Source organism: Siphateles boraxobius, unplaced genomic scaffold (assembly GCF_051911475.1).
Source record: "Siphateles boraxobius isolate OS27281-9 unplaced genomic scaffold, OSU_SipBor_1 66, whole genome shotgun sequence".
Taxonomy (NCBI): Eukaryota; Metazoa; Chordata; class Actinopteri; order Cypriniformes; family Leuciscidae; genus Siphateles; species Siphateles boraxobius.
The window spans coordinates 18,807,861-18,868,808 of record NW_027509193.1 but is presented as its reverse complement, the minus strand read 5'-3'; the positions used below and the strand labels follow the sequence as shown (position 1 = coordinate 18,868,808).

At 40.0% G+C, this 60,948-nt stretch overlaps 3 protein-coding genes across 5 annotated transcripts; 1 reads left to right on the top strand and 2 right to left on the bottom strand.

The window, feature by feature from the left end:
• Positions 1-3,792: 3,792 nt before the first annotated feature.
• Positions 3,793-6,989, bottom strand: fzd2 (frizzled class receptor 2). Its single transcript, XM_077212711.1, has 2 exons — positions 4,733-6,989; positions 3,793-4,328 (listed from the first exon to the last, which is right to left on the bottom strand). Exon 1 carries the CDS (start codon positions 6,782-6,784, stop codon positions 5,126-5,128), a length of 1,659 nt encoding a protein of 552 aa, XP_077068826.1. The 5' UTR covers positions 6,785-6,989; the 3' UTR covers positions 3,793-4,328; positions 4,733-5,125.
• Positions 6,990-7,944: 955 nt separating this feature from the next.
• On the top strand, positions 7,945-26,759 carry moto (minamoto). 3 transcript variants are annotated; one of them, XM_077212690.1, is made up of 8 exons: positions 7,945-8,082; positions 8,560-8,673; positions 9,038-9,177; positions 14,090-14,203; positions 21,052-22,783; positions 23,021-23,155; positions 24,305-24,485; positions 25,453-26,759. In XM_077212690.1, the coding sequence occupies exons 1-8, from the start codon at positions 8,077-8,079 to the stop codon at positions 25,653-25,655; spliced, it is 2,625 nt and encodes an 874-aa protein (XP_077068805.1). In that variant the 5' UTR covers positions 7,945-8,076; the 3' UTR covers positions 25,656-26,759. The 3 variants fall into 3 exon arrangements, with proteins under 3 accessions (XP_077068805.1, XP_077068804.1, XP_077068806.1); XM_077212689.1 differs by having other exon boundaries at positions 21,049-22,783; positions 25,453-26,637; XM_077212691.1 differs by lacking the exon at positions 8,560-8,673 and having other exon boundaries at positions 7,947-8,082; positions 21,049-22,783; positions 25,453-26,637.
• Positions 26,760-26,768: 9 nt separating this feature from the next.
• Positions 26,769-31,330, bottom strand: ccdc43 (coiled-coil domain containing 43). The gene is made up of 5 exons (XM_077212706.1): positions 31,140-31,330; positions 30,727-30,817; positions 30,050-30,185; positions 29,863-29,909; positions 26,769-29,652 (listed from the first exon to the last, which is right to left on the bottom strand). The coding sequence occupies exons 1-5, from the start codon at positions 31,311-31,313 to the stop codon at positions 29,465-29,467; spliced, it is 636 nt and encodes a 211-aa protein (XP_077068821.1). The 5' UTR covers positions 31,314-31,330; the 3' UTR covers positions 26,769-29,464.
• Positions 31,331-60,948: the final 29,618 nt, after the last annotated feature.

The window sequence follows — 60,948 nt, the reverse complement described above, 5'->3', positions numbered from 1 at the left end:
TTCAATATTTTTTACTAACAATATGGATTTAAAAACGATGGGACGATTTCTGTAATTGTTGAGATTTAAGGGTGGATCAGTATTCTTTTTTGCCCTTCATGCATGTAATGACATCATCTCCAGGGAGAGTTGAATTACTATATCTTTCAGGGGAATTCCAGTGTTGAGCGTGTGTACCGTATGAGCATTCGTGCTTGACTAAATGTTTGGAGAGATTACTCTGAGTTACAGCCCATATCATTTTACTGTTAAGACTCATAAACAGGCATACCTACACACAACATTTTCTATTAACTCACAGCAGCCCCTAGGCTTTCTAGTTTTCCTAGATTTGAGGTATCTGCACCCTCCATCATCTCTGTTGGTTTACCAAAACATGGTTTATGCTGACTACACTGTGTCTTGTGGTGAATTGTGTCAGGGGGTTAGCCTATATAAATAAATGTCATTGTTTCATTTTTAGAAAACTTTTGTTACTTTTGTACATTAAACAATTTTGGTTTGGTTTTCATTTGATGTCCAAGTCTTGAAGTAAGTTTAGTATTACATTTTGTAGCAGACAACAAGATCTTGTGAACATAGATGAATGTTAAATAATAAAGAAAAAGAAAAGTCAGAAGCCACCGGCACTATAAAGGCCCTGAGCGTGGAATGTACAGTACAGTATCATAATGATATCATGATTTCAAGATTTTTCAGTTATTTTTGATACTTTTGGATATTTTGAAGCTTAAGCTTATAGCATTACTTGTGCCTTCTCAGCTGATGTAATTAATTCACAAGTTATTCTTTAGTTGCTTTTGTAAGCAAGCATCTGCTGAGGACATGAATACTGTCACGTGTCAGTGTTTGTTTGTATTTTCATTAGTCACACTTCCTTTGTTCTGCTTTACGGCCACTCATTTGTTTCCATGGTAACCCTCATCAGTTCATCTGTCTCACCTGTTACCTCGTTAGTCTTGTCAGCTGTGTCTGAATTGTAACTTTTAATTCTCCCTCATCTTCTTCTGCCTGCACCACACCATGACAGAAGATCGCACCGCCCAAAATGGACAATAGGGTTAAAATGATCGTCATGGCTCAGGTGACCCAAAACTTTTTGAATTTGTCAAGGACTTTTGCCGCCTTGCCGTCACCAGCACCCTCGATGACGTGAGCCTGAGCACCTTGTTCCGGATCGGGGCCACATTCATTCAACTATCCAATCGACCTCCCGGACACCACTGGACTGGAGGGAGACTGTCATCCAGTGTCTGGAGAGCGCCGTGCCTCGATCTGGAACACAGCCAGACCCAAGGCTTCTTCACATCATGCCTGCCCAGCCTGAGCCCTCAGCCAAGATGGCTGCCGCCTCACCGCCTGAGCCCTCAGCCAAGATCGCTGCGTCCCTGCCTGAGCCCTAAGCCAAGATGGCCACCGCCTGAGCCCTCAGCCAAGATGGCCACCGCCTGAGCCCTCAGCCAAGATGGCCACCGCCTGAGCCCTAAGCCAAGATGGATGCCGCCTGTGCCCTCAGCCAAGATGTCCGCCGCCTGAGCCCTCAGCCAAGATGGCTGCCGCCTTGCCTCCTGAGCCCTCAGCCAAGATGACCGCCGCCTCGCCGCCTGAGTCCTCAGCCAAGATGGCAGCCGCCTCGACGCCTGAGCCCTCAGCCAAGATGGCCGCCGCCTCGCCACCTGAGCCCTCAGCCAAGATGGCCGCCGCCTCGCCGCCTGAGTCCTCAGCCAAGATGGCCGCCGCCTCGCCGCCTAAATCCTCAGCCAAGATTGCCGCCGCCTTGCCGCCTGAGCCCTCAGCCAAGATGGCTGCCGCCTTGCCGCCTGAGCCCTCATTCAAGATGGCTACCGCCTCACCGCTTGAGCCCTCAGCCAAGATGGCCGCCGCTTGAGCCCCCTGAGCCCTCACCCAAGATGGCTGCCGCCTCACCACCTGAGCCCTCAGCCAGGATGGCCGCCGCCATGCTGATTCCTGTTCCCTGTTCTGTTTCTAGACTTGTTCCTGCCTTAAGGACTGTCCATGTTCCCAGACCTGTTCCTGCCTCAAGGACTGTCCATATTCCCAGACCTGTTCTAGAGTCTTGTCCCGCCGAGACCGCCCATCCAGAGTCTCATCCCGAGCCTGTATCCGAGCCTGAGTCTGTTCCCGAACCTGAGTTTGTTCCCAAGCCGGAATCTGTTCCAGAACCTGTGCCTGAGCTGGTTTGTGAACTCCCACCTCCTCCCATCTACCACTTCTCAACCCTTCTTCCACCCACGCGACATGGCAGCGGTTCACCATGTCGCCTGGGCTCTCCAGCTCCACCCCGGTCTCCTCTCCCACCTGCCCCTTCCCGTCAGTCGGCCCCCTAGAGTCATCAGCCCTGCCTCCTCCATGGCTCCTCCCTCCACCCTGGCCGCCTGCCATGAAATACTATTAGAACTTTGACATGTTTAACAGAATTATATATTATAATAAATTAATTATTATATTTAGTTTGGATGCATTAAATTGTTTAAAAGTGTCAGTAAAGACATTTTATAATTTTACATAATAAATGCTGTTCTTTTGAACTTTCTGGTTATCAAAGAATCCCGAAAAAGTGTTAGTTAGGCATTGCAGCACAACTCCTTACAAATGTGATGATATAAAATAATTATTGAGCAGCAAATCATCATATTAGAATGATATCTGGAGGATCATGTTACACTGAAGACTGGAGTAATGATGCTGAAATGTCGGCTTAGAGGTGGACTGTAACAAAGTACATTTACTTGAGTACTGTACTTACATATACTTGAGTATGTGTACTTGAGTATAATTTTTTCTGGAAACTTTTTACTTTAACTTCACTTCATTTGAAAGACAAATATTATACTTTTTTTTTACTCCACTACATTTCTGTCAATGTCCTTGAGTAGAAAGTACTAACGTCAGTAAGGGGATGATTTTGGTTTGGAAATGAAAGTTGGGTTGACGTCAAAAACCGACGTCAGAACCAGACGTTGGATTTTGGTTGAAAATGAAAGTCGGGTTGACCTCAAAGCCAAAAAACTTTAAATAGGGCACTATTTGAGGGAACAGGCATTTGGGTGTCCAAAACCATTGTGGATGTTATTGAGTGCACTTATTCAATCTCACATTCAATCCCACTATTGGAACTGTGTTCTAGAAATAAATTTGATATTGATATGAGGCTAAGTACGCAAGCATAGATTCAGAGGCATAAGGTACTCTAAGCATTGACATTTACTTTTTACTTTTGATACTTTAATACTTAAAAACGAGTACTTCTGTACTTTTACTTAGGCCTAAGTAAAAATCTGTAATATTTGACCAGTAGTATATGTACTTTCAAGTAAGGAAGTTGTGTATTTTGTCCCCCTCTGAAACACAGGAATAAATTACATTTTAAAATATATTACAATAGAAAAGTTATTTTAAATTGTAATATTATTTCACAAAATGTCTGTATTTTTGATCATATAAATGCAGCTTTGGTGAGCATAAGAGACATCTTAAAAAAAAAAAAAAATTATTAGATTGGTAGTAGTGTATGAACTTTCCCTTATACGCTCACATAAATGTTAATTCTCACTGCATTTAATTGATGTATAAATTCTAGGGATACAAACTGGTGAAAATAAAAACGGGGTATGAAGTACATAGAAAGTGGTGCGTGTTAAATGAGTAAGATTTGGCATAAAGGGGGAAGGCAACATTTATGAAGGGCCGACTCGCTGAGCATGAAATTGGCTGCCCAGGGGCATTAGAAACCTGAGCTCACAAACATACAATCAATCAACAATCAAACAATCACAAAAATAAATCAACCTTTAATGGAGAAAGAAAGTTAGTGGAATAAAAACCTGCACCGTAGAAAAGCTTTGTATTGATCACAGACCACTACACTCCACCATTTTGGTAAAGCTGGTTTGTGATGTGTGGACACACACAATCATTTCATCATGTGCTTTCCATTTTTTCCCACATGCCTCAGCTCTCAGGACCGAGAACCATTTGCTCCGTTGAGTAGCTGCTTACATCACACCACAATCAAAAAAATAAAATAAAAATACAGCACTCTCTCTCTCTGATTCACATACAATAATTCCAAACTCTGGTTTTGGGATAGTGTTTGTGGACACCTTTGTGTTTATGGAGTCTAAAAATTTGGTAGATATATGAAGAAGAACATATACACTACTTATTATCAGTTAATTAAGCAATAATTTCTAATACTACACTATATGCTTAAAGGGATAGTTTATGCAAAAATGAACATTTTGTCATCATTTACTCACCCTCAGGTCATTCAAAACCTGTATGTCGTTCTTTCCCCCACTGACTTCCTTTGGTAAAAAAACACAAAAAAAACGCACACACATTTTCAAAATATATTGTTTTGTGTTCAATAGAAGAAAAAAGTCATACAGGTTTTGAACAACATGATGGTGATATGAGGGCTATTTAAATATTCCTTTAAATCTACAACACACATAATGAGAAGGGTTTTTCTTTCACCTTAGGACTAAAAGTTTTAGGAGGGAAAAGGAGGAGTATTATGTACAGCAACTTTAATTCGAAACAGAGAGACACACGAGTATAGAAGATATGAGAGGGAGACTTGTGGTACAATACAAATTCTAAATACAGAAGACTGTCAAACACAAAAACATAGATTTGCATAAATACAAATATATAATAATAATGTTCAAATACAGATTTTTACAAATATGTACAATGTTTTAATTACATTTTGACACAACTGCCAGCCGTATTAGATGACAAGTTTTTGAGCTCTCCTCCCCCCCTCGGCTCTCTTTGCTCTGTCGTTTGTTGAATTCCCAGCTGGTATCTCACTTTCCGAGTTGAGTTTTTATGGCCAGCAGCTTATGAGAAAAAACAGAGGTACAACAGAATGGGGGAGGAAAATATTTCTGCTCTTGGTATCAAATAGTCTGTGTTTGTTTGGGGAAGCCAAGTGGTTCACGTCCCATTTCTCTTTCCACTTGAAAGTCTCTGACAGTCTGAAAATAAACAAGAATAATTGCTTGCAAAATACTGACAATCTAAGGCACTTTATCTTTTTCTTATTTGAAAACTCAAATTAGTTACTGCAAGAAAACATGAACCACAATCTCCCGTTTCATACGGTGGTTTCCCCTTGCCCGCCACTGGTCATACGCATGTAGAACTTCCTCCAAGAGTGCAACGTCTTTCCCGACCAGATCCAGAATCCCGAAGTGATCCCTACAATGAGAGTCATTAAATACTTGATCATGAAGACGGTGAAGTCGGGGGTCATGTGAGGAGCGGACTGCATGGGACAGGGGATAGCAAGGCTCTTACAGTTCGTACTGATCCAGCTCTTCTCCCAGTGCTGCCTGAAGGCCTGCTCATAAAAAAAGCAGGCAATGACGATTGTGGCCGGGACGGTGTAGAGAACCGAGAAGACACCTATGCGGATCATCAAGCGCTCCAGTTTCTCGGTCTTGGTGCCGTCGTGCTTCATGATAGTGCGGATGCGGAACAATGATACGAAACCAGCGAGCAGGAATGAGGTGCCAATGAAGAGGTAGATGAAGAGGGGGGCTAACACAAAGCCCCTCAAGGGATCCAGATTATTCAGTCCCACAAAGCAGACGCCACTTAACACATCTCCATCAATCTGCCCCATGGCCAGGATACTAATAGTTTTTATGGCCGGAACGGCCCAGGCAGCCAGGTGAAAGTACTGTGAATTGGCTTCAATAGCCTCATGGCCCCATTTCATACCTGCCGCCAGGAACCAGGTGAGAGACAGGATTACCCACCAGATAGAAGAAGCCATGCTGAAGAAATACAGCATCATGAACAGAATTGTACACCCTTCCTTCTTCGTACCTTGAACTATTGTTTTATAGCTGTCGGGAAAAAAGTTCTCATTGCACACAACTTTATCCCCAAGAAAGTAGCCAGCGATATACGTAATGGACACCATGGTATAGCAGCCAGACAGAAAGATAATAGGTAGCTCGGGGTACTTAAAACGTTGCATGTCCACTAAATAAGTGGTTACGGTGAAAAAAGTGGACGCACAACAAAGAGAGGACCAGATAAGGATCCAAATCCGGGCAAATTCAATCTCCTGGTCCGTGAAGAACATATAGGCCCCTCCAGGCCCCATTCTGGAGGACTCGCACGGAGCACCACAATCCAGCTCGCCCAGGAACTTATAGCTGAGGTAGGACGGCACTTTGAGCATTGACGGGCAGCGGAACGGTTTGTCCGGTGAAGAGAACAGCTGAACGCCCGGCGTTCCTGGAATGGGCATGTGAACGGGCGCCACCGTGGCCGTGGAGTCGTTCTGGCCCACGCAGATGTGTCCGTCTCCTAGCACTGGGAAATGCTCGCATCTAAGCCGCTCTGGCCACTGAAAGCCAAACTTGTTCATGAGGGCCTCACAGCCGTGCTTTGCCCTCTCGCAGATGGAGCGACATGGCGGGATGGCTTTCTCCAAAACTGTGCACACCGGCGCATACATGGAGCACAGGAAGAATTTAAGTTCAGGCGAGCACTGTACCTTGACCAGCGGGTAAAACTGGTGGACCTCCAGCCCGGCATCCTCTTGGTTGTAGTGTCCGACCAGGTTTGGCATTATGGTTTGGTTATAAGCGATGTCCGTGCACAGGGGGATGGTTATGGGCTGACAGAAGCCGTGGTCGGGGACAGCTATCCCATTATCTCCCTGATACTGTCCAGACGCCACGATACAGCAAGGCAACATCAGTGCCAAAAACAGACACAAACTTCCACTCGCCTGCATTCTCCCGGAAAGTTCCGCCTAACTTTCACAAAATATAATATGAGTCCACAAACTATGATTTTGACGACATATTATTTGATAATCGAAAACAAAAAGTCTCGATAAACTCACGAACTAGTGTAAATCGCATGCTCTGCCAGGAATATCTGTTGCGCGCAGGAGCGACTCTGCATGACTTTTCCCCCTTTGTCCGTCAGACTGTTTCAAGCTCCCCCTGGGCTGCTTGTTGCTGACTTTGAAGGGAGTATGAGGAGGAGGGAATTCGGGGGTCTTGAAACAGATTTTTACTCTAAACCCCATCACACAAGGTCTTCGCTGAAGACCCATATCAACACCATATGCCATTAGTCATCTGAAAACGAAGAGTATTTTTTTTTATTAAAAATACCTAACTAGTTTTATTGGGGTATAGAGAAATAAGAGAACGTGAACTTAGAAATCATCTTTTCTGCAAAAAAGTATCTATCTATCTATCTATCTATCTATCTATCTATCTATCTATCTATCTATCTATCTATCTATCTATCTATCTATCTATCTATCTATCTATCTATCTATCTATCTATGTTACTGATGGTTAGTGGCGACATCTTGTGGTTTTGTGTTGTCAGTGACATTCATCCTATATTATCGCTTTATTTCTTCTTTTATGCGTTTATTCTTTTTAATTAAAAGTATTTCTTATATTTCACATTTTTTAAATAAGTTTAAAATAAAAAGGTTAGTAATATTGATAATAGAGATAATAATAGTGACATATTGAGGATAGGAATATGGACAAAGGGATGTGGCATTTATTTATAATATATAATTTATGTTTATATTATGAAAATTACAATTAATAATGAAAAATAAAAAAAGAAAGAATGCGAGAGCTAAAATGATTAATTATTGGGACATTTATTCATTTGATGAAAAAAAAATCCTGAGAATTCCGACGTCATGTTATTTCTTCTGTGTTCTAGTGCGTTGCTAAGCGTGACTGCAACTCTTCACGCGACCATTAGATTGATTCTGATTGGCTAATTGAAGCCGGTCTAGCCAATAGAACTGTCGGCTCGAGACCGCAAAGGCTTCGCGGGTACATCAGTGAAGAGAAACGGGCGAGGTTGCGCGATCTTCTCCGATAAATTTACGTAAAATAATTTGGCCCGTCGTGAGGTTGACGTCTTTAATTTATTCTCACATTAAATCATCTGATTAATTACAACAATCGTGAACAATTTATATTTATAATTTATATCATTAGTAATTTACAGAGAGAGGCCCCCTGCCAGCAGAGTTCATTGTCAATGGAGGTAAGTTAAGAGCTTGTTGTTCTGAGGAAAAACTTTTGGCTAGTTCACCTTTTCTGTGTGCTTGTTAAGTTAACTTGGTTACCAACCGAATACAAATATCACGAAGTGTTCATAGACTGCCAAATTAAAACATTCATTAGCATAGTAAGAAAAGTAAGAGGCAATTATATCGACTGATGTTTAACTAACATTAACCTTATAAGGAGAACAGATAACTTATGTCGTATCACCAGGCGAAAGAAAATCCGCAGGCCTCATTTGACCAGATTTAATGTACAAAAAGTCACTTGGCACGTGTTGATAATTATATATAACATGAAAATGTATGTTGGGTTGTGTGTGTTATTTGTCATGTAATTATTGTCCATTTTCATACAGTGTAACTTTTACCCGTATGCATTGTAAAATAATAACTTTATTCCCTTTACATTAGCACATCATTCAGACATATTCATATAATTTTTTCCTGTGTTTAAGGTTAATAATGCTATGAAAAACAAAATCAATGTGGATACAAATGGAGCAAGAACGGTCTTTGATCGATTTCATAGTTCAGTTCCAGACTCCTACTTTTCCACCCACAAGCCTCAAGTGAGAAGACCTTCATACTGTCGTTTAAATTGTCAATACATATATTTTTAAAAGAAATAATACAATTATGATTTTAGAATATTGATTTGCCATTTTACCTTTCACCTATTCATCAAGGGAGGGTATGCAATTTGCTTGTATGTCTCAATGTATAGCTAAAATTAGAACGACTTTTAGCTGTTATTTAGATAAAGATGTCAGATATCAGGCTCCGCCTTAAAATACCGAATGATTTTGAATGTCTTTCTAAATATTGATGGGTATTTGTCGTTTTTGAAAATACTTTAAATGTATATATATATATATATATTATATCCTTTTTTATATGCCTTTTATCAACAAATGCTGTGTTCCTCAATTGCAGAATAATTTCAGTGACAGCAGATTCTTCAACTCGTTCTCGGACTGCACGTTGCAAGACTGCGCACCACTACCTTATACAGTTTGGCCAACTCAGGAAGACTGTAAATCAGTGGATTGGCCTCAAGTCATGCCTAATAACAGGTTATTTTCATTTTGACACATATTAACCCTCTGAGGTCTAAGGGGTTTTTGGGGGCCTGGAGGTGTTCTGACCTGCTCTGACATTTGTGCTTTTTTCAGTTATTTATAAACATGTTAATGGCAAAGCTGCAAATTCGCTCTATATAGCACAAACCGGGCTACCTTAATATGTGAGCAACATGTATGTACATGTTTGTATTTTTTAGAGAATAATGTTTATGTGTGGTTATTGAAAAAACTAAAACTTAAAGTGTCTGAAATAAGGCCACAAAACACATACTAAATATGTGTCCACAAGACGTTTGACTGATGAGTGTTGTTGCCTAGAATTTTTGCTTCAAAATGATCTGAAAATCATCCTGCCTAATCATTTACACAAAACAATACATTGATTTAAATTTTATAAGACACCTTTTGTTTGGAAAGACAATAAGCGTGGAGCCGTGTTCACACCTGAGAAGACAAAGGCCGGATAATGTGCCACATACATAATGAGCTGCATATTAATTAGCCCTTTCACACAGGTGTGTGACAGGGTCCCAAAGAATGCAAGGACAAAAGAAATGATCTATGTATACATATTTTACAATTAGAAATTGTAACCAATTACAAATAGGTTACAATTACAACAACAATTACAATTTTAACAATATTTCAAGTGTATTTCTTTGTAAAAAGTATACATTTTATCATACGTATTAAAAAAGGTAAGGATTCATTAGTTTGAATATTGGAACAAACACTATAATAACATCTTAGTTGATAATTAAAAATACCTACTTTATTTTTGACAAAACATCATACTATAGTATATTTAACTATGAGCAAAAATTGGTGAACAAAAGCGTACCTATTTAATGTGACAGTAGTCTTTTTTTACAGTCAAAACTTTATAATATATCCAAAACTAATCACAAAATCTTGTCTAAACATTCATATTTAGTCTGTAACATATTGTGTATGATATATTAGCATATGTGAATTTGCAGTTTGTTGCTTATACAGACATTTTATTTCAACATATTTCAGTCTATTTTTACTCATCTTAGTAGGCTATAGCAATATAGTTTGGGTGTGTTCATGTAAACATAACGTTTACTAATGTAGGTGCGAGAGTGAATGAACAGCACAGACACGCGCTGTATAACTAGTAAACAAAGCGCGCCTGTGCCGTTCATTCATCATTTAGCCTACACACAGACACGCAATTCATATTTAAACAGTCTTTTTGCGGTTTACAGTCAGACACTATTAAATATCGCGATTAGAACAAAGCACTTAAGAATAAATGACTTACTACATCAGCTGGATCCGTTGCTACTCGAAATGAAACTACCAGCACTTCTGGTACATTTTCCAGGGTTATTAGATAGTATTATTGCTCACGCTATGGATGGATACGCTGTCTACACAGCTCTAGTAAGATACTTACTAAACACAGATGTTTTATATAATCCAGCTGGTGGGCGTTGGCATGTTTGAATGGCTTGCTTTAGATCATTTGGGTTTGAATATCGCGCGCTCTCCGTGGGCGTGGCACATTAACGCGTAATCAGGTATAATGAGCTGGAAAGGAAAAGACTGACATCTCTCTCTTTTCATACAGATTACATAAACTGGGAATATTTGTTTTTTTATTAGAGGTGGGCATAGATTAATTTTTTAAATCTAGATTAATCTCACTGGAATCTTGGAATTAATCTAGATTAAAATGGCTCATTTGAATTCTGCCGAAGGCATTCAGAATATGTGTGCTACCCAAATAATGACTAAAAGTAAGTCTTTGAGAATAGTTCGCCTCGCGTAGGGATGTGAATTTCTGCCAAAAATGCCATTCGACAATAGAGGAGCAAAAGTCGAATATCGGTAAAAATAAAATAAATAAATAAATAAAACGCACAATTACAATGACAGAAAGGGAGGCCAATTTCATCTGTAGCGATTTGTCATCAAACAAACTGTTTATTAATTGAACAAGTAATATGTTTTCGTCTTTTTTTTTTAACATAGTAGGCTAATTGGAAGAAGAAAAAAACAATAAGCACGATGTAGCTACAGTCCGTTTTTGCATCGCCAAACCAGATGCTCGTTAGATTAAAAAATAATGTCATATGTCATAATGATTTTATGTGAACCTGCCTTTACCGGCAATAGCCTCCTCCTTTTTAAACAAATTAGTTTCAATCAATGTAAACTGTTCGTGTGACTATGCCCCTGCGCAATACACACACATTACCGCGGGATGGCGGGTGTTCATTTCATAAACTGTACACAATGGTAGCTTATTTAACCTGTTAACCTTTGCCAGTGCGCCGACGCTCTGAAGTTACCTGAATGAAATGAAATCGAATGTATCGTCCTGTGGAATCATTCATTTACCGACAGTTTACGAAGATGTTCAACTAATAAAGATCTTCATCGCTGGCAAAAATATGATGCATTTGCAGATTTGCTTTCACTAGACTAAACTGTAGCTCTTGGTGGTCTTAAATCTTCCTGTTACGACTCCGTGTCGAGTGTGATTGAACGCGCTTCAGTGATTCAGTGCGTGAGGAACTGAACAGAACTGATTCGCGAACCGATTTAGACAGATCTGCCAACTTGTTTGATGAAGTCTTTGAACAGAATCGACCCAAAAGAGTGATTCATTTGTAAATTGAGCATCGCTCATGCCCATAAAAAAGATACAGCGCGCTTGGAATAAACTCATTTAACAACATGTAAAGTAACGAGAGGAACGTCGCCCAACGTAACATGTAAAAGTATACACCTTGTGTCCCTGACAGGAAAATACCCTGCTGCGCGATTTGCGCGAAGATATAACGATATTCGAAAAAGCTATTTTATGATCCCAACCCAACTTTGAGAATAGATTAACGGCGATATTTTTTTTATCGCCCGATAAGAGTCTCACGTTAACGCAGCACGTTAATGCCGATAACGGCCCACCACTATTTTTTATATAAATTAATTCATTTAAAAGAAGAGAGTTCAAGCTTCATTATGGAAAAACACTCATGCCTGTATGACAAGTATTCGCGGAATTACAGTTAATTTTCGGACGCGTTTCAGAATGGACTTAACTGACAGAAGGCAGAACGCGCATCATGTTTGTTTTTCTTTATTTGGCGAAAAGCACAACACTTTGTTTTTATTGTGAGTATCCACAAAAAAAATAGACACTTATCAGGATCTAATGATGTACAACACTTAATATGTAAGATCAAAATCAACAGAGTATTTTGAGTTTCTTTTGCACTGATAAGAAAAAAAGCGAGCGCGCGATAGTCGACCTCAGAGGGTTAATAATACTATATTTGGAAGCCACTGTAAGTTATTAACTATAATAACAGTTAAAACTGTAATCCAAAAGGGGTTTGTTGTTAAATAGCAAGCAAGCAAGCCAATTTTATTTACCACTTTTCCAAACATATCAATGCAGTTCAAAGTGCTTTACAGGCAAGAAAGAAACAATAGATACAATAGTTAGTATATATATTTCTAAAAAAAATATAGACCCATTAAAATACAAGATTAAGAATGAAGTTTATGAGGATTAAAATATAAAATAAGTAACTTAAAATTAAGAAAAATATATAGAATTGTGCTTTTCGGACCGTTTATCAGTTTGGACCATCAATATCAGTGCAGCTTCCTGATCAAACGACACTGTTACTACACAGCGATAAGAGATCCAGTAAAGAAAGCATTTGAATTCGCCACTGAAGTAATAACATCGCTGCGAGATCTAGTGAGAAGCATTAAAATTTCTCCATTATTAACCATAGATCTCTATTAGATTAAACAGCGCTGACGTAGAAACCAGGAGAAACATTGTGCCATGAACGATCTAGTTAAAGGCTTTAACTTTGGATTTAATGTAGTAACACTAACTGTAACCATGGAAGTTTCGCAGGAATAGTAAAATGCTTTCGAGTACGTCACATCTTTTTCCAGCTCTTCAAAACTCAAATATTGTCATATTTAAATGTTATTTTTAATGGGATGACCGAAACATTATTAGTTCATCCTTCAAAGATTACCCCCATTTATAAAACTAAAAGTTTCAAGATGTAGGAAAACTCACACTTATTTCAAAATAAGTTTTTTTTTAATAAATAAGTTAAAAAAAAAATGATTAGAGATGTTGATCTACCTCAAAGTTGGCCTTGATTGTTCTGCGTTTACCCTTTTACATTGCACACATTTTGTAACATTTTATTTAAGTTCAAGAGTTTGTAAGTTAACACTTACTTTTTTAATCTTAATATAAGACATAAAGAAGATATTTTTGTTTACATTTTATTTAGTTTTTGACTGCTAAAACGAATATGATTTATTGTTTGCCTTAATAATGTGGATAAATAAAAACAACTTTGGTTTAAATTCAAACTTTTTTACTTGCTTTAAAAAAAAGGTTATAAAAAATGTCAATAATTATCGATACCGAATGATATGAAACATTATATCGTGATAATTCTTTTAGCTATATCGCACTGCCCTAAGTCAAGCCTGCTATTTATAAATGCATGCATTAATTTTTCTGTGTTGCTCAGACTGATAGAGAAATAGTCTTATTTTAACAATGTTCTTTACATAATAAAATGCTGTTTTGGTAATATTGTGCACATGAGCTTTAAAATTAAAATCAGAGTCAAAGACAACTAAATTTATCAGAACTTGGCTTGGGTTTAATCCCAGTATATTTAGTTTAGGGGTCAATTTCTCTTTCTGATCTGTGGATTCAATAACCAAAATTTCTATTTTATCTTGGTTGAGTTGTAAGATTTTTTTTTTGACATCCAGTCATTTATGTCCTGGATGCAATTTTCAAGTGATTCAATTTGCCCCAGTGTCATCAGGAGACACGGCTACATATAACTAATCTAATACTAATGTTTGTCCTGCATAGAAATCTGGTAGATGCCAGTAATTGTGGGAGTGAGGCTGATCTTTATGGATTAGTATCAGACATCTTGGAAGAACCAGATTCACTGGACCCATACTCCTCATGCATCTCAGAGAAGTAAGTCCCTCTTGATTTGTGTATCAGAAATTAACCTGTAATTCTAATTATTAATAATAAGAGGAAAATTGCTAATTTCTGATTCAAATGACTTGTAAACAATGTTTCATATAATTTTCTAAGGCTGCCAATGCAATTACCGATGCTCCACCAATGCCAATGCCCCACCGTAAGAAAATTTGTCGATCTAAAGTAACTTTGAGAGTAGGGCTGAAACGATTCCTCGAGTTACTCGAGTTACTCGATTACAAAAATTCCTCGAGGCAAGAATTCTGCCTCGAAGCCTCGTTAAATTCGTTAAATTCGCACTATACGTGCGGCGCAGGGATTTGATTGTTTCACACGGACCGTTTATTCACACGGACCTGTTCAGGAAGCATATATTTTGAATTTAGTCGGCGCGATGGCGGAGAATAAATTTGTAAATAAACGGCAGAAATTGTCTAAAGTGTGGGATCATTACACACTTAATTCACTTAATACACTTAACTTGCTGAAACAAGGTAACGTAGTCTAAGCCTATTGATGTTCGCTGATTTTAATCCAATACTGTATTTGTAGTGATGTCGTGATGCGGTTTGACTAGATATGATTTTTAGCTTTGATGACATTTTTAAGTAGTAAACGTAACTATCACGTTCAATTGCAAGAGAGAATAGCCTAAAAAAAGAACCCCCCCCCCCCCCCCCACACACACACACACACACACACACACAGCAATGCATCACATATGCTTAAACCTTTTATGTAGCCACGCAACAATCATTTCAGCATCCATTCACTGTACACACCGGGACGTGATGGAGGAACAAATATTGTATTGCAGTCTTTGCGAGACCTTGTTTGTATTTCACGTCTGCCAAATAGTTACAGACAACATCAAAAAATTTAAGTCCCCAGCCTGTTGGTTTTTAATAAAGAATCGGAGTACTAATTTTTCAGTTAAAACGCACAGAACAAAAAGTGCATCAGCTTTTACTGCGTGTTCAACAACAAGTCACGTTACAGCTCTTCTTCAGCGTTAAACTACCAGAATACACAAATATGCTTAGATGCTTAGTAGGGCTGTCACTTTACGTTCGAAAATCGATTGCACAATCGATCGGACCAAAAAACACAAGTTTCGAAAACGAAAATAGAGAATCGATTTTAACTGCCTTTTTTTTTAACCAAAAATGTTTTTTAGATAGACAGATCAATACAGTACACAGAACATGTAGGATGTTGGAAAATAACAATGTCTTTTCTGTTAACCAAATGCTGTTTAATATTCGCTATTACTTCAGTGCAAGTGAACAAGGGCGCCGTTATTTGTTGCTTAGTGACGTGTGTGTTCAAGCAAGCCAGAAATGCGCAGATTCTGCGCAATACGCTGTATTTAATATATCACGAGGACTCACGAGTTGCGTATTTGCGCTAAATCCACGCAGATTTGGCTTACACGAACTTCCCCAGCAAAGTGGGTAAACATAGAAACCTGCCAAATTGGCTCGTGATATGACAGCGTTACCCGCCAAGGTTAATTTTATCCGAATTTAACGGGTGTTAATTTCAATCCTTGAATGCTGCACTCCTGTTTGTCATTGTGCAAAAAACTTCACGCCAATAAATCATCAGAAATATTGCTGACTTGTGCGCGTCTCAAGCGCCCTCTTTACGTTCGTCCTAATGCCTGTTAGTTGTCCGTGGATTTGCCAATATTTGGTGTTGAAAATGGAAACGTCGTTAGACATGGAAAAATCGATTTTACAATCGATTCAATGAACACATATGTCTCAAAAATCGAACAGGATTTTTTCACAAAAGTGACAGCCCTAATGCTTAGAGTGGTTATATTATAACATCTTAAAGGAAAATTCACATATGAGATAGCTTTATAACTTGCATACTATATAACTTATAGTATAGAACTTATAACAGCTTTAACTGAAATAGACACAAGTTTAATATAACTATTCTGTTAATAAAACACACACAAAAATTAATCGATCGATTAAGTGCTAGATTAATCGATTACAAAAAGAATCGATAGCTGCAGCAATATTTGAGAGTTCAAAATTAAGCGCTCCAACCCATATTCAGTGTGTAAATTGAATACAGAAAAGATCTGTGTACTTGTATCTAAACTTTAAAGGGGACTCAAACCTCTTTTAAATTGTGATATTGTTTCTTAGTCTACATTACACTACATACTACTACTACTACTAATAATAATAATAATAATGCTATAACATTATTCCTATGACAGTAATAGCCATTAATTGTAAAACAAATTAACTGAAAAATAAATAGTTTTGTCTAGGGATGTCCTGATACCACTTTTTTTCACTTCCGATACTGATACCGATGCCGCAGCTTTGGCTATTTGTGATACCGATATTAATCCGTTATTTTAATTTTATTCTATTTTATTCTTGAACCAATACTAGGCCTAATAAAATATATGGAAGCACTTTGCTCAATTAGCAACCTAAAAACATCTCACTCAAATGTAGAACAAATACTTCTCCAGTATATAGTCCACAACAACAGTTGATTATGAAAGACTGCCACAAAAAAAAAATACAGGCTGGCAGGCCTTCAGTAGGCTACTTAAAGCTACCAACAGATTTAAAGTTAATCATTAACGAGCTTTAAAATAACCCATTGATCGTAAAACGAAAAATTAACGGTTGTTGTATTTTTAAAACGCAAAGGTGAACACCAACATTTTAATTTGAACTGTATGCACACCAAAAGCTGCGCAAAAAAATAAATATTGACATAAGTTATATATAAATAAGTTATTTTCTGTATTACCAGAAATGATAGAGTATTTTAAGTTGTTTCCACTGTTGAAAGGAAAACGGAAGTGTTCGCGCCCACGCTCCGTGCCATGCAGTGCGTGGTCCACACTCTGCACAAACCCTTGCTTGGATATGCGTCAAAATCCTGTGTAGCACAGTTTACAGCCTACGGTAAACTGAGGAGACGGATTGCAAAACCGTGTTTATAGTACACTGAAGGTAGTGGGATGGATTGTCTGTTGAGAGTTTAGGGGGCACGTCAGCCAGAGATATGCGTGTGTGTGTGTGTGTGTGTGTGTGTGTGTGTGTGTGTGTGTGTGTGTGTGTGTGTGTGTGTGTGTGTGTGTGTGTGTGTGTGTGTGTGTGTGTGTGAGTGAGTGAGACAGACAGACTATTCTGCCTGCTGAACAGAGGGTCGCCGAAAGAAGGATCTGAAGTGCCGGTGTTTCGGCTACAAAAACCCGCCAAACTGATCCGAAACCAGCCCAATTTTTATCCACCCGCCCAAACCCATTTTTTGCCCGCAAAATAGATTGCAAAACCGCCCAGTATGCGCCGCTTAATTGGATGTTGCAGCAAGGGAAATGCTATATTCAAGCATTGTTCAAGCAAGGTATCGGATCATATTTTTTCTCCGATCTCTGATCTAGCGTCCTGGGCCAGTATCGGCACGATACCGATGCTGCGGATCGGATCGGGACATCCCTAGTTTTGTCCTAATTTCTACAAGAATACATAATAAAAATACATACAAGAGATAAACCTGTGAGCTTTTATTTAGACGGAAACTGCAGTCAAGCTTTTATTTTGGCGGAAAACAAGCTTACAAACCATTACCGATCTTTAAAAATAATGCGTAACTGTTCCCAAATGCACGTTAAACTCACTGCATTCATTCACTGTGAACTGAGACGCTGATAACGTGCTGATCGCGTGAGCGAAGTGCGAACTTCTCTTTGCACAGGCCAAACTGACAGGCTTTTGATAAGCCTTATTGCCATTCGATTGCGCTTTCGATCCCAATCAGTAGTGGTGGAACGGATCACAAAATTCACGGTTCGAATCATTTTTTGGATCAGTAAAAAAAAAAAAGAGAAAAAAAATATACCGTATATGTGTATATCTATCTATATATATATATATATATTATATATTAGGCATGCTCCGATCAGGATTTTTGCCGCCGATACCGATAGCCGATTTCTTAAGGAGATCCCCCCCCCCCTTCTATGTAAAGCGCTTTGAGTACGCAGAAAAGCGCTATATAAATGTAACAAATTATTATCATTATTATTACTTATGATATTACCGAGAGAATACTTGCCGAGACGGGTATTTAGACATAATTTTGTGTTTTGTGTCTGTTCAAGGGCAGGGAAACGCGAAAGAGGAATCAATTAGGTGTTCGAGCGCTGTCTGAAATGCGTCTCTCTCTCTCTTTCTCTCTATCTCTCTGCGTGAGCACGCTTCGAGTGTGCGCAACTGGGAGCACGGATAGCGCGAGTCCCGATTTTTGCCGATGTTTGAAATTGTTTGAATGTGTAAATTGGCAAGACAAAACACGTCCAAATTATAAACTTTCACTCTTTGATGTTTAAATTTAGCACTTAATCCGTGAATCACATGCGTGCCGAACCGTGTGGCCTGAAACGTACGGATCACAGATCAAGAGCAATCCGTTCCACCCCTACCAATTATTAGTCGTGCATTGTTGTTTGAGCTGCGTGCGCTGAATGAACACCGGCAAACTGGAGTACTTTGCTAGCGCGTTATTTAACAAAGAAACGCATCCTATATGAGATGAATCAGATATATACAAAATAAACATAATATTACAAATTATATCTGCACAAAATTACGCAAATGCTCAAGTGAACTTGAACTAAGTTACGTGCTATTCAGAATGTGTGACTCATGTTGTGGATGCGCTCTTCCTAGAGCAACGAAATGAAACACGGCAACTAAAACAAAATAATTCACTATGTTTTATTACAATATTGTTCTCTTTATAATGTTATGTAATATGTCCCAATCCCAATATGGATTATGTAATATGTCCCAATCCAGTCCCAATCATAGTCATTATTAGTTGTGCATTGCTGTTTGAACCGCATGTGCTAAAGCTGAAGATAATCACCATCCAATCATCATCGTTTTACTACAGCGCTAATTCTTAACCACATGCATCCTATATAAGATAAATCAGAGACCAACTTGGCTTGCTACGATAGTGGGTGTTACCGGTGTTACAAGGTGTTCAGTCACAACACCGGTTTCATCACTTGCCCACTGCGGCGCCGCAAAAAAAAAAAGTTAAATATATAAAATTAAAAATATTTTACGCAGTTATGCAGTATCTGTTAAGTCCTGCCTATTACACACACACACACACACACACACACACACACACACACACACACACACACACACACACACACACACACACACACACACACACACACACACACATACACACACACACACACACACGGGTCAGTATCGAGTTCTCTTTTGGGCTTGAACAAACCTTAACACACACAAATTATGCCAAAATGTCAGTTTTGTCGGGTGTCCTCATAAGAGCTGTCTTAAATGATTTAAATAAAGTCTAAAATGAACGTAGAAATTTGTGAGAAAATAGGACGCGTGTCAGATCATGTCTCTGTCCGTAGCGGCTGGTCTTAAAGTGTCATTAATGTTAATCAAAGAACAAAGGTAAGTCAGTAAATGACTCACTCAGACCTGGTGCCAGGAGGATTATTATACCGGCAGCCTAATAATCATGAATGCACTCCGCTATCTTTTATCACATCTCCGGCGAACGGCTTCTTCACGCAAAAGAAAAACTCCATGAAGCGCAGTGAAATTCAGCGACCTAAGGCGTTTCCTTATGATCGAGGTTGTTCGTTAACTTCATTAAATATGTGCATTTCAAACGAACTCTAAGCGCATGCGAGACTGCTGCGAGTAGTCAAACTTTATTAATGAAACACAAAATCAGAGGGAATAATTCTTTAATATATTATTATTTATTTTATTTATTTACCGGTTGGCCGGTCAACGCGCTAACAGACAGGACCGAGCAGGTAATATTTAATATGAAACAAAGTCTCAACTTTCAAATTTGGTCAGTTAAGAAAATTAAAATATAAAAATAAAGAAAATTAAACAATAAATAGGCTAATACCGTTTTGTGGCTCTTTAATGTGTCGTGACAGATTGCCTCAGTTCAGCCAAGTTCAAATCCACCGACGTTAATCTACTAACTTTCCTGACTGCTTTGTCGGACAAAAATGGTGGATTTTGATTGGTCAGATCGCATGTCAATCAAACTCCCTGCGAAGGATGAATTGACGCTAATTTATAAGTGAAAGGGAAGTGCACACTGCCGCACCAGCTTTTTATAAGCGATGTAAAAAAGATTTAGTTTCGTTTTCAAATTAGCGCCAATTCAGGGCAAAATAACAAAACAGTTATGCTCCGCACGACCGCACCATTATGCATGCCCGTGCAAACGCGCGTATTTTACATTTGCCTTTAAATTAGCGACTAGTGACTAGTGGGAAAATATCCTCACCGTCACATTCCTAGCATTGATTTATAAATGATTTACCTTACAAATCTGTTGAAATGGCGCACATTGCGTTATAAGATTAACGTTATATGCAACCCAAACTCAGCATATGCAGAGATGGAGTTTGAGACGTGCTCCACGCATGTAAATGATAACAGTTCGTGTGGAGCAAAATCTGAATGGAGCTGCTCTGAGATGCACACATGGTGCAATAGGCACGAAATTTGACGCAGGTGGCCGTCTCGTAATTCTCCATGCAGGACAAACCCTGATGACTTTTGGTTGTTTCAAATCATATAAATGACCGTACAGCTTAAAAAATGAGCGTATGTTAAACAATTTATTGTTTTGTGTTAATGTGTTATGTTAGTTTTAGTAATTTTATAATTTAATCCAAACATCCAGCAGCTTTCTTTAAGCTTGTTGCATGAATGATGCATAACAAATTTGAGATGCATAACTTTTTGTTGTTTAACTGTTTTTAGCAGGCTACCATCTAGTCTGAAAGGTGTCTGGTCTCCAAAGTTAACAAGAGAGGATAGCATGCAGTACTTCAATAATGATATGCAGATGCCACCCATTTCTGGATTCCCATCAAACCAGACTTGTCCTAAACCCATGACCAATGTCTGTCCTCAGACAGGAGGCAGAGAATCTCATCAGTGGGCTCAACTTCAGAATTACAATGGTTTTGATGCTTGTTCCCCTCCCTGTAATTTCACCTCCTGTAATGGAGAGGCTAATGCATATTCTCCACAAGATTTCCCTCGCCCCCCAGGCCTGAACACCCCCCCAGCGTTAAGCTCTAACCTTTACCAGACCAGGGCAAGTAAACCTGAGCATATTACACCAGAGAAGGATGAAGGATACCGCAGCACCACTAACTGCCTGTCTGATTATATAAGCACTGTCAACAACTACTGCTGCCCTCCACAAAAAATGGACGACTCCTATTTCAGTTCATCTCATGAATTTTCATCTTTGAGCAAAGATAAAATGAGAAACTCCCAATCTTTCTCTGTGCAGGATGTCAGTAAACTGGCCTTTCTCTTGGCAGAGCAGGATATGAACTACTGCAGAGAATCGAACAGGCTTTTAACACAGAGGAATCCAGAGGAAATCATGGCAGACCAGAAGAGTCATTCTTTTCAAAGGATGTCAGAGCTTATTACTCAAACACCAAATTTTAAGAGAGAGGTCACCCGCAACCATTTGGAGCAAAAAGGATCTAAAGCGGAGGATCTAAAGACTATTTTACAAAATCATTATACTACAAATGAATTTTCAGGGTTTGTGCAACCTAAACCTAAACCTTTTTCACCTACCGTCGTACCTCCAACTTTGCACCCAAACAAAGATGCCTTTCTGATAGGAAGCAGCACTGCTCAAACTGGTGTAAAGCAGTTCCAGCCTGTCCAGTCAAACCATTATCAAATCCAAGCTAACATTTCAGCAAAGACCAACAGCAACAATGGATCACAGGGGTTTGCAAAGCTCACATCCACGTCTGGAGCTTTTCCATTACATCCTTCTCAACAGTTGTTCCGGGCTGCAGCGAGAGTCCCGGCTGATTTGAGTCAAGGGAATGCAGTTAATCGACATGGTGCAATAGGCCAGGTCAGTTTTGAAAGTTTTAGGAAGAAAGCAGGAAATGTGGACATTACAGATTTTGACCTCCAGCTAGATAACAACAGGTCGTCGGCGGGCCTCATGGTCGATGGGCATTTTAGTCAGCGATTAAGCATGAAACCCACAGTTCCTGGTTTCCTGAAAGAAGCAGACAAAAAACCAGGACTCCTGCAGAGTCCATACCAGGGGCTGGGCAGTATGTACGGAGGACAAATGAGATACAATGGAACTAGTTCAAACTCAGCCAAAGCAACACCATCACAGCATTTCCCTTTCCTATATCAGACGGGTGATCCCAGAAAAAGTGAATACCAACCAATTCAGTCACAACTCCCACTGCCCTACTGCTCTGTGTCCCTCAACGACAGGAATGAACGTCTGCCTGCTGAAGATATTTCACCCTTCAGCCCCTATCTACAAGAATACATTGGGCTGAGCCAAGCATCAGGATATGGGTCGTTCTCTGGGTTTCTATCTGCCATGACTTTGCCTAAGTTTGGCAAGGCACTCGGAAGCCCCAACAGTCAACTACACTTTTACTTGGAGGAATGTTACGAGCAGTGGAGGATGCTGGAAAGAGAGAGAAAGAATGTAAGTGTGATGTTCTTGAGACATGAGGATATTCATGTATTTCATTCATTAATTTTCAAGTATTATAGCCAAACCAGAGCATTTTTTAAAGAAAATAATTTATGGATTACTTTATCACTGCTTCTGTCTTGGTGAATCATGTTATTAAATTACCATGTAGTTTGCATACTGATCTATATTTGTTTCATAACCAGTCTGAGGTAAGAAACTAATGTAATATGGTATTCTTTCTGACAGGCAGAAGCTGTTCTTACAAAGACTTACCCAGGAAAATGTGTGTCCATGATGACCAATAGCGTTTTACCCAAAATGCCTCCAAACCCATCCAGAGTGGACAGGCTCATTGTAGACCAGCTGCGTGAACAGGCCAGGGTCAGCTTTCTGTCTAATATTTTTCATAAAACTCTAGCTAAGGGTTTTCAAACAGTGGCCCACAAGAAGGTGCTAAGCGTGTCTGCCGAAAAAGTGTAAAAATGTAAATAAAATAATAATACATAAATAAATAAAAATATTTTATGTAAAATATTATTACTGTTATACTGTACCTTCAAAAATCATGAAATCATGAAAGAATAATCACAATGATTTTATTCTGCTGGCATCCATAGTTTTATGTTGTCTTCAGGTTTTGAAACATTATATCAAACATGGTGGGTAGAAAAAAAGAAACTTTGTCAACTTAATAGAATGTAAAAATTTTACACATATGTATATTTTTATTTTGTATTGACTGTATGTGTATATATATATATATATATATATATATATATATATTAGAGCTGCACGATGTATCGTTTTAGCATCGATATCGTGATGTGCGCATCCACGATAGTCACATCACAGGATGTGCGATGTAATATAGGGTTTGTAGTTGATCCGTGATCCGTACAAGGTAGCTGTTCCCCGGTTCGGAATGCATGTGATTCACAGATTAATTGCAAAGTTTAACCATCATAGAGTGAGTTCATCATTTGCATGTGTTTTTATGTCCTGTCCGTTTAAACATCATTCGTCTTAAAGTGACAGCAGCCCATATACCCGCAGCTGTTTGTGTCACCACAGTTAATCAAACAACAAAAGATAAAAGTACTGCTGTAGCTTAAACAAAGATAAACTGAATTAATTATATGAATCATTTTTAATTTATACAGTGAAGACTATGCAGATGCACTTCTCTACAAAATTACCCCTATCATCCTGGAATGATTAATTCTTTACAAAAAGAGCCATTCAAATCATAACGAGAAATTGTTTTTATATCGGAATATGTATCGCAGGAAAACAAAATATCACAATGTCAGTTTTTTCCAATATCGTGCAGCCCTAATATATATATATATTTGAAGACATCAAAAATGTCCTTTACAAGGGATCATCATATTTGGGGGTACATGGGATGAAAATGTTTTCTTTTTTAACCCTGATCTTATGTTCTAGAGTTAAATGGACATTGATTTAGACTATAGTTACAGATGAGATGTATCTTCCATTTTATAATGCAAAATTGCCTTGTGTTTGTAGGTGGCAGGTTTGCTAGGCAAGATGGAACAGTTAAGGAGTTTTCCGTTTCATGCTAATATCAGCTCAGCATTGGACAGGCATCTCGAGGTCATCTACATCACTCAGGCACGCCGCAAGGATGAATTCATTAATGCTAACAGCAGACAGAGGCAGCCGGCGGCCTTCTTTAGAGAGGACAGGGGTTAGTAAAAATGCACTATAACAAAAAGCAGGAAGTACACATTTTGTGTAAACTAGTGTGAAGCCACAATCCTAAGAAAGTGGAAGATGACAGGGCCTGCAAATGGTATTTACTACTCAACCTGTTGCTTTGTTAGCGTAGGTGTATCTTGTGCCTATATAAAGTGTATTACAAGGTGAAAGACATAAAATAATAAAAGGTAATGGAAATAAAATAATCCCAACCTATTACTGTGCGTTCACACCGCTGCCGGCGAGAAGCAGCGCGGTGCATCTTGGACGGTGTGGGCGTCGAGGAGAGTCAGGTCAACTTCATGGTAATGAGCTATGACGCGGTTCGGCGGCAACACTTGAGATGATTCCAGAGAACGCAGTCTTGTAAACTTTGGTTCCGACCACATTAGTTCCCAAGCAAAATGGAGGAGAGGTTGATCATGTGTATTTGATAAGGCGGTGCACAACACTGTTTATAGGCAACATTTTCTCGCTAGAACGCTTGTTTTTCAGTGGGAATGCAAATTAGACTAGCACTTAACCATGAACACAAAAGCCACAACACATAAATGGCTTTTAATTGGTTTATTTTGTTAGCAAACATGTCCGTATAATTGTTAAGTTCTTTCCATCGATCAATTTCTTCCTTTCACATTTAAAGGATTCCATAAGGTTAACTTACTACTTGTGGTCAGTCTGCACAAATAACGATCAACATACTTGTTTGCTTTGCGGCCCCTTTAAACAAAGTTTAAAAAAAGACCAAGCGTCCATGAATCTTTCTATGTTGTGTTGGCAGGGCAGCCAGAGCGAAATTTGACGCTATCGCTGGTGGCGGTGTGAACGCACAATTATATTATACAATATCATGTTCAGTTCATTTGCAGTATTTGCTGATGATATTTTTGATGAGTAGATTCAACACACACTCTTTTCCTTATCACACTATTTATTTTGTATTTCAAATCTCACAGAGATACTTCTGCTGGCTTCTGCAGTTAAGGACATGTGCGGCAGCACCAGAAAGGCCCGAACTGCACTCTGGTGTGCATTACAAATGACTTTGCCTAAAACAAGCAATTACCTTGAGGAGGGACACGTGAAAGGTGCCTGCTCCCCTTTTGGCCCAGACAATCCTGAGCAGAGCAGCTTGGAGAGAGTACTGACTACCCTGTGATCACTTTCTGGCAGGTATACAGTCTTTGTGTGTGTGCGCGCGTTTCCGACACAAAGTAGCATCAATCTAACCTGTACAAAAAGGCATAAGAGGTGATAGGATTGCATTTTTAGAGGAATGAATGAGTTATTTAAGTTATTCCACTACAGTGATACATTAGGCTCAGTTGTGGGCAGCAGATGGAATTCTTAGTTCATTAATATTTATCAGTCTTCTGTGAAAATCACCAATCAGATTATAATCAAATTCTCCAAAATACATGGAATTATGGCAGTAAGATCAATATTGAGCTATTTGTCCTAGGACCCCAGAAGAGCTGCCAGTAAAAACAAGGCGTTTTGAGAGAGTATGAAAGTTTGATTCAACAACTGTCAAAGAAAGAGAGATGAAATCAGAAGGACCTTTTAACTGTCTAATGTTGATAATGGTACAGAATGTGCAGCAAGAGTAAGGTCTGTGGCTTTGGAGGATAATGGGATATTTTTGCCCAGTTGACAGAAATTTATAAATAGTTACATAGGAAACAAAAAAGTGTTAACGATTTTTTGTCAGTTTAATTAGTGTCTCCTACAACCTATACAAAATACTCAGCTAATTTTAGGTCCGCTGCTACACACATTCACAAAATCAAAAACAGTATTTATGAACAGCAGGACGTGTTCTAGTTTTCCTGTTATTATTTACTTATTTATTTGTGCATGATCTTCTTGATGTCAGCACTTGGTTTTTAGTGGTCTCACTGAATAAGCAATGATAATCACAATTCTCTTCTAAATCTGTCTTTTGTTTTCGGAAAATCTGAACGTGATTTTATTTATTTGCAATTTATCTAAATTCTGAATTGAACTCAAGATATCAGTCACTATTTTTCAGTATGTGTATGTGGTCAATCTGTCTGCAATGTACAGTAACTCATTTGAGGATATATTGAGTTGCTGAGAGGAACATCATTCATAGACTGAAATAAATGATGTGAACAACCTGTTACTGGCAAATGTTAGACTGACATTGTTCATATGACGTGTGCTTGTACTGTTTTGTTTCATTGCCCTTGCTTTTGTTCAAGTTTAACAATTAAAATAACACAGCAGTGAAGTCCCAGAACTCAAAGACTGGTGCGTAAAACTACGGTTTATTTAATTAAACATTGATCCAAAATACAATGTTAATCAATTAATGTTGCCCCTAATTAAAAAAGCAGATCCCTGTCGTTATAAAATGAAACCACTTGTAAAATAATCCAGTAAAGCTGGTATATTTTTTCTGAATTTCTGTTCACTTGGAATAATTTACATTTTAAAAAAGTGTTGCCATCAACTCACCAAAAACAGCTGGTTGGCTAAATAATGAAAGCCATTTGTAAAAAAAGTCCCTTTCTCTCATTCAGTGCTGAAAATCCTAGGAAAATATATTTTTTCCTTAAATCAAGCAGTTTTGGCTTAACAGAATAAACATTACTGAAGAGTGTACCTCACTAGGTGGTTTCCATCATAAAATCATTTGGACGTCATTAAAGTTTTGACCCCTGAATATGGTCAAGAAACAGATTTGACCTTTACAACATTTAAATTGTATAGATGTAAAAAAAAACATGTGAGGTAAGCAAAGCAGTGTTTGGATAGATGAGAACAGATTGTACAACAGTTTAATCAGTCATCAGTATTCAAGAGTTAGAGCTCTTATTGCATAAATAGAAGATTGATAAAGATATTTTAACAGCTTTCAAGCAATCAGCAGTGACACCCAGATAATACAAACTATAGCGCCTGATGTTCCTTTTGGACAAACCGAATCTGTAGATAAAAAAAAAGCATCTACCATTGGCCTTGCAACATCCCATTTAAAAATCCCATTTGTAAAATTACATATGACACCAAGTGTATAATATAAAAAGGCAGAACTACATTCTCTGTGACTCAAGTTGACTGGTCACATTAGCCAAGAGTGAACACGATCATTTACACAGCTCAATTTATTGTACCAATTTTGGAATATTTTAGCGTACAAAATTTTAAATATTGTTGCTCTGATAAAAGAATTCTCAAATCACATGATCTTTCAAGCTAACAGACAATAAAGGTTTAAAGTTATCAGTTTGCTTACAGTGCAGACCATTGTAGTATCCGAGAGGGCAGTCTACAAGGTGTTGGCACAATATGTAGCAGCTTCAAATGAACAGTTGTCAACTGATAAAAATGCATAAACATACCCTTCTTGTATTAGGATCATCTCTTAGGTTCACTGCCCTACAATAAAAATAAACCACAACTGAGACAGAAACATCCACCACACCTAAAGTCCCTCTCTCCTATTCATTGGCAGTAATGTTTCTCCGTCTTTGGGTAGTCTCTGAGCCCTCTCCATATATTGCTACATGACAAGAAGGCTTCAGTTGGTTTCAGGTTGTTCTGAAAAAGCTTGTGAGCTGAATAAACAGATATATTTTTGTCTCTAAAGTAACTTTGTGTTAATCACTGGAGTGCTACTAAAAAGCAGAATATGGAAAACATATAAAACAGGTTCACAGGTTATTTGCAAGTCCCCCGAGGCAATAAGAAGAGGAATTATACTGTTTTAAGACAAGCATTTTGGTTATCTGCTGGTAAACGTTAAAGAGTAAATCTCATGGAAGTCCAGGTTGCTTTTCAATTTTTGCTTTCTATTTTTTTTTTTTTACACATATACATACATATATTTCGTCGTGCACATGATTACCTTAAAGGGTTAGTTCACCCAAAATGCAATTTGTCAATAACTCACCCTCATGTCGTTCCAAACCTGTAAGACTTTCTTTCATCTTCGCAACACAAAGTTCTTTTTGATGAAATATGAGACATTTCTGTCCCTCCATTGATAAACTGTTCCATTGACACAACTACCAATTTGACGCTTCATAAAGAGATCATAAAACTAATCCATATGAATCTGAAGTGACTCGATCGCTTTATACAATTACCATTGAATTTAGGCTTTTATTCACATTAACATCCATCAACTCACACATCAGTTGTGGTAAATTGACGCTCAAGCATGTTCACTTGACTTGCGAGAACCAATTAATTATCATGTTACACAGCACGTTTGAGCTTCAGCAAGAGGTTTGTTCTCAATCATGTGACACTGAAGACTCCTGTCTTCAGTGTCACATTGTTGTTCAGACATTCTAATCTCGGTTGAGCTTCTGTTAATGTTCCCTGATCAACGTTTATATGTGAATAAAATCCTAAATTCAATTCATCACAAAGCGGTCATATCACTTCAGATTCAAATTCATATGGATTAGTTTTACGATCTTTTTATGAACTTTTTGAAGCGTCAAAGTGTCATTTCTGTAGATGTCAATGGAGGGACAGAAGAAATGTCTCAGATTGCATCAAAAAGATCTTCATTTGTGTTCCAAAGATGAACAAAAATCTTAAGGGTTTGGAACGACATGAGGTTGAGTAATTGATGACAGAATTAACAATTTTGGGTGAACTATCCCTTTAGAAAGAGGGAGCAAAGTAGTCAAATCTAGTAGATTTTAGGGTTAAAATGTGACCTGAACATGTTTTTGACGGTTTTGTGCAATTTACCCTTGAATAAGTAGCACAGCAGCCAGCACCTGTAATAAATGAATGGGTAACAATACAATTATCACTCATTTTGTGATTAGTTTTGTACAAACCAAGAAAACAGCTCATTAGGCCTAACATTATCTTTCAATAAACAATATCAGACCCAAAATCGGAGATGGATGCATACATTGTTAGTTGGGACAGTGTCTGCTGAGGTCTCGTATAGTCTGCAAATGTTTTTCTATTTCCTCTCTATCTCTTGCGCTCTCCCTTCTGAGTGCGTTTCTTCTCTTTGTCCTTGCGCTCCTGCTTGACCAGCTTGTCTTTCTCGCGTTGCATCTTGTCCTGTTCTTTCTTCTTCTGTGCGTCCTCTCTGGCCTCGTCACGCTGCTGTTTGCGGCGGTTTAAAACATCCTCAACATTGGTGTTTTTGAACAGGGCTGGGGCTGGCAGTGAAGGGAACAGTTCATGATACAGATATTTAGTATAAGTAATGTAGATCATACTGCAGCTGTTCCTATAACGGTACTGGACACTAAACAAGTAATTTAAGCATTATCAAGATATACAAGGTATATATACTATACACTTTGAACATGACCAGACCAGAGATCTTCTCCTAGAGCGATAGTTTTTATTACAAAGGATACATTTTTCAATGGGTATTCCCATCACAACTTGTTCCTCCTCATCTTCAGTACAAAAGTTAAGGAAACTGCTTCACACTGGATCAGCTGAACCGTGAGCTTGAGAGATTAAGTGGTGATTTGTTCTCAACAGGGTGTCATGGAAATCATAGAACAAGTACAGAATACAATATATGTATTGAAAGGATATTCTTCCTCATCTGTTACATTAGCATACTGAGCCAGTAGAGCCTCTTTCCTCTTCTTGGATTCCTCTGACGACACCTTCTGTTTGACTACAATCTGTGCCTGCTTCTCTATCAGACTGGCAATGGCCTGAACCTCATCTGGAATTAGAAAAAACAAGACAATTTTGTCCAAACACAGTTTGCATCACTATTATTTTGTATTGTAAAATAATATAGATGGTATTATGAAAAGAATGACGACAAAAAATATTGTACAAAGATTCAACATCCAAGGGGCAAAAAGCTCAACGAGTGTGCTCAGCCACAAAAACATTCGCAAAAAGGAAGAAAAAGTTGCCACACCACAGCTCAGAAATCATTCAAATGTGATTTGATACTTAAAATTTAAAACAGCTATGCAGCTTTTTGATGCATTTTTTCAGGATTATTTGATAAATATAGTTTAAAAGAACAGCATGCATTTAAAATATAAAAATGTTAAATGTTATAAATATCTTTACTATCATGTCTGCTCAATTTAATGTGTCCTTGCTGAATAAAAGTATTAATATCTTTTTAAAAATGTATACAATTGAGGTTATATATATATATATAGCATGGAGACAAATGCACCACACTTGCAGTTTTAAGCTGCTATATGGGGCCAATGTGATTCAACTTCGCTAAAGTCAGCTCTTACCCTCTGCCTGATTCATCGCTGCAGATCTGCTGCTACACTCAGTCCACTGTTTTAGGATCTGCTGGCAAACCTCATCCAGTGTGTCTTCTTCCTGTGAGAATAAAGTGACCCCTGTTTACCAATGTAAGTGTAAAACGTTCATGCAAAAGACTATTTTAATAATTACACTGACTTCCCACCATAACACAGATCTATGCACAGACCTTACGCAAACGTAAGCTTTTTTATCAATTTTCATAATAGTTCAAATAAAACAATAAAAAAATATATTTACAACATACAAGCGTATTTTGGGTTTGCGATAAGTTTGTCAACAATACTTAAAGTTGACAATATTCACAACAGCACAGGGACTCGTGTGAAAGATCTTGACAGCTGAATTGAGCGTGCAAGTGTCATGCGCGTGCACTGACCAGAAAAGCGGAGAGAATGCCCTGAAGAGCATCCTTCTGCTCTTCATCATTTTCCTCTTCCTGAAGCACTCCGACAATATATGCTCCGTAAACTTCTCGGTCTACTTCAAGGGAGTCCAACCGCTCGTTCAACCAGTTTTCAAACTCCCCGGCGATTTGTTCGGGCGCCGCCATCTTGCCTGGCTGGGGTCCTGGTGTTGTTGAGGAGGGATATCCGCTCAGAATGCCAGACACAAATGCGGTACACTAGCTTTCAATAGAAGCATCGATACACATACTTTTCAATGCGAAATAATTAGCTAAATATTTCACTATTAACATGTAATATTTGCTTTTTGACATAGATTAAATGCTCACAACTTTAAACGCATCGGTAGGATTTCAGGATTAGGCCTTTGTTCAATTAGGGCATTTAAGTAGCTTTTATAAACGTGCCTTGCATCTTGAGACAAAACAATGGCACTTACATATTTTAAGATGTGTCAGTGCATGTTGCTTTCATTTAAAACAGCTCAAACATTCATTTTAGTCTGAGACTAGGGTTAAGCTTTGTCTGTGAAACCGGGGGATCATGTTTTAAACACGTTTTATTTGTATATGCCTATTGCACACGTCCTGTGTAAGCAACATGAAAACAATCCAGTTGATTTTAAAAACCAAAACTCACCACTAGAGGACAGTAGGCGCCAATGTACTACTTTACTGGTGACTGAAGTCACAGGTGCTTGTCCGGATCCAGGTAAAGAACTGTTGGATTCTAGCTATATTTTCTTTTCACTTGGGAATGTTAATAAGGGTTAAAACAATGGTCTATAAAGGCATCATTGTATGGTGTGCATGTGTTTGCTCAATGAACTATATAGGCTGTGCATGTAGGTCTGCATAAAAGTGTGTTCATGCTTAACAGTATAAAGCCTACTGTCGCATATTTGATACATGGATTTCTAAGGTCTCTAAAATATCAACACGATCAAAACTTTGCTGAAAAACCTGGAGTACACAATCTACAACGTGCTTCTGCCCTCTGATTAATAGGTCATACTTTTTTGTAGCCAAGTAGGTAAAAGGCCTTTTAGTATAACTAAAAATGTCTGTGCTAGACATGCCTTATTTTTATTTATTTTTTGCTATTAAATCTTTAGTGATTTTTATAAATGACATGTACAAATAACTTTTTGAGGAATATTTCTTTGTACATCTCTCAAACATAGTATTGCAAACGTTGATATTTTTGGGCAAGAGTAACAACTGATTTTTATATGCATTTTATACAAGTAGTTTGTTATACTGTTGTAAAATTCCATTGATTTGTTTAACAACAATAGCCTATTTTAGTTCATTTTAAAATTAAAATGTATTATTTTTCTCCTCTTTGATTGTAAATGGCAACGCCATATATTATCACTGATGTTATATGGGCCATAAAGGCCTAATGGATCATATGCGATAAAAAAAACAACACATATGCAAACTTTTTATTATTTGTTATTTTAATATTTTGTCTAAAGGTTCAATAAGCTGATCCATTAAAAAAAGATTTCTCTGTATATTGTTTTGTAAGTCAGGCTTTACAGGGTTAAATCTGGGCAATTGTATCTGAAGTGGCTATTGGTGTTTGCAATTCTCTAGTGTATCCATTCTTTCTGTGCTTAACTTCTAGTGGGGAAACCAGTGAGAAAAAAATCCATCAGGCTTTAACAGTAGTAAGGAATAAGTCCATTACCTTAATAACCATCCATTAATAACAAACTAACAAATAGGTTGCACACATAAAGGAACATTGTAATGACTTTAGCCTCTGTATTTTGATTTTAGACTTCCATTGGTTTAATGTGCCCATGTGTTTTTCCTGTTTATTATTATGTTTGTGGCTTATATTGTTCAAACATCTGAAACTTTTTCATGCCAACTCTGATAGTTTTAAAGAGGATATCTTTTTACAATAGATTTACATAAAGATAAAATGTAAAAAGAGACAGCTAGATAAGGCCATTCCCAGGCATATGGGTCCAGGGTCGTTGGTCATGATGTTGCTTGTTGCTGTGGGCCTCTATTTTAAGCACTATTTTTTTTTTATCAAGGGTGCACATGCAGATTGATACAAAGCGACAAAAGCCAGGGGCTGTGGCAGAGCGTGCGGGTGGGTATCTACATGCTCAGGTCCAAAGGCAAACACTCGTGCTCTCTCCGCCTCTCTTTCAAAGATCTCTATCTCCCACCACCCATCACTGAAGCCCCTCCGGGACCAATACTGTGTCCTCTCTGTCAGTATCGAGGCTACCCACATCTGTATGTGACACAAACCTCCGGCCCACTTCGTGATCAGTGTGTGTTCGTGACCGCTTCCAGGGTGTCCTTAAAATATATTACAGTCATCGTTTAAAAATGTAAGGTGATAAAAGATCTTAAAGAGAATAAATTACAGAATGTTTGTAGAGTTTGTAATTTGGGAATTAAAAGGAAACATTTCCTGATTATGATTAAATATTTATTTTCCATGAATTTATTTTGTGAAAAACTATAAAAAAATTGGCTCGATTATTTTATTCTTCATTGCATTTTAGTTATGCCATGAAATATTTTCATCTTAATTTAAATATTAAAAAATAAAGTGCATAAAATATTAAAATAAAATTGGTGTTTTTTTTTTTTTTTTTTACAATTTTAAGGCAATATATAATATATCTCAAAGAAATCAGAATTTTTTTCTTTAATTTTTTTATACCTATGTAGACCTTAGTGGGTAGTGCTAGTGCCATATTTCATTTTTTTACAGGAATGAAAACGAGGCTGAGACAGAAAGAAGTACAGTGCGTTCAATGAATTTTACTGTTGTTTAACAACAATCCGATTGTTACTTTCAGTATACAAAATTGCTACTTTCAGTAGACAAAAACTCTGCAACAGTTTTAAAAGTTGTGAAAATGACGTGACCTCTACGTCTATCCCTCACAGCCTTGTTTTCATCAGCGACTATTAACCTGACTTAGGTCTACTGCATTAATCATCATTCCTAAAGTTTAGCTGACCACACTGATTCTTTAGTCTTTAAAGTCTTTAAGACTTTTTCTCTGTAAAAGCCTCACTTTTCTCGTTTAAAGGGACTATGTGTAGTTTTTTAGGTATTTTATTATCTAAAATCAATATTTTTATTCATAAATATGTCCTCAATGGTGTACAAATACCTCTGCCAATTATCTGACGTATCCTCGTAAACGAAGAATTTGTTATCTTTATATACATGTGACGGGTAGGTCCACGGAGGCTTCATGTCGTTACGCCATCTTGAAAAATTATAATAGCAGAGAGGGACAAAAAGTACTAGGCCAATGCGTTTTCGTTCAGAGCCAGCGTCACGTAACTGAAAGCAGCAGAAACAGAGGAGCAGAGCAGTGAGAGGCGCTTGTCTCTGCCCCGGCAAGTTTAAAAGGCTGCATTGGACTGTTATTATTCATACTGTAACATTCGTTTGTTCGTTGTGTCAGGTTGCAGTTTGTTTGAAATAAACCTGTTCACCCGAAGGAAAACTCGACGAAGTGCTATTAGAAGACATCCTGTCATAGCTTTTTGGTACATAACAGCTACCGTAGATGCAACACGCATTTGAAAAAGCGGGAGAACACAATTCGTTTGAATGCAAAATCCAATTTCACCGCTAGATGGGAGAAATTCATACACAATGGTACTATGACATTCCTGAGGATTTTTTATTTTCATTCTAAAAAAGTCTTGTATTTCATTCTTTTAAATATGCAGATACATGCATGTGTTTGAGCATGTATCATGTTCGCCCTGGTAAAAATACTATTTAACTAAACATTTTTAGATTTATACCTTTTTATGTGTGTTTTCATGCATGTGCTTTCATGTTCGTGTGTTAGCTGTGCGAGTTCTGGCTATAAAAGACAGTCAGCAGAACAATAGAGATGCAGAAGGTCATATATGTAGCCATTTTCTGGCATAAGGAGTGGACGGCAGAGGTTATCACTTTTCTTCCTCTGTCTTTCTCAGTGTGACAGCTCTGGCCTACACTAAAGCTGTCCTCTTCAGACGCTTGTGTCTTATCTTCAGTTTCACCCCATTCTCCAGGGCTGTCTTCCCTCAGCAAGGCAAGCGGCTCCCATTGTTTGGCCATCTTGTCTTATCGCTGTGCCGACCCCTTCTTTGGCTGTTTTCAGTTGTGTTTTTGCTCGTCAGTTGGTCTCGGTAAAGCGACAAACTGAGACACAGACAGCGAGAGGAGCCTGTCTAATGGAGTCTCACTCTGAGGAGAGAATAGCAAACAAAAAATGGAGGAAAGGATAGAGGATGGATTGTGTAATTCAGGAAAAGGGTATAGTGGAACACTGAATTTGCATCCTAAGTTGTATCAGAGAATAGAATTAGCTCTTCTCCAATTATAGTACATTAAAAATTGTATGGTATATTATTGTGTCTTGTGGGTTTTTGAAATGTGCACCTGTGCATGCTTTTTCAGCTAATTTTGCCCATAATCGCTTGCACAAAACAAGAGAGATTACACTTTTGGCTTTCTTAATTACAGGGTTCTCAAGAATTAAAAAAAAAATGTTTGATCAAATCTGATCAAAAATACTATATAAAATTACTATTTTCTATTAATTTATTTCTGATGGCTAGGCTGAATTTTCAGTGTTCAGTGCCACATGATCCTTCAGAAATCAGTCTAAAATGCTGATTTGATGCTCAAGAAACATTTATTATTATTATCAGTGTTGTAAACAGTTGTGCTGCTTAATAATTTTGTAATGTTAAATAAATTATTTACTTGACATGTACTCCTCTAAGATATTGCAATTAACTTTGCTTTATACATTGCCTTCCTATATCTGTTTAAATATATTACTTCCATATCAAGATTATTTGTATAGTGCTTTTCATACATATTGTTTAGAAAAATATATATTTTTAAAAAGTTCTTAATTCCCCCAGTGATTCAGCTAAAGGCTACTGTGACAAGGCAATAAACTTTGTAAGATATTTTGTGAAGGAGATGCCAAATATTATAATGGAGCGCACATACAAATATGATTTTGAAAATCCTTATCCTCCTTACCATTATCAAGGTGCTGCGTTTTTAGATGTATGATATTGAAAAGTTTTAAAAAGTAATTAATTTTTTGAAGTTCATTTATTTAGCTAGATGCTAATTTCTTTGTTTACACGCAATCATGCCTTTGACTGACCAAGGGCTTAAAGACTTTGAAGAATATTCCCTGAAAAGCTGTTCTCTAGGGCCTAACGAATCTGAGGCATACAACATGTCAATCACCAGCAAAGAGTGTAGTTTAAGTATGTAAATTGGTACAGTCTGCAATGCATCAACGCTGGAAGCAAACGACACGACAAAACTACAATGTCCCCATTATAATTAACAAAGCTGCCACATCACATACAGTGTAGACAGTTCTGTTGATTATAATGGGAGCACTTTAGTTTTGCCGTGCCACATGGGAGAGTATGAAAGAAGCAAAAAGGTTTGGATGGAAGAAGAAAGAGATGAGGAAGCAATGAAGACCTGATTAGCTTATATTATAGAAACATTGATGACAGAAGTGCCTATGAGAGATACAGACACAAGGACACACACACACACACACACACACACACACACACACACACACACACACACACACACACACTCTCTCTCTCTCTCTCGTGTACAGAGATGATGGCTGGGGTCAAGTGGCTGGGAGGAGTAGTTTGAATGTGTGCCAGGCAAATCTCAGCTGGCCCTCAGAGGCAAAAAAGTTCACTGCAACTTTCGCTCCCCGCGATCATGGCATGGTGTCATTAATCCGAATGTGCTGGTGCGTGTAAATACACACGTCCTTCCCTGTAGGCGTGTGCTTGCTCCTCCTTGAATCCACCCACCCACCCAGCCCTTCTGAAAAGTTTAAATGGAATTAAGGCAATTAAATGCAAGATGAATGAGAGACTAGAGAGGAAAGAAAATAGGGCTAATGAATCTGATGAATATTCAGGTGGCTTCACAGACTGCTTCTGGTCCAGCGAGAGCTGTCTGTCAGCTCTGATCCGTTTCTTCTCTTTCTCCACAGCAGCACCACAGAAACACAAAGACTGCTTGACAGGTCTCTTTTGTGTGGAAATTTGTATGATGGAAAAATGGGAGGGAGGACCAGGAAAATTAATAAGATAAGTTAATTAATATAATTATTATGAAGTCATCGAAAACTCATGGAAATTATATTGAATAAATTCACATTTAGGCTCCATTAGGCTACTTATTAGTATAGTGTTTTTTAGTCCTTTTTTATTTTCTTATCAGTTTATTTTTAATTTTTTGTTTAGTATTTTAGGTCTGCAAAAATGAATGTCAACTGGTCTGTTTTTGTTTAAAATATATATATATATATTTTTTTTTACCCATTAAAGGATAAGGACAAAAAAAATCAAAAAAAAAAATCTACTCTATCATATATATATATATATATATATATATATATATATATATATATATATATATATATATATATTCTTTAAAGTATATTCATTATAAAAATTACCATGCTGTTTTAAGATGAAAATTTATAGTATCTGCTTTCTAAAGGTGTGTTATAGATATAGTGAATAATTAAATCAATGTGCATATATTTAAAGTTATTTATTTTTTTTGACCTCATCATGTTTAATCAAAATGTCATAACTGGACCTTCTGACAAAAACAGCAGACTTCTCTCTGGTGACGTATATGCAGAACTTCTCCAATCATTCAGTCCAATAAAACCCCCTCCAACAACGCCAAAGTAATTAGTCAACTCCCTATATTTTGGTATTCTATTACACTCAGTTATACATCACAAATAAGAAAGAAAACATCTCTCGCGCTACTTACATATCATTGTGACTTTAATTTATATGATTCTAGGTCTAAGTCAAATTTTAAATAATTTTAAGTCATCTTGAAGCACCTTTGGAGAACCACTGCTTTAACTGATATCACTTAAACATGTCTATTTCTTAGCAGTCTAGTGTTATAGAGGGTTTTCACTACACGTCATCAATCCGGAAGTCGGACATTTTGGAGGTACTTAACGTAAATAATGCCACTGAACTGAACGGACTTGCATATTTGGCTGATTATTGCTGCTGAAAAATGGTCGTGTTTTGGTCTCTACTAATCGGTCGCACCGGGAAAAAACATTTTGAGTTCTATAGACTGCCAAAGGTTAAAAAGAATGCAAAAAAACAGATGAAAGAAGGCGTTTGTGGTTGAGAGAGGCACTTCATTAGCCACATGTGTAAATGAAGCGTTGGCTATGGCTAAAATGTTGACGTAAAGTAGTTAACTATGGCTACATTCACACTGTCAGTCCAAATCCGATTATCTTTGTATCCGATTGGAATCTGATCTAAAATGATGTCCACACTGTGTATCGCAACTGTTCAGATCCGATTTGTGTGTTCATGCAGCTCTTTGGCAATGATTTTGCGTTGATGGAGGGGTTTGCATTTGCAATAGAGATGTTGTCTTATTTAAATTTTACAACATGGAAATGTGTAGCCGCCACGCTGGACTAACTTACTGCGTCTTGAGCTGCAGAACTGTAGGAGACTGGTATGCACAACTTATTTTCCGCACTCTTATCTGCGCCGGTTTCAAAATACGTTTCAAAAATAATAATTTTCTGCTTGTCCGGCACTTTGCAACAACACAACCTTGTTTCGGCAGCGACTTTCAGCATGTTCCCTATAACAACGTCTGATGTTTACATTTTACGTGGCGTGAGAAAGTCATATACCACGCGGAATCTGATCAGAGCGTTCAGACTGAAGCGGATTTCCTGATATGTGATTTGAATAGGATTTCAAACCACATATGGATGTAGCTTGAAACGGATTTCATGTGCTTTTTTTGGACTGACAATCTGAACGTAGCCTATGTCGGGATAAGAAATAGAAGGAAGAATAGCGGCCATGGGGTCATGCTCCACCTCAGAAATTGGCTCAATATCTAGGCCAGTTGTTCTCAAACTTTTCACAGAGTACCCCCTCAGAAAATATTTGGCTTTCCAAGTAGTACTACCGCTAACATTGACTTAGAGTCATATGGCTTGTGATGGGCATAGTGTTATAGACTTACTGTAATGCTTAATCTAAAGGTTGAGCATGGCTCTGATAAAGCCAAACATAAATTATAGGGATTTTGTTTAAATTATTTTATTGTATGTTTAATCGTATCCTGAGTACCACCAATAGTGAGTCACAGCTGGAGAACCAATGATCTAACTTTGACAAAACTTGACTTATCTATCACTGTCAAATGTAGCCCAACACTTGGCTCATGTTTTACTTTAGGGTAATAATGCTATAATTATAGGCTATGGTTGTCTAAATGTTCAATTTGAAGCATGTATTACGGTCTGTCTTTATATTTAATGCAGTTTACTTCAACAATGCATGTTAATCAAACAATCTTTCTTCTGTGTGACAATCCACAGGAATGTGCTGCACAACTGAACATGAGGCAGCTTCTGTCGGTTGGAATGGATGGACCCAATGTAAATTTTAAGCTCTTAGATCTGATTAGAGAAGATCGAGAGAAGAAGAGAGAAAACAAAAACAAAAGTATAAGCCAGCAGCCCCTCAAGGACGACTGCTGGCCATACAAAACAGAAACAAAACAACATAAAAACAGGCCTGTTCCTCTCTCGATCTTCAGCGTCGTCGCTCCTCTTATGCTTTTTATGCCTCCTCCGTGAGAGACGTGAGACTGGTGCGTCTCACAGGTGTCATTCATTATCACTCATGCCACCGGCCTCGTGCCGTTCTCTCACGTCCCTCGGCCTCGTCCTGCTCGCCACACTCTGATTTTAGTTTAGTCCCCCTGGGGCTGATGATTCCATGCCAGTAAGACCATCGGCCTACACGTTGTTAGGAATGCATCAGCCATCTCTTTCTAGGTCACTGAACTATTTTGACCTCTTTTGAGCTGAGCGCTCAAACTTTTCCTAGCCTCCGTTCTGGCCGGCTGTCGCTGTGCCAGCTGTCGTGGTTGATGCAGAGAAGGGATGGAGATGGTGTTGGCTCGGGAGCTGGAAGGTGATGACGACAGTCACTTAGCAAGAGAGGACATCTCCAGACGGCGATAAAACAGAGGGCAAATATTTAGCCCAGCCACTTCAGGAGGAGATCCGGGAAGGTAGAGAGACAACAGCATCTATGCCAAGCCCAGAGACGTGACTTCAACTCGGGATGGAGACCCTGGCCCCCCCTCGCTGAGTCTTCTACCCCCGTATTCAGGGTCACGGATCTCATCTCTGGACTAATATCTCAAGCAGTTCACAGATGGGGAATTAAATTGGAGAGCTGGCTCGGTATCAGCCGCAGGATGAATGGATGGACGGATGGATGGAGCTCAGGGTGGCAGAGGGAGGGAAGGTTGCAGAGAGGGAAAGGAGGAGATAGATAAGAGGGGCTTTTGCTGGTGATAGATGAGGAAAGCAGACGGGAACAGTGGAGGAGAAAGTGTTGGCTGAAGTAGGAGGAAAGCGAAGAGAAGCACACCTCTTTTCATTCAACTCAAGCCTGACTATAGTTTTGATTATTCCTGTATACAGGAAGCATATGCCATATCTGTCAATGAGAACATGAGGACATGTAGGTCATACACTTACACATGCAGTTCCTGTCCCCCTTATTGCATAACAGTACTGTAGCTATACATGATGTGTCAAACAGACAACAAAGCAATGGCCAAAACGGCTGAGAAACGCACCGACATTGTAGCTGTAGACTTATAGAGAGATGACAAAGTTCAGTTACAGTTGACTTTAGTCAGGGTGCTATATTTAATTTTTGATCAAAAACGAGACTGTAAGGGACACACATACAAGTGTGTTCAATGAATTGTACTGTTGTTTAACAACATACCATTTGTATAGTTGACGAAACACCTTTCCAAAAAACCTCCTGTATAGACAAAAACCTCTGTTATGAGTTTTGATCAGTGTGATCAAATGTGTAAATTATATGAAATCCCAGTTTGTGATATCAAACTGAATAACGGACTATTTTTGGACAGGTAAAATAACACCAGACACAAGAAGCCATTCAAGTTACAAATGAATGTGCTCATTCTTATGTTAAAAATAAGTTAGATATACACTTCTTATTTGCGTAAATTTTTCATAAGTGCTTTAAAATGCTTTTTTTTTTAAATATATAATGAGATGCCATTATATGTTGGAATTATTATTTGATTGCGTTTAATGTTAGTGTGTAAAAGACAGGGCCATGATAATCACATACTCTCTTTCTCTCTGCAAGTCTCCATCTTTCAGTCCCTTACACACAAATACACGCGCAATGCCAGCTGTTTGCATTCGGTGCCTCAAATATTTGCTCAGCCTGTTGTCTTTGTCTGCACCCAACACTCCAGCTACACATTGCACATGGCCGTCTCTTCCCTTTCATGCATATTTTTTTTCAGTCTGTCTCCATTCTCTCTCTCTTTTCTCATTCATTCATTCCCCCTCTCTCTTATGCCTCATTGAATATGGGAGTTTTGATTATTTAGAGAAACCATACATTTGGGTATGTGAGAAACCATACCTTAACATCATATTAGTTTATCAAAACTAATTAAATAAAAACTGCATCCGTTTGTGGAATAAAACTAATATGATGTTAAAGGGTAAGTTCAGCATTTTACAAGTAAAGCCCTGTTTTAAGATCGTTTCTGATGAAATCGAACGGTTAAGATTAAAATTTGGACACATTCCAACAGGTGTTTTACCATTCGTTGTAAAACTGTGGACCTATTTTTCCAACGCCTCACAACCGGACATTCTTCCAAAAACTACGATAAAACCTGTTGGAAAGCTTCTTTTGCAGCGATTTTTGCGTGAGCATATCAGTGAACACCTCAGACCACTCGGTGAGTTTCACGTCTTTGTAAACTAAAGTTTAATGCGTTTATATGAATGATTGTTCCAATGCACCTATGAAACCATTGCTTTACTTGTAAAACGCCGAACTTACCCTAAGGATAAGATTATGTAATGAAAGTTCTTTGCCTTTTTTTGTCCTTGTGTTCAGCAAACATAAAGAGGGATCCTCCAGTAATCTCTTAGAGATTTATGTAAGGCCTAAGATGAAAGATAGAGGTCTGAAGGCACACTAAATAGTATGTGCGCCTTCCATAAGAGTGTTTTTTTGATTGTGTGTTTTTAGTCAAATCAGAGGGATTGCAGCCCTTAGCATTTATTTGTAGTTTTAAATCAATTTGAATCAAATCAGATTTTAAATCAAGTCGTCACATGACCCTGTAATGTCTCTGTAAAATCTTCTCAGAAAGTAAGTCTGCGTGTAAGAGACAGATAGAGAGTCACGAATGTTTTGACCCACACACCTGTCTTCTCTGAAAACACCTGTTCTCTGGGCAGCTGTCACTCACCACTGCGGGCAGCCAGTCCCGTAACACCTGTGTGCCAACATGCCAGTTCAACTTGCCCAATAGGAGGTAGGCAGTCTGTCAAAGGGCGGGTGTTAAAACTCCCCCATCATTCTGTGATTGGGCGCCTTGACAGTCACCCTGACCCCATAATGGCTCTGAACACTGTGCATACAAATCACTGTCTAATAAGCTTACACAGCAAAAAAACAAAAAAACAAACAAATATTCCTCAGTATTTTTGTCTTGTTTTCTAGTTCAAATATCTAAACATTCTTCAGACAAGATACATTTGCTTGTACATTTGCTTGTAACATAAGATATTAAGTATTGTTTTCTGAAATAATTATAAAAAAAGTGATTTTTATTTTTGTTTCGTTTAAAACAAGAAAAAATGTCTGCCAATGGGGTAATTAATCTTTTTTTTAAATTATTTTTATTTTTTATTTTTCTGACCCCACTGGCAGATTTTTTTCTTTTAGTTTTATGCATTAACTCTTTAATTATTAATTAATTATTAATTTCTATTAATTTTGCTTCTCAAGTAAATGCATCATGATTAAAAAATGTTGTATATATTTGTACTAAAAACAATACAAAAACACTAAGTAAGAAAGTAAGTCAGACGATTCGCCTCTGAAACACAGATTTCATAAAACTTCCAGGACTTTAGTGGAAGCATTGAAAACAAGAGCCTGAATGTTATTGAGGTACAAGGTATGTAGGATTGCTACAGGGCTTCACCTACAGAACATACTGCATTAATGCAAGAAATAAGTTTCTCATTGAAATCAGTACATACGTACACTCTTAAGAAAAATGGTTCTACACAGTACCAAATTAGGTTTCTTCGGCTTGTAACAATAGCAGAACACTTTTTGGTGCTACATAGAACTCTTTTATTAGGTTCCATAAAGAAACATGCTTTGAGAGTGCTATATAGGACCTTAAATGTGTTATAAATAACCTTTTCAACAATATTCATTTTCATTAATATTAGTGTTCATATTATTAATTTCATATGAAATATATTTTTATATATTATTTATTAATATTGTTTTTTTTAGTCCTCTATCTGCCTCTATCTTATATCTTGTTGCCTCTATTTGGGTTTTACATTAAAAAACAAAACAAAAAAAACATGGTTGTCAATTAGGTACATTTATTTATTTTTGACATGGCAGATTGTAGCAAAACTGATAATGCTCTAACAACAGTTGTTAGCTGAATAGTCAAGTCAAGTCACCATTTATATAGCGCTTTTAACAATATGGACTGTTTCAAAGCAGCTTTACAGTGATAATAGGAAATTAAAGTAACAGAGATTGTTTTGGCTTTACAGCAGCTCTAACCTAAACAAATTACTTGTCTGGCCTTAAAAATGTATAATACAGAATTATTTATCGCTTTCGAGTATTCATGCGAACTGGAACTATTTTGACAATGTTTTATCTGTATAGAGGTAAAGGGAAGGAGAAGGGGTCTTCACAGGGGAGAGACTAGTTGATACTTCAGGATTGTATTGTCGTCGTGTCCATGCGCAGGTCCTTCATCAGATCCGGATACGGCCTGGATCCGGTTGACTGCGGTAAACCTCGGGATAAACAGAGAGACTAATATTAGCGTAGACGCCATCCTTCTTATGATGTAATAAGTACATCAGGATTTATGGAGAGTGTTCCCGGTTCCGGCTGACCTAATCTATGCAGCCTAACATTGAATTAAAGAAGTTTATAATGTGTTATGTGCATGCTAGGTCTAAAACATGTGTTTTTAGTCTAGATTTGAACTGACAGAGTGCGTCTGCTTCCTGGACAATATTAGAAGACTGTTCCAGAGTTTTGGTGCTAAATAGGAAAAGGATCTACCGCCAGCAGTCGATTTTGATATTCTAGGTATTATCAACTGGCCGGAATTTTGAGATCACAATAGACGTGAATGACTATAAGAGCCCGTTCAAGTCCTGGGGAGCTAAACCATTTAGTGCTTTGTAAGCAATCAGCAATATTTTTAAATTTGTACGATGTTTAATAGGGAGCCAATGCAGTGTTGATAGAACCGGGCTAATATGGTCATACTTCCTGGTTCTAATAAGAATACTAGCTACTGCGTTTTGGACCAGCTGTAGTTTTTTTTATTAAGTGTGTAGGGGAACCACTCATTGTACTCACATACAACCAAGAGTATTACAATAATCTAGCCTTGATGTCATGAACGCATGAACTAATTGTTCTGCATTTGTCATTAAGAGCAAATTACCTAATTTAGATATATTTTTAAGATGGAAGAAGGCGGTTTTACAGATACTAGAAACATGACTTTCAAATTAAAGATTGGTATCAAAGAGCACACCCAGGTTCCGAACCGACGACAGAGGTTTGACAGAGCAGCTATCAAGTGTTAGACAGTATTCTAGGTTATTGCGTGAGGAAGCTTTTTGTCCAATAATTAGAATATATGTTTTTTCAGAGTTTAGTAGGAAATTACTAGTCATACAGTTTTTTATATCAGCTATGCATTCTGTTAATTTTGTGAATTGGTAAGTTTCATCAGGGCTAAAAGAAATATAGAGCTGAATATCATCATGTGGGGAGAATCCATTTGTTATGGTAATCGGTACGGAAGAGCAATGTTTTGTCCCGCGACTACAGCGTCTCGCGGTCACCCAGTTGCCCTGCTGCATGAGCTCTACAGCCGGAACCGAACAAAGTACAGAGTTCACTAAGCTAGTCGCATCCAAAGCAGTATCTAAAGCCCTTGCATTCTTACTATCCTCGATTAAAGTTTGGATGCATTCTCTAGTTCTGAAATCTTCTCCGTCAGCCTGACTATCTTCATAGCCGATTTTTTTTCAATATCTCGATATCGATATTCAGACGATATTTTTGCAATCCTTCAAAGAAATGTGTGCAAACTGGTAAGGAAGGTCCAGTTGGTCTTTTGACTTGCTGCATTTGACCTATTATTGTATAGAATTACTAGTACATAAAGATATGTGTCAGGATTCAGACACGGAGATCGAGGTAAGTGAATCTTCACAACTTTATTTATAGGTGACAAACGTGCAAGGTGAATACTGTGAATTCAGATACAGCTTCTGTGAAGATCTCTCGGTGCGGGGGAAACAGCAGGTAAGCCAGATAACTTGAGGAAAGTTGAAACAGTCTCAGTCCGTTAATCCTTATCTTCTTACAATCAGATATGATCGGGGTCAAACGGCTTCGATGTGAATATGAAACTCAGGAGAACACTGGATCACAGACGTCAAAAGATCAGATCTGGAGACAGCAACACAAAATCAACACAAAATCACAAAGGTTAGTGATTCTCAAAAGGGTATACGTTACATCAGGGAAAACTCAGGGGAAGCAATGGTTCAGGATACAACGGGATAAGGTCAGTTCCTGTTGGAGGCTTGACATAGACTGGAGCTATCGTGAGTGTTTTAAGTGTTGGTTAATGAGTTAATTGATTGTAACCAGGTGCAGGTGATAATTCAGGGGAAAGTGATTGCAGGTGCGCCAAAGAGGATTCTGGAGACTGTAGTGCAGAAATAGATGGTGACCCATGACAGTACCCCCCCCTCTCCGAAGGCGCGTCCTCGCGCCGTATAACATCCAAAGGGGTGGGAGGGTGGGCGCCCTGGAGGCTGACGAGGGCGTGGTTGCACAGGACAGGAAGCCTCCAGGGCGGAGCTGGCAGCTCGTGGGACCAGGGTGGAAACGTCTGCGGATGTGGCCACGGCGGAGCAGGCTGTGGGCGTGGCCGTGATGGAACAGACTGTGGGCGTGGCCACGGCGGAGCAGACTGTGGGCGTGGCCACGGCGGAGCAGACTGTGGGCGTGGCCACGGCGGAGCAGACTGTGGGCGTGGCCACGGCGGAGCAGACTGTGGGCATGACCAAGGCGGAGCTGTCGGACCTTCGGGCTACCAAGGCGGAGCTGTCGGACCTTCGGGCTTCCAGGGCGGAGCTGTGGGACCCTCGGGCGTCCAGGGCCGAGCTGTGGGACCCTTCGGGCGGCCATGGCGGTGAGGACCCTTCGGGCGGCCATGGCGGTGAGGACCCTTCGGGCGGCCATGGCGGTGAGGACCCTTCGGGCGGCCATGGCGGTGAGGACCCTTCGGGCGGCCATGGCGGTGAGGACCCTTCGGGCGGCCATGGCGGTGAGGACCCTTCGGGCGGCCATGGCGGTGAGGACCCTTCGGGCGGCCATGGCGGTGAGGACCCTTCGGGCGGCCATGGCGGTGAGGACCCTTCGGGCGGCCATGGCGGTGAGGACCCTTCGGGCGGGCGCCCCCCCAAAATTTTAATGGGGAAATTGACAGGAAAGGGGGGATCCGGCAGCAAAGAGGGTCTTGGGCTGGGCAGGAAGACTGGCTCTGGCTCGAAGACCGGCTCTGGCTCGAAGACCGGCTCTGGCTCTGGCTCGAAGACCGGCTCTGGCTCTGGCTCGAAGACCGGCTCTGGCTCTGGCTCGAAGACCGGCTCTGGCTCTGGCTCGAAGACCGGCTCTGGCTCTGGCTCGAAGACCGGCTCTGGCTCTGGCTCGAAGACCGGCTCTGGCTCTGGCTCGAAGACCGGCTCTGGCTCTGGCTCGAAGACCGGCTCTGGCTCTGGCTCGAAGACCGGCTCTGGCTCTGGCTCGAAGACCGGCTCTGGCTCTGGCTCGAAGACCGGCTCTGGCTCTGGCTCGAAGACCGGCTCTGGCTCTGGCTCGAAGACCGGCTCTGGCTCTGGCTCGAAGACCGGCTCTGGCTCTGGCTCGAAGACCGGCTCTGGCTCTGGCTCGAAGACCGGCTCTGGCTCTGGCTCGAAGACCGGCTCTGGCTCTGGCTCGAAGACCGGCTCTGGCTCTGGCTCGAAGACCGGCTCTGGCTCTGGCTCGAAGACCGGCTCTGGCTCTGGCTCGAAGACCGGCTCTGGCTCTGGCTCGAAGACCGGCTCTGGCTCTGGCTCGAAGACCGGCTCTGGCTCTGGCTCGAAGACCGGCTCTGGCTCTGGCTCGAAGACCGGCTCTGGCTCTGGCTCGAAGACCGGCTCTGGCTCTGGCTCGAAGACCGGCTCTGGCTCTGGCTCGAAGACCGGCTCTGGCTCTGGCTCGAAGACCGGCTCTGGCTCTGGCTCGAAGACCGGCTCTGGCTCTGGCTCGAAGACCGGCTCTGGCTCTGGCTCGAAGACCGGCTCTGGCTCTGGCTCGAAGACCGGCTCTGGCTCTGGCTCGAAGACCGGCTCTGGCTCTGGCTCGAAGACCGGCTCTGGCTCTGGCTCGAAGACCGGCTCTGGCTCTGGCTCGAAGACCGGCTCTGGCTCTGGCTCGAAGACCGGCTCTGGCTCTGGCTCGAAGACCGGCTCTGGCTCTGGCTCGAAGACCGGCTCTGGCTCTGGCTCGAAGACCGGCTCTGGCTCTGGCTCGAAGACCGGCTCTGGCTCTGGCTCGAAGACCGGCTCTGGCTCTGGCTCGAAGACCGGCTCTGGCTCTGGCTCGAAGACCGGCTCTGGCTCTGGCTCGAAGACCGGCTCTGGCTCTGGCTCGAAGACCGGCTCTGGCTCTGGCTCGAAGACCGGCTCTGGCTCTGGCTCGAAGACCGGCTCTGGCTCTGGCTCGAAGACCGGCTCTGGCTCTGGCTCGAAGACCGGCTCTGGCTCTGGCTCGAAGACCGGCTCTGGCTCTGGCTCGAAGACCGGCTCTGGCTCGAAGACCGGCTCTGGCTCTGGCTCGAAGACCGGCTCTGGCTCTGGCTCGAAGACCGGCTCTGGCTCTGGCTCGAAGACCGGCTCTGGCTCTGGCTCGAAGACCGGCTCTGGCTCTGGCTCGAAGACCGGCTCTGGCTCTGGCTCGAAGACCGGCTCTGGCTCGAAGACCGGCTCTGGCTCGAAGACCGGCTCTGGCTCGAAGACCGGCTCTGGCTCGAAGACCGGCTCTGGCTCTGGCTCGAAGACCGGCTCTGGCTCTGGCTCGAAGACCGGCTCTGGCTCTGGCTCGAAGACCGGCTCTGGCTCTGGCTCGAAGACCGGCTCTGGCTCTGGCTCGAAGACCGGCTCTGGCTCGAAGACCGGCTCTGGCTCTTGCTCGAAGACCGGCTCTGGCTCTTGCTCGAAGACCGGCTCTGGCTCTTGCTCGAAGACCGGCTCTGGCTCTTGCTCGAAGACTGGCTCTTCCTGGGACTCGGAACTGGACGGGGCCAGCACATCATGGGACTCGGAACTGGACGGGGCCAGCACATCATGGGACCCGGAACTGGACGGGGCCAGCACTTCATGGGACCCGGAACTGGATGGGACCAGCACTTCATGGGACCCGGAACTGGACGGGGTCAGCAGCGAAGGAAACTCTGGGCTGGAGGAGGAGGTAAGACCTGGGACTGAGGACCGGAGAAAGGAAGCTGATTTTAGTGCTGATCGCACGGATTTGAACGCTGGATCCGCCATTTTTGCCCCCAGGTCCCTACTATTAGAAACCAGCTTCCTGGCTCGGGGCCACACGGGAGTCTCAGGCTGAACAGCGGGGAAGCGAGGAACCCTTGGGGCTGGCTCTGGCGGGTCGGCGACTGAACTCCGGATGATGACGGGCGGCGTGGTGAATAGAGAGTGAGCTGGGTTGATGGTTGCCGAGACATGACGTGCAGACTTGGGAAGACTGACGTGGATTTCGGGCTGAATGTCTCCCACGGAGAGTGAGGAACCACGCACCCACAGCGTACGGTCAATGAATTTGACCAAAGGGAGGTGGAGATCTCCCAACAACAGCATCTGGGCGAGAGTATCGTCCAGCCCACTCCAGAACTCACATGTGAGAGTTTCCTCATTCCAATTGAGGTCCTGAAAAAGATGGAGATAAATCCCTGCGTAGTCTTCTAGAGACCGGCCGTCTTGTGGAACACAGAGTTCGTGATTCATCTTATGTCGGTTAGGTCAAGCCTTCTGTCAGGATTCAGATACGGAGATCGAGGTAAGTGAATCTTCACAACTTTATTTATAGGTGACAAACGTGCAAGGTGAATACTGTGAATTCAGATACAGCTTCTGTGAAGATCTCTCGGTGCGGGGGAAACAGCAGGTAAGCCAGATAACTTGAGGAAAGTTGAAACAACACAGTCTCAGTCCGTTAATCCTTATCTTCTTACAATCAGATATGATCTGGGTCAAACGGCTTCGATGTGAATATGAAACTCAGGAGAACACTGGATCACATACGCCAAAAGATCAGATCTGGAGACAGCAACACAAAATCACAAAGGTTAGTGATTCTCAAAAGGGTATACGTTACATCAGGGAAAACTCAGGGGAAGCAATGGTTCAGGATACAACGGTATAAGGTCAGTTCCTGTTGGAGGCTTGACATAGACTGGAGCTATCGTGAGTGTTTTAAGTGTTGGTTAATGAGGTAATTGATTGTAACTAGGTGCAGGTGATAATTCAGGGGAAAGTGATTGCAGGTGCGCCAAAGAGGATTCTGGGGACTGTAGTGCAGAAATAGATGGTGACCCATGACAATATGAGACATTATTGATTTAAAGACTCCTAAACTTTTTAAAATAATAAAATATTATTCAATAGTCATTTATTATTCAAAGTCTATATTGTTCTTTTATATTTTTAATAGGGGTGTAACGGTTCACAAAATTCACGGTTTGTTTTGATACGATACAGTGGTGTCACGGTTCGGTACGTTTTCGATACAGCAAAAATAAAGAAATGCCATAGAAATGTCCTATTTATTAATAGAAAAATTATTTTTAAATAATTGTGAGTTTTCCTACATCTTGAAACTTTTAGTTTTATAAATGGGGGTAATCTTTGAAGGATGAACAAATAATGTTTTGGTCATCACATTAAAAATAAAATTTAAATAACATAACATTTGAGTTTTGAAGTGCTGGAAAAAGATGTGTGACATACTTGAAAGCATTTTAATATTTCTGCCAAACTTCCATGGTTACAGTGAGTGTTACTACGGTAAATCCATGGTGAATGTTGCTGATCTGTGGACTTAAAACCTATAACTAGTTCATTCATGGAACAATGTTTCTCCTGGTTTCCACATCAGCGCTGTTTGATCAGTTAATAATGGAGAAATTGTAATGCTTCTCACTAGATCTCGTAGTTATTACTTAAGTGGCGAATTCAAATGCTTTGTTTACTGGATCTCTTATGTAGTAACGGTGTTGCTTCAAGATCGGATCGCGCTGCACTGATATTTGTCCGAAATGATAAATGGTCCGTAAAGCACAAAATAATGAGTTTCGTTCCGCTTTCATTACATTTGCCAGTTGATGTTGCGCAACATTGTGGTGTTCGCTCCAGCGCGGATTTTGGTCGGCAGGAAAAATGGTCCAACCACCGGAATGGTTCGGTTTGTAATGCGTACGGAACCGATCTCTTGGGAAAATGTATTCCATCTTTTGGACTCATACAACGCAATTTTCTAATGATGCAATCACGAAGCTCGCCACTCGAGGACGCCACAGACATTTAAGAAAAACTTTAACTTAAGATCATTTTTCCACAAACAACGCATATTTTGCCTTCTCTTTACGATTTTGGATTGTTGCTTCAACCTAAACGTCATAACACACAGGTAAGAACTTCGTAGTTGTATATTGCAAATTAGTAACTTTAGCAGCTTACTCTCGTGCAATTGAGGAACGATCGTGATTTTGTACAAAAAATAAAATACAGTCAAACAAACCCTTACAGTATTAAAGTCGCTACATATAATTGTTTAGAAGGTTTTAGTGTGCGTTATTTGTTTTCTCTTTAACTTCCTTCAGCTCTTTTCATGTTTGGGGGGTCGAATTGTACAAATTATGAAATATTCGATATCCCAATTTGCATCGTCCAGACAACAATTTGGATATTATCGTCTAAACGATATATCGCCCACCTCTACATTGAACACGATATAGATGTAATGAAGACCAAGTTCCAGTAAAATATCTTCACAATCCTCCATGATGTCTTTACGTCCTTCATTATGTATGTTATTTGTGTATTCTGAGTTGCAGTTTCTCTCTGCAGATGATGATGCATTATGATACGTGACAGCATAGTTACATTGCGGCTCTTCCATTTGATTATGTAAAAACGCCTCGGTTACGACTGTAACCTCGGTTCCCTGAAGAGGGAACAAGACGTTGCGTCGATTGACGCTAAGGGAGCGCTTTGCGTGAGGATGTATTGAAGCACATGTAAAATCAGTCCAATGGCATGACGGGACGTCAGAGGCGGGTGATGTCATGAACCAGAAAGTATATAAGCCTGTTCAAAAGCCGGCTGCGGCAGCTTCGCAAGGTCTGAACAAGTCGCTTACAGGCACGTAGGAGATATCGCAGGTGACGCAACGTCTCGCCCCCTCTTCAGGGAACCAAGGTTACAGTCGTAACCGAGGCGTTCCCTTTCAAGGGAACTCGCGTTGTGTCGAATGACGCTAAGGGAACGTCTATACCAACGCCACCATAGCGAGAAGTGCCTGTCCAGTGTGAAATCAGAGCGAACAGCACTAGGACGAGAGCACTCGGGACCCTGGTGTAGAGTCCAAGTCCAGAGGATAAAATCTAACGAATGTGTGAGGTGAGGACCAGCCTGCCGCATCACAAACGTCTTGAAGAGGAACTCCTGACAATAAGGCCTTAGAGGCCGCCATACTCCTAGTTGAGGGAGACCGAACGGCCATAGGTGAAGGCTGTCCGGTCGACTCATAAGCATGTGAGATGGCTTCGTCCACTCACTTGCTCATCCTTTGCTTAGATGCAGGGGACCCCTTGTTAGGGGGTCCAAAACAGACAAATAACTGTTTGGTTTTACGCCACAGGGCAGCTCTATGGACGTAAGCATCCAATGCCCTAACCGGGCATAGCAAATTGTGCCTTTCCTGGTCCGCATCCTGGAATGGAGAAGACATAAGGCCTCCAGCACTATAGATCAGACCACATTAGTGGGGACCTTAGGAACATAACCTGGTCTAGGATGAAGGAACGCTTTAACCATGCCAGGTGCAAATTCCAAGCACGAGGGTGCAACTGAGTTTTTAAAGTAAGAAAACTAACTGGAACCTCCTCCAGGGGCTCAAAGGGAGCCTGGGAAAGGCCTTGGAGGACAATCGCCAGGTCCCAAGTCGACGAGAAACAGCCTCAGCCTCAACGTGCCACGATAAAAAAAGAGATTCCAAAGGGTCTTTACCCACAGACATTCCACCCAAAGGAATGTGGTAAGCACCTATGGCCGCTTCAGAGTGGACGGGCCACACTGTTCCGACCGGGCAGTTAACTGGGTGCAGCTGATGGTCACTGCACCATGAAGTGAAAACCTTCCACTTCAAGTCATAAAGTTTCCTTGTGGAGCGAGCTCTGGATTGTAGAATGGTCTCAACAACCTCGGTTGAGAGACCTGACCCTATGAGCTGGGCCCCCTCAGAGGCCAAGCCCACAGTTTCCACAATTCGGGACAAGGGTGAAATATTTAGCCCTCTGCTTGAGACAGCAGGTCCCTCCTGACAGGAAGCTCCATTGGAGGCCCGGACACTAGATCTGCAAACCACACAGTGTTTCACACTGAGGTGGCGAATCCTCAGACTCACGTGTATCAACGCTTACAACATCCAATTCCTCGGAACTGGATAGTTGAAGTGTTGGTGCGTGCAGGGCCGGCGCTTCGCACACGCACATCACGCACTGCGCGTAGGGCACCAAGTGCTTGGGGGGGGGCACCAAAACATGTGGGTCGTGAAAAATCATCACTATAGGCTACTAGTATAAATAATAAATAAAATGTCTAAAGCATGTTAATATACAAAAGCAATACAAAAGTAATATAGGCCTAGACCAAATTAGTCGAGAAAAAGGTGAATCTCCTGTGCCAGTCTCCCTCTGGTGCCCCCCCTTCCCCACCTCCCAGTGGTCTGTTCATGCCTCAATCAATGTCAAATTTGGCAGACACCGACCTCAGACATGGCCTCGAAAAGGCACCAAGAGTCGGTGGCGGAAAAAGGAAAAAGAAGAGACAGCGGGATGATACTCGTGCGTCGCTTGCAGGTAAGACAATGTTTTAAATAAAAATGTTGGTTTTGTAGCGCGGGCGCCCTTGCGTCGTGTATGCATGTCCAGGGGGGCGTCGCTAGTAGTGCAAATGATCCGGGGAAGGCTTTTTTAGCCCTGCATGTTGAATCTTTTATTTTAAGGGGGGTGCGGGGGTTTCTCCCCCGGGAAATTTTGAAACTTGGGCTGTTTAAGATGCAGTTAGTTTGTTTGAGAAGAACAGAAAGACCGCTTAGATAAGTTTTTTCGTTGTTGTTCTATGCGAATAATGCGGTCATTTTCAAGAGGTTCATAGGCCAAGGCCCAAGGGCGACATCTGTTGGTGAAACTGCAATTAGGAAAAAAAAAAACTACATGTCTACATGATATATGTGTGTGTACGGTGTATACTTATTTTGTATATATAAATACACACACATATGCACGTATATATTTAAGAAATATTTGCATGTATATACTGTATATATTTATATATAATTTATATTATATATACATTTAAATATTTTATATATAAATAACAAATATTTCTTAAATACATACATGCAAATGTGTATTTATATATATACAAAATAATTATACACAGTACACACACATATATAATTCATGTGGACACAAACTTTTATTTTGGGAAGCGATTAATCGCGATCAATCTTTTCCCAGCCCTACAAATTATGTACAGAATTATTATATTGTGCCTCATCGGACCTCTTTTAAAGGTAAAATAGAGTTTTGAATTTTAAATGTTCCATTGACACATAGGCCTATATAAACCTAACTAAGAAATTCTAAATGGTTGTTATTCCTCGGGTGAGTGAGTGGGTGGGTGGGGTGGGGAGTGGGGACTGGGGGGGTGGGCACCACCAAGCATTTGTGCTTAGGGCACCCAAATGGCTAGCGCCGGCCCTGATACAGCGCACTGGATCTGTCAGGTGAGGGCAGAGATAAGGCAGAGCCCGTCTCTAACCCCGCTGACAGATCCATTTGCGAACCATTTGCGAACCCCAAGTCTGAAGCCTTCGCTGTGCCTCAGTAGCAGCGGGACCTGAGCCTTGGGTAACGCGAGCCTGGGCGTCCTCGCTAAAGAACGCCAGACGGGATCGGAGCGTCCGCAATGGAAGCACATCACAGTGCTCACAGCCAGAGCCCTCGAGCGCTGACCGTGCATGCTCTTCTCCCAAACAAACAACACAACAGGGACAGTTTCACATATAGCGCTTGTGAAGACACAGAAGCTGTCGCAGCCGGCTTTTGAACAGGCTTATATACTTCCTGGTTCATGACGTCACCTGCCTCTGACGTCCCGTCACGCCATTGGACTGATTTTACATGTGCTTCAATACATCCTCACGCAAAGCGTCCCTTAGCGTCAATCGACGCAACGCAAGTTCCCTTGAAAGGGTTACAATTATGTTCATGACGGCCAAAATTAGCAAAAATGGAGAGTAGGCCTATGAGCCCTTTACCATGTTAAAAAGAAAAAGTGATAAAGTTATGGGATAGCTTTAATGTTTTTTTGTAACTGGGTATGTTTAGGCATAAAGTCATAATTTAAAAAAATATCAAACAATATGGATCATAAATTCCATATATCTTTTACTGACTTTGTGGAGAAGAGAAGACAAGTATATCCTTAACTGAACAGAGCTGCTCACACTTACATGTTCTGTTAAACTAAAAAGAGAAAAAGACATGATTGTTAGGAAAGGATTATTACAATTTTTAAAGTTATAATTTATAGGCATTTTAAGAAATAAATCCTTTACCTGTTGTGTACTAACCAGTAATGAGGTGGCTTTGACGGTAAGATTTGAAAAACAAAAGGCGGGAATAAAGAACCCTAAACTCTAACACAAAGAACCATATGGGTTCTTCAGGACGATTATTTAACGATTTATTGAACTGTTACTATGAAGAACCTTTAAAAAACCATCTTTTTTTTTAGTGTACTGTTAAACTTCAGAAATTCGGATGCAGCCATGTTTCTCCCCCACTCCTGCAGTGTAAGGTCCTAACAGGTGTGATCATATCCAGTACTTGCATATTCAGTAATTGCACACCTGCGTGCCGTCAGCATTCATGCTCTTATGTGATGTGGTCTGCCTTCAGGCTCATGTCAGAGGGCATCTGTTTTGACATCTAAATCACAGGCACTTACACTAACACTGCCGGGAACCAGAACCAGAGTAACCGGGGAAGTTTTTCGCTGCTCAGGTTCTAATTGTTCCCCTAAGGGAAGACTGTGGCGTTCGTGCAGTGAGGATATCGATGTTCCGACACTCATTAGAACCTCACACGCCAGTGCTCAGCTGTCAGGCCAGGGGAACATGTTGGATTTGGATTGGATAATTTGATCTGAAATGTGAGACGCAGCAGTTGAGGGGAAGCCATATTTATAGATTTCGCCGAGTGGTCTTAGAGGCTGGGAGGGAAGACTGTTATGGCAGGAGAAGGGGGGAGGATTGGTGTCATGAATATGAAAGGGATAGGAAGGGTGATATGCAGACATGTTTGGATAATACAGCCGGTAGTTAGGGAAGACAGTTTGAGTGGTGATCTCAGATAGTGTTTGTGTGAGCTTGTGCGAATCAAATGTCCTTCGCTCTCACTTGTTTTTCTTCCCTCTATCCTTCTTTCTTGACGGCATGTTTTTCCAAGTTTTCATAGCCATGTGTTGAAAGTTATTTACTACTATTTCAGCTTACTCTGTACTTTTCATGAATACGGTACACCTTGGTGTCCCGTTACTTTTTTTCTGAAGCCATAGAGGCACAAATTCCATGCTTTTGTTGTTTTTGTGAAAACCATTACCGGTACATGCATTAGCTAAATTATCTAATATAAAATGAATCTAGCATGAAATCTAGCTAGTTTTAAGCAAATCAAATATTTGTAAATCCTGTTTGAAATATGTTTTTTCTTCACATTTATTTATTTATTTGGCCTGTACCAGACCAGAGGTAATGACATTCCTTGACATTTGAATGCCTTTTTATCAGTGTCTACAAATATTATTGTGATGACTATATTTGTAAATGTCAAAACAACATTTGGTCCCTTGTTAGCTCCTACTGAATGATATTTTAATTTATGGTAATTTGTTTTGTTTTGACCGATCCAGAGTTTGATGATCTGTTGAAAAAAAAACAAAAAACATATTTCATATATTTAAAGAGCTTCAGTCCCATTTTGTACCCAATTCAAAGAAAGTGACTTTTTTTGTTAGTGTGGGAATGAGGAATGGTCAGCTCGATGTGTTTGTGAGTGGAGTGAGATTGAATCTAATGACGTGGGTTATTGCTATCCTGCCATCTCAGTGTCACATCCTCTGAAAGCTTGAAGACATAGAGAGACAGATAGCGATCGGAGACAATCATACACACAGACTGCGCTATAAGGTCTTTCCAGCCAGCTCCCATCTCTGCGCTTCTTGTGTGACACACTGAGGCATTTGTGGTGTGGCAGGGCCCATCATCCACAGTACTTCTTCACTATTTTAAGCTCTCCACTTTTCTTTCAGCAGCAGTCTGCACCATGAGCTTTTATCACTGACCGTCCCAAATTCTCCAGCCTGGTCAGCACAGCCCAACGTCTCATCCAGCCACTTAATCCCAACTGTATGATGTCTTTATGTGAGCCTTCTCCTCGTCTTCACCTCCTGTTTATTCTTAACCTGTTTTCTTGCTTTGTAAGAATATTTCATCCTCAAACCTGGGTCATAACAAGAGACAAGTTTTCTATATCTTGACTGTCCATAATAGTAATATACGCTATGGTTTTAAATGTTACTATCAAAAGTTATAGGACCCCACCATCTCTGTCCATTAAGGCATACATAACAGTATGAATCTACTAACAGCTCATCTAAAAAACAACAACAACAAAACACTGCAAATTGAAATCTGATCTTTCTTTTCAGTTAAAGTAGCCAGAGCGTGTCATCCCATTGTGAATTTAAAAGAAAGTATCACCAATGATGTTCATATTCATCACAGTTATTTGTAGAAGTAAGTAAAAGGTTTATTGAGATTTGCAGGCCCTGTTTACATGGTACTGGGTACTTACATGGGCGCTGGTATTAACATCCCGTCTAGGGTCAAGTGGTCAGTTGAGACTCTTTTTACACCTGGTAGTAACATGCATCTCTAATGCGTGTCCTGTGAACAATTATGAGCGGACTTCGAGGGGAGCGCAAAAAAAAAATTGGCTTAAAAATATATTTACTAATTTGATAATTTCGATATTCCACTTTAGACATTCTACTAATTAACTTTACAACTATGCCAACTACCAGTCATGAAAGTATTAGTATGCTTAATATCTGCTAACACTTTTTGATGATTCCTTATTAACATTCTGTTGACTATAAGTAATTTTGCAACTACATGTCAAATAACTCTCATTAGAGTATTAGTAGACTGTCTGTTTCATATCCGCTAATTTTGATGGTCCCCCAACAGACACTTTACCGACTATAACTCTGCAACTACATGGGGGTATTCCAGAAAGCAGGCTATGTGACATACCCGGGTATGTTTAAGGGAATAAGTAAGTGGATAACGTCAACTTTTGGTTCCAAAAACGGTGGTAACTTTCAGGGTCAGTAAGTAGCCATAGCAACCTACTCTCTGAACATAACCTGTTCCGGAGCAGGATATGTTGCAGGGTTAGTTTACTTCAGAGGTGTTCAGCGCATGCCTGCCTCTATTTATAAGGCTCCAGTGGGGTGACAGATTGGGCACACTATTTTATGCAAAATGACTAAACAAAAAATAAACTTATACAGCCATGTTATCTTTGCAAGCACTTACTTTAATCAGTCTCTTTTTTATTATAGAATTATCATCAAACTAAATATATAGTTATTCACAGTGATTAAAGATTATTAAACGAATAGATTGAAAAATTATTACACAACCACCAAATAGGTGGCGATATGCACTAAGTATGTAAATCAGCATTAAACCAAAGAAGAAGAAAGTAGTAGTATGGCACGCTTTTCGATTCCATGGTGACTCGTCACTCTGTTGAGAATGTCTGGTGTGTTAACCATGTACTCTGAGTTGGATGAACTTACTCCAGGATGCGTTTTTTGGAACCAAGTCGATTAAGTAAGGTTTAGTTTAATCAACCGAGATTCATGGTGTGTTTGACACAGTTTAGTTACAAAGTTACTTATTGTTAGTAGAAAGTCTAAAAAGTCTAAAGTGGACTATCTAAATAAAGTGTAACCCCAAATTGTAATCTAAAATTTGAATTTTATTTTAAATTTTAAATTGTAATTAAAAATTTGAAACGTGACATATTTGGGCAGTTATTTTAATGAAATTTCACGTGTGCCTCACATGCTAGTGCATGCTGTTGTCAGACAAACTGGAAAAATCTTGTGCGTGTATTGACACTTCCAATTTTTCTCATCACACGGTTGTTTCCCTTAAAAGCTGCATGTAATTGGCACATGATCCTTGTTTTAGTGCAATGGATGATTGACTGGTGAGAAAGTGGTCTTTCACTTTCACTGAATTAGCTTGTAGCCTACGAACATCATGCATTAGTTGTGGAATCTCTAAAAATGTGTTTTGATTCGATCACAGAACATTTTGGACCTCATTTACACCTGAATTTGGCATTAGTGGTTGACTGATATGGATTGTTTTTTTAAAATTTTATTTTACATAGTATATTCCAAAATAATTAGAAATTAATAATTGCATTTTTAACTTGATAAAAATAAAATAAAAAATAAACTGATTTATACTTTAGATAGTAATTTTTTGATTAACCCTATTATTGCCTTTTTCACAAATACAGAATTTGTAATAAAAAAATAAAAATAAAGAAAAAACGAATAAAGAAGAAATGAACACTGTAAAACCACCAACACAATCAGTAATAGGCTATAAGTCTGCACTGTCAAACTCTTACGGTTTTTGCTGATAATTAAAAAAACCTGCCATATTTAATACTGACCGGTTATTATTGGATCACCGTCCACCCCAAAAAACTATGCCTTTGATGCTATTAATTCAAAGCAATTTACACTAATTGTTGGGATAGTACCTCGTACTGTAGATCAACCTCAGGCTATACATCTTGCTCGGGGGCAAAACCGGTGAAAGTGGACTTCATTAAGTGCCTGGAATGTGTTGTGTTCATCAGTGATTTAAATGCGTCTTTTGTGTTACCAAACCAGGCCTTAAACCAATATACCAGTAGTGGTTCTGTGTAAACAACAAGCTTATTTGTGTCATCCTCTTCACACAACACAACACCCTCACACTCGCTGCCTTTGAGCTTCTGTCCTAATTAGTCGGAATTAAGATGAATGTCTGGCCTTCCCCGCATTGATTGCCATTGATCGAACCCTCATGCCAATGCCCCCACCTGCCCAGGGCTCCACCGCCTCCAACACATCATTTATATCAATCCTTTCTGTTTTTCCCTTTCTATCATTTTCTTTTACTCTTTACTCTCCCTTTGTAATGCAGTGCTGCATAGTGGACTGTATTTGCTCAGTATGCACAGTGGTTGGTGGGTGGATAGAGGGGGAATAGTATTGCTACCGGCAGTTCAATTTGTTTCTAAAATTGTGTAGAGGGAAACAAGCTGAATGTGTGTCTCTTTGGGGGATTTTTATTTGTGTGCTTGCAATGCGGTTTACCTCCATAAAGATAAGGTGAACCCTGAAATCATTTTGTTGCCATGTAGTTTATGTTATTCTGTGAATGTCTAGCAGGAGTAAAGGCGGGAGGAAGGATGATGAAATATTAAAGCTCATCTCCTCCTGTTGACATTAAGAGTTAGTGGACTGGGGCTCCCTAAAGTAGCACAGAAGACACACAGAGCCAAAGGCCAGCTATGGATATAGTTAGACAGAAATGTGTGTGTGTGGGGTTTGTGGCTGGCTGAGTGGGTGGATAAATGCAGAATGTAAAATAAAAAAGGGGGTCACTGGGTGGAGAAAGGGATATCATAAACTGATTTAGTGACACATGAGTTAGAGAGAGGAGGCACAAAACAGTAGGCCTAAGTAAATAATTAGAGGTATGATGTCTGACCAACAATGATTAAGAACCACTTAAAATCTATTGTAAGTTAGATAGCTCCAAGTTAGATTTCATGGGTTCTTAAACATTAGTTAGCTTCAAGTTAGAACTAATTTGAAAGAACCCATGCAAACTAATGCTGGTTAGCTCCAAGGTTATTTAATGTTGTAGTTGTTTGGTTCTAAATAAGATTTAATGGGTTCTTTAATGTTGTTTAGCTCCTAGTTAGATTTCTAGTTAGACTAACTAACCAACTAATGTTAAGGAATAAACGTTGGTTTGCTCCAAGTTTATATTA

Excerpts from the sequence above, each read along its gene's own strand:
- fzd2 (XM_077212711.1), bottom strand. The coding sequence starts at position 6,784 with ATGCAGGCGAGTGGAAGTTTGTGTCTGTTTTTGGCACTGATGTTGCCT.
- moto (XM_077212689.1), top strand. Across the intron at positions 14,204-21,048 it reads TCCTCATGCATCTCAGAGAA|CAGGCTACCATCTAGTCTGA; the intron begins GTAAGTCCCTCT and ends AACTGTTTTTAG. Across the intron at positions 24,486-25,452 it reads CTTCTTTAGAGAGGACAGGG|AGATACTTCTGCTGGCTTCT; the intron begins GTTAGTAAAAAT and ends CAAATCTCACAG.
- ccdc43 (XM_077212706.1), bottom strand. The coding sequence starts at position 31,313 with ATGGCGGCGCCCGAACAAATCGCCGGGGAGTTTGAAAACTGGTTGAAC. Across the intron at positions 30,818-31,139 it reads GCATTCTCTCCGCTTTTCTG|GAAGAAGACACACTGGATGA; the intron begins GTCAGTGCACGC and ends TTATTCTCACAG. Across the intron at positions 29,653-29,862 it reads GGGAATACCCATTGAAAAAT|CCCTGTTCAAAAACACCAAT; the intron begins GTATCCTTTGTA and ends TGCCAGCCCCAG.